Below are 71,777 nucleotides of genomic sequence, written 5' to 3'. Positions count from 1 at the left end.
CCGAGCCACGGGCTTCACACCGTTCTTTCTAGTCTGTGGGGCCGAGGCCATCTTGCCCACAGACTTAGAATACAGTTCCCCGAGGACAAGGGCCTACGACAACCAAAGCAATCGAGCTAACCGAGAAGACTCACTGGACCAGCTGGAAGAGGCTCGGGACATAGCCTTACTACACTCGGCGCGGTACCAGCAGTCCCTGCGACGCTACCACGCCGAGGGGTTCGGTCCCGAGACCTCCAGGTGGGCGATTTGGTGCTTCGGCTGCGACAAGACGCCCGAGGGCGGCACAAGCTCACGCCTCCCTGGGAAGGGCCGTTCGTCATCGCCAAAGTTCTGAAGCCCGGGACGTACAAGCTGGCCAACAGTCAAGGCGAGGTCTACAGCAACGTTTGGAACATCCGACAGCTACGTCGCTTCTACCCTTAAGATGCTTTCAAGTCGTTCGTACACCTCATTCACACACAAAGGCTAACCATCAAGGAAGGGTCAGCCTTGCCTCGGCAAAGCCCGACCCTCCCTCGGAGGCTAGAAGGGGGGAACCCCCTCCGCGTCAAAATTTTCCTCGGAAAAGATCTTTTCTGCCAGAACATCTTTCGTGCTTTTCGACTACTTCGAAAGTGGGATCCTGAAAACGATGGAGTACACGTAAGCAGCCAAGGCTGACCGAGCCGAGGGACTCCCACGCCTCCGGGATACGGATACCTCACTCATCACCTTCTGTGATAAGTAACTCACGCTCGGATGGGTGATTCCGCGGACCGAACAAGTCTTCACGCTCGAAAACTCTTCTGCCGAAACGATTTTTCGGGCCTTCTCGGCTATATCGATAGCAGAATCCTACGGACGAGTAAGAGTACACGTAAGTGGCAAGGCCGACCGAGCCGAGGGACTCCTACGCCTCCGGGATACGGATACCTCACTCATCACCTTCCGTGAAAAGTAACTCTCGCTCGGACAAACAATTCTGTTACCGACAAATAACTCTAGATACTCGAAACAAGAGGAAAAGAAACACAGCTTTTACAACACGCCGACAGTATGTCTGGGCCTCGGCGGCCGTAGAAAACATACGCACACTACAAGATAAACTGATCCTGCAGGCTCGGACCTTGACGGAGGGGGAGCAGCAGCACCCTCGGCGTCAACAACACCTTCGGCGAAGTCCGACCTAGCCTCGGACGGCAACGTGGTCGGAGGATCTCCACTCCGAAGGACGACATCAGCACCGCGCCCGGGCCATCGCCGCCAGGGTCTTCTCTAGGAATCCGGCCCGAGCAGACAGCTCGGCTGGCCACCCCGAAGCCTCAGCCAGCTGTCCCCCGAGGACATCAGCCCGGCTCGTGGCCTCGGCAACTCGACTCTGGCGTCGGTCCCGCCAGTGGACGGCCCGGCCAGGCTCTGGCCGACGAAGTCTTCTTTTCGAGCCAACTCTGCCTCTGTCCATGCTGACACCGCTGCCTCTGGCTTTGGCTCATCGAAGAGCGGCCGAGGGTTCCTTTAACTAAGCAAGAAAAGCCTCGGGCGGCAAGGCCGACCGAGCCGAGGGACTCCTACGCCTCCGGGATACGGATACCTCACTCATCACCTTCGCACGAGGCAACTCACACTTGGTTAAGCGGTTCAGTTAGCCGACAGGCGAGTCCTAGTGCTCGAAATGAGGAAAAAAACACGGCTCCGTGCCGAAGATACATACATGTTCAGGCCCCGACAGCCACAATGAACAGACACCGGCACTCAAGGTGCCATTACAAACGGAACTCTGGTTCCACCTCCGCAGGTACGAACAACCCCCCACGATTGGAGGGCCTGCGGAGCAACAGAAGGCCGACGGATGGCTCGCCGCCGCCCGCTCCAGCAGCGGCGACAACGACTTCTGCTCCGAGCGGCCGAACAGCAGCAGCGATGACCTCAGGGCAGATGCTGCTGCCATAAAGCCCTCACCCACGTCCCCACTCGAGGGGCAAGGACGAGCAGAAGGCCGTAGAGTTGGAGGTCAGTCCGCGGGCGGCACCGACTATCTCGTCGGTGGAAAAACCTCTTCCGGCTGCCGCGGCGGAAGGTGGCACCGGGAGCAGCGCCAAAGCCGCTCGGACCGGAGAGCCGGACACGCGGCAGCTGCCAGCGCCACGAACGGCGAACGCCCTTCCCCCCGATCACAGAGGGAAGGAGCGGGCCGCCGCCCACGCGGAGACCGACCCCAACTCGGCGCACTCCCCTCCCCAGCACTGATGATGAACATCCTTGAAGCTGAGGGAGGGGCAGAGGCCGCAGCCCGGCTTGCTTCTCCCCACCTAGGAGCTGGTGGTCACCGTCTTGGGTGACCACCGGCGAGGGGATGCGGCCGGGCTGCCTGATGAAAATCCTTAAAGCCGAACGATGGCTGAAAGGTACCAACTTCCTCGAAGTTGCGTTCCACCAACGACAAGGCAGAAGAACTACGAGTGTCCCCCATCCGGGGGCTTGGAAGGTGGAAAGACGCGATGCATAAGGGAGCGCGAAGACATGGTTACCTTTCAAGGGGGTCACCCTCCTTTTAAAGGCAACTCTCCCCACTTGCGTCCTCAGCCATCGCGGGCTGAGTCTTCTCCAACACGCTCCAAGGTCCTCCCCCTACGACACGGGGGCTGGGTCCCACGCGTCATGCAAGCTGGCCCAGGGCAGAAGAAGCCAAACCGCCGCGCGCGGTGCACGCGACTGCCCAGTGGTTACAAGCATTCCTCCACTTTCGGCCAGACCAGCGGGTGAAAGGGTGGACCGCCATGCAGGCGGCATGCGACCACACCAAGGGGGTGCACCCTTTCGACTTCAACGCGTCCAGCATGGTGGCCCAGGCCCACACGTCATGTAACCGGTGCGCCGGTTGCTACGTGCAAGAAACTGCACCGCCACTCGCGCCACTACCATGCCTCCTCAACTGCGGAACCAGTACCGTGACTCGAGGCAACCCTACGCATGACCCAACCGTGCCAACCAGGCACATCGGTCACGGGTCAGTCAGCCGCGGGAGAAGGCGTGACGGTCGATACGGCCAGAAATGGACCGGCAGTAATGGCGGTGGCAGGCGGGCGGAAGCAACGGTCAAGTCGCCAGCCACGCTCACGTCCCCTCCTGGGACAGCGAAAGAACCCTCTCCCACGGCGTGAAGACGGCGCGCCCGTATCCCGTTCCTCGAACGGCTCGCGCACGCACAACGGCTGCCCCGCGAACCACTCGTCCCGTCGCATTAACTCTGTGGCAGGACAGGCGGCGCCTTTGGCAGGCGAAGCAGGCGACGCTTCACCTCCGCCATAATGACCGCGTCAAAAAAGGTGCGCCACGTCATTTGATTTCGTATCCTTTTCCTCTTCCTCTTTCTCTCTCTTACAACAGGGACCGGGAAAGGGGATACCCCAAAAGGGACCCTTCTCCGCGAAGGAAACGGGCCCCGAGCCCCCTACTGATCAGAGGTTCGAAGGCTGGCCCCTCGGAGGGGTTCAACAGCCGCCTCAGAGCGCTCGGGCTCCGCGCCCACTACTGGTCAGAGGTTCGAAGGCCGGCCCCTCGGAAGGGTTCAACGGCCGCCTCAGGCCACTCGGGCTCCACGCCCATTACTGATTAGGGGTTCGTAGGCTGGCCCTCGAAAGGGTTCGACAGCCGCCTCAGACGCAGAGCGAGGGATGACCCTGGGTACGTTCGATACATAACCAAGGCTCGGGCTACGCTCCCGAGGTACCCTAGGACATTTCCGAGACCGACGGGAACGATTTTGTAACGGAATCCCATCAGAGGGAGGCATCGAGCCCTCGGACCCCATCAAAAGGGGACCGGGTCCGGCAAATCACCCACAGGTACTTTTGGAGCGTGCCTCCGGGCCACTAGCCGACCCCTAACAAATGGGGCACGGGCGTCCACTCGGATTACCCGTTAGCAGCTCACTGGAGACACCATGTTCGGCGCCCTCCAAGGGCAACATGGTGTTTCCCCCCCCCCCCTCCTCCTTGCGGAAAGGCGACGCAGGGGCGTATGTAAAAAAGTCGAGTCTGTCCTTGACCGTCCTCTCGCTCTGTGCGGAGGCTCGGGGGCTACTCTCGCAAACCCGGCTCTGGTCAAACCGTTGACAGCTTCAACATACCAGCCCGAGAACTTGGGACCCGACCGTGCACCCGGGCTACGGCCAGCTCGCATGAGGGAACAACCAGACCGGCCGAAGCATCGCGAAACGCATTAAGACCTCGAAGGAGTCAAACCACTCCTCCGAGGCCTCGGGGGCTACACCCGGCGGGTGCGCTCGCGCGCACCCATCGGAACAAAACGCAACCGAGAAAGGCCGGTCCCCTTGCAAAAAAGTGCGACAAAAGCCTCCAAGCGAGTATTAACACTCCCTTCGAGGCTCGGGGGCTACTGTCGGGGACCATAATTAGGGGTACCCCTAAGACTCCTAATCTCAGCTGGTAACCCCCATCAGCACAAAGCTGCAAAGGTCTGATGGGTGCGATTAAGTCAAGGCTCAGTCCGCTCAAGGGACACGATCTCGCCTCGCCCGAGCCCAGCCTCGGGCAAGGGCAGCCGACCCTGGAGGATTCACGTCTCGCCCGAGGGCCCCCTCAAGCAACGGACACACCTTCGGCTCGCCCGAGGCCCAGTCTTCGCCAAGAAGCAACCTTGGCCAAATCGCCACGACGACCGACCGTATCGCAGGGGAATTTAATGCAAGGATGGCCTGACATCTTATCCCGACACGCGCCCTTCAGTCGATAGGGCCGAAGTGATAGCAGTCACTCCGCCGCTCCACTGACCGGCCTGACAAGAGGACAGCGTCGCCTACGTCGCTCCGACTGCTGTGCCACTCGACAGAGTGAGGCTGACAGTAGCCAAGTGAGAGCACCTAGAGGGGGGGTGAATAGGTGATCCTGTAAAACTTCAAAACTTAAGCCACAAAAACTTATTAAGTGTTAGCACAATTATGGCCAAGTGGCTAGAGAGGAGTCAAAACACAATAACCACAAGAGATCAATCACAGAGATGACACGGTGGTTATCCCGTGGTTCGGCCAAGTACAAAACTTGCCTATTCCACGTTGTGGCGTCCCAACGGACGAGAGTTGCACTCAACTCCTCTCAAGTGATCCAATGATCAACTTGAGTACCACGGTGTTCTTGCTTTTCTTTTCTCAATCCCGTTTGCGAGGAATCTCCACAACTTGGAGTCTCTCGCCCTTACAATTGAGTTTCACAAAGAAGCACGGAGTAAGGGAGGGAAGCAACACACACAAAACCACAGCAAAATGCGCACACACACGGCCAAGAATCGAGCTCAAAAGACTATCTCGAAGTTCTCACTAGAACAGAGCTCGAATCACTTAGAATGACAAACAAATGCGCAAAGACTGAGTGTGGATGATCAAGATTGCTCTAAGGTTGCTTGGTGTTGTCCTCCATGCGCCAAGGGGTCCCTTTTATAGCCCCAAGGCAGCTAGGAGCCGTTGGGAACAAATCTGGAAGGCCATCTTTGCCTTCTGTCTCGTGGCGCACCGGACAGTCCGGTGCACACCGGACACTGTCCGGTGCCCGATTTGTTTCCATAAAAAGCTCATCCGACCGTTGCTTTCTGATGCAGATCTGTGCACAGTTGGCGCACCGGACATGTCCGGTGCACACCGGACAGTCCGGTGTACCTTTCCGACCGTTGGCTCGGTCACGTGTCGCGCGCCGATCGCGCGGCCGACCGTTGGCCCGGCCGACCGTTGGCTCACCGGACAGTCCGGTGCACACCGGACAGTCCGGTGAATTTTAGCCGAAGTCGCCGGAGAAAAACCCGAGAGCGGCTGGTTTGCTCCGCGCTGGTCTGGCGCACCGGACACTGTCCGGTGCACACCGGACAGTCCGGTGCCCCAGCCCGAAACACCTTTGGCTGTACACAGCCACTCTCCACTTCTTTTCTTTTCTTCTTCTTCCTGTTTCTAACACTTAGACAAGATATTAGTACACAAAAACCAATGTACTAAGGCTTAGAAACATACCTTGACTTGTGATTTGCACTTTGTTCAACCATGGGCACATTTTCACATTTAAGCACTTGCGTTTGCATTCAATCACCAAAATACTTAGAAATGGCCCAAAGGCACATTTCCCTTTCAATCTCCCCCTTTTTGGTGATTTATGCCAACACAACATAAAGCAACTAGAACAAGTGCAAAATCACTTCAAATAAAAAACTAACTTTGAGTTTTATCCAATTTTGGCATATATGGATCATCTTTTGCCACCACTTGGTTTGTTTTTGCAAATCAAACTCAAATCTCTATTTCTAAGTCAAACACACATGTTGAAGCATAAAGAGAGTCATTTCAAAAGAGATTGATCAAAGATTTCAAAAACTCCCCCTAAACCCCATAATCAATACTTCTCCCCACAAGAAGCCAACTTTTGATAAGAAGTGCAATAAAAAAGTTTTGACAAACCAAAAACTCTATCTTACAATTTTCGAAATTTCTCAAGTGGTAGTTGATCCATTTATTACTTTGGCCTTTATTTTCTCCCCCTTTGGCATCAAGCACCAAAACGGGATCAATCTTGGCCCTGGAACCCCATTGCCTCACCAAAATCTTCAATGAAGAGCAAATGGCAATAAGAGTTCATGAGATGAACTTGGAATAAGTTACCCTCTCATCGGAGTGCAGTGGAAGTCTTTCATGGTCCAAGTTCACCTTTTCCCTTTCAATTCTCCTTCGAGACTAAATCAAGCAAACTCAACCACACAGTTAGTCTCAAAGGGTCAAGTTGTAACACATCTCCCCCTAAACATGTGCATCACTTTGCAACGGACTTGTGAGGTCCAGGGAGTGTTCGTACAACTTGAGCACCATAATAAGCAACAAAATGCAGAATGAACATGATCAATGGCATAAACACATGTATGCTACAATTCAATCCAAGTTCCGCGAATCTAAGACATTTAGCTCACTACGCAACCTGCAAAAGGTCTTCTCATCTAGAGGCTTGGTAAAGATATCGGCTAGCTGGTTCTCGGTGCTAACATGAAACACTTCGATATCCCCCTTTTGCTGGTGGTCTCTCAAAAAGTGATGCCGGATGTCTATGTGCTTTGTGCGGCTGTGCTCAACAGGATTGTCCGCCATGCGGATAGCACTCTCATTATCACATAGGAGTGGGACTTTGCTCAGATTGTAGCCAAAGTCCCTGAGGGTTTGCCTCATCCAAAGTAGTTGCGCGCAACACTGTCCTGCGGCAACATACTCGGCCTCAGCGGTGGATAGGGCAACGGAAGTTTGTTTCTTAGAGTTCCACGACACCAGGGACCTTCCTAAGAATTGGCACGTCCCAGATGTACTCTTCCTATCGACTTTACATCCAGCATAGTCGGAATCTGAGTATCCAACTAAGTCAAAGGTAGACCCCTTTGGATACCAGAGCCCGAAGCAAGGCGTAGCAACTAAATATCTCAGAATTCGCTTCACCGCCACTAAGTGACATTCCTTAGGATCGGATTGAAATCTAGCACACATGCATACACTAAGCATAATATCCGGTCTACTAGCACATAAATAAAGTAATGACCCTATCATTGACCGGTATGCTTTTTGATCGACGGACTTACCTCCTTTGTTGAGGTCGGTGTGTCCGTCGGTTCCCATTGGAGTCTTTGCGGGCTTGGCGTCCTTCATCCCAAACCGCTTTAGCAGATCTTGCGTGTACTTCGTTTGGGAGATGAAGGTGCCGTCCTTGAGTTGCTTCACTTGGAACCCAAGGAAGTAGTTCAACTCGCCCATCATCGACATCTCGAATTTCTGCGTCATCACCCTGCTAAACTCTTCACAAGACTTTTGATTAGTAGAACCAAATATTATGTCATCGACATAGATTTGGCACACAAACAAATCACCATCACATGTCTTAGTGAAAAGAGTTGGATCGGCTTTCCCAACCTTGAACGCATTAGCAATTAAGAAATCTCTAAGGCATTCATACCATGCTCTTGGGGCTTGCTTAAGTCCATAGAGCGCCTTAGAGAGCTTACACACGTGGTCGGGGTACCGTTCATCCTCGAAGCCAGGGGGTTGCTCCACGTACACCTCCTCCTTGATTGGCCCGTTGAGGAAGGCGCTCTTCACATCCATTTGGTACAACCTGAAAGAGTGATGAGCAGCATATGCTAGCAAGATACGAATTGATTCTAGCCTAGCCACAGGAGCAAAAGTCTCCTCGAAATCCAAACCTGCGACTTGGGCATAACCTTTTGCCACAAGTCGAGCCTTGTTTCTCGTCACCACCCCGTGCTCGTCTTGTTTGTTGCGGAACACCCACTTGGTTCCCACAACATTTTGCTTCGGACGAGGCACCAGTGTCCAAACTTCATTCCTCTTGAAGTTGTTGAGCTCCTCCTGCATGGCCAACACCCAGTCCGGATCTAGCAAGGCCTCCTCTACCCTGAAAGGCTCAATAGAAGAGACAAAAGAGTAATGCTCACAAAAATTAACTAATCGAGACCGAGTAGTTACTCCTTTGCTAATGTCACCCAGAATTTGGTCGACGGGATGATCCCTTTGAATCATCGCTCGAACTTGGGTTGGAGGTGCCGGTTGCGCTTCTTCCTCCATCACATGATCAACTTGTGCTCCCCCTTTATCACACGCCTCCATTTGAGGTACCTGTTCGTCATCTTGGGTTGGGGAATGCACCATGGTTGAGGAAGAAGGTTGATCTTGCTCCTGTGGTCGCACATCACCAATCGCCATGGTGCGCATAGCGGCCGTTGGAACATCTTCTTCATCTACATCATCAAGATCAACTGCTTGCTCTCTTGGAGAGCCATTAGTCTCATCAAATACAACGTCACTAGAGACTTCAACCAAACCCGATGATTTGTTGAAGACTCTATACGCCTTTGTATTTGAGTCATAACCTAATAAAAACCCTTCTACTGCTTTGGGAGCAAACTTAGAATTTCTACCCTTCTTCACTAGAATGTAGCACTTGCTCCCAAATACACGAAGGTAAGATACATTGGGTTTGTTACCGGTTAGTAGCTCATACGACGTCTTCTTGAGGAGGCGATGAAGGTAGACCCTGTTGATGGCGTGGCAAGCCGTGTTCACGGCTTCCGTCCAAAAGCACTCGGGGGTCTTGAACTCTCCTAGCATCGTCCTCGCCATGTCGATGAGCGTCCTGTTCTTCCTCTCTACCACACCATTTTGCTGTGGTGTGTAGGGAGCGGAGAACTCGTGCTTGATCCCTTCCTCTTCAAGGAACTCCTCCATTTGAAGGTTCTTGAACTCGGACCCGTTGTCGCTCCTTATCTTCTTTACCTTGAGCTCAAACTCGTTTTGAGCTCTCCTAAGGAAGCGCTTGAGGGTCCCTTGGGTTTCAGACTTATCCTGCAAAAAGAACACCCAAGTGAAGCGGGAAAAGTCATCAACAATGACTAGACCATACTTACTCCCTCCTATGCTCAGATAGGCGACGGGTCCGAAGAGGTCCATATGCAGCAGCTCCAGAGGTCTTGAAGTGGTCATCACATTCTTGCTGTGATGCGCTCCTCCCACTTGTTTACCTGCTTGACAAGCTGCACAAGGTCTATCTTTTTCGAATTGCACGTTAGTTAAACCTATCACATGTTCTCCCTTTAGAAGCTTGTGAAGGTTCTTCATCCCTACATGTGCTAAGCGGCGATGCCACAGCCAGCCCATGCTAGTCTTAGCTATTAAGCATGCATCTAGACCGGCCTCTTCTTTTGCAAAATCAACTAAATAAAGTTTGCCGTCTAATACACCCTTAAAAGCTAGTGAACCATCACTTCTTCTAAAGACAGACACATCTATATTTGTAAATAGACAGTTATACCCCATATTGCATAATTGACTTACAGATAATAAATTATATCCCAAAGACTCAACTAAAAACACATTAGAAATTGAGTGCTCATTAGAAATTGCAATTTTACCTAACCCTTTTACCTTGCCTTGATTCCCATCACCGAATATGATTGAATCTTGGGAATCCTTATTCTTGACGTAGGAGGTGAACATCTTCTTCTCCCCCGTCATATGGTTTGTGCATCCGCTGTCAATAATCCAGCTTGAACCCCCGGATGCATAAACCTGCAAGGCAAATTTAGGCTTGGGTTTTAGGTACCCAACTCATGTTGGGTCCTACAAGGTTAGCACAAATATTCTTAGGGACCCAAATGCAAGTTTTGTCTCCTTTGCATTTTGCCCCTAACTTCCTAGCAACAATTTTCTTATCCTTTCTACAAATAGCAAAGGAAGCATTTAAAGCACAATAAATTGTAGAAGGTTCATTCACTATTTTCCTAGGAGCATTATGAACTACATTTCTCCTAGGCATTTGGTGAACAACATTTCTTCTAAACACTCTTCTACCATGCATAACATGAGAACTAGAAGCAGTCATAGCATAAGAGTCATAAGCATGTGAATCAAAAACATCATTACCTCTAAAAGCATTTCTAGAGTATCTCCTATCATAGTACATGAAAGCATGATTCTTTTTAACACTATTAGCCATGGGGGCCTTCCCTTTCTCCTTGGCGAGAATGGGAGCCTTATGGCTTGTTAAGTTCTTGGCTTCTCTCTTGAAGCCAAGTCCATCCTTAATTGAGGGGTGTCTACCAATTGTGTAGGCATCCCTTGCAAATTTTAGTTTATCAAAATCACTTTTGCTAGTCTTAAGTTGAGCATTAAGACTAGCTACTTCATCATTTAGTTTTGAAATTGAAATTAGGTGTTCATTACAAGCATTAATGTCAAAATCCTTACACCTAGTACAAATTGCAACATGTTCTACACAAGAGTTAGATTTATTTGCTATTTCTAATTTAGCATTCAATTCATCATTAATGCTTCTTAATTTAGAAATTGTCTCATGGCAAGAAGATAATTCACAAGCAAGCATTTCATTCCTCTTAATCTCTAATGCAAGGGATTTTTGAGCCTCTACAAACTTATCATGTTCTTCATATAACAAATCCTCTTGCTTTTCTACAAGTATGTTCTTATCATTCAAGGCATCAATCAATTCATTAATTTTGTCTACCTTGGTTCTATCTAGACCTTTAAACAAGCATGAATAATCAATTTCATCTACATCACTAGATTCATCATCACTAGAAGAAACATAAGTGGTATCTCGAGTACTCACCTTCTTCTCCCTTGCCATAAGGCAAGTATGACGCTCGTTGGGGAAGAGAGATGACTTGTTGAAGGCGGTGGCGGCGAGTCCTTCATTGTCGGAGTCGGAGGAGGAGCAGTCCGAATCCCACTCCTTTCCGATATGTGCTTCGCCCTTGGCTTTCTTGTAGTGCTTCTTCTTCTCTCTTTTGTTCCCCTTTTCCTGGTCACTTTCATTATCCGGACAGTTAGCAATAAAATGACCAAGCTTACCGCATCTGAAGCATGATCGCTTTCCCTTGGTCTTAGTCTTGCTTGGCTGTCCATTGCGACTCTTTAGCACCGTCTTGAATCTTTTGATGATGAGGGCCATCTCTTCATCATTAAGACCGGCCGCTTCAATTTGCGCCACCTTGCTGGGTAGCGCTTCCTTGCTCCTTGTTGCTTTGAGAGCAAGAGGTTGCGGCTCGTTGATCGGTCCATTCAAGGCGTCGTCCACATATCTTGCCTCCTTGATCATCATTCGCCCGCTGACGAATTTTCCTAGGACTTCTTCGGGCGACATTTTGGTGTACCTGGGATTCTCACGAATATTATTCACCAAATGAGGATCAAGAACGGTAAAGGACCTGAGCATTAGTCGGACGACGTCGTGGTCCGTCCATCGCGTGCTTCCGTATCTCCTTATTTTGTTGATAAGGGTCTTGAGCCGGTTGTATGTCTGAGTTGGCTCCTCGCCCCTTATCATCGCGAACCGTCCAAGCTCGCCTTCCACCAACTCCATTTTGGTGAGCAAGGTAACGTCATTCCCCTCATGAGAAATCTTGAGGGTGTCCCAGATCTGCTTGGCGTTATCCAAGCCGCTCACTTTGTTATATTCATCCCTGCACAATGAAGCTAGAAGAACAGTGGTAGCTTGTGCATTCTTATGGATTTGCTCATTAATGAATGAAGGGCTATCCGAGCTATCAAATTTCATTCCACTTTCAACAATCTCCCAAATGCTTGGATGGAGAGAAAATAGGTGAGTACGCATTTTGTGACTCCAAAATCCGTAGTCCTCTCCATCAAAGTGAGGAGGCTTGCCAAGTGGAATGGGGAGCAAATGAGCATTTGAGCTATGTGGAATGCGTGAATAATCAAAAGAAAAGTTTGAGTTAACCGTCTTTTGTTTGTCGTGGTCGTCGTCCTTTTGGGAGGAAGAGGATTCGTCGCTGTCGTAGTAGACGATCTCCTTGATGCGCCTTGTCTTCTTCTTCTTCCCATCTTTGCGCCTGTGGCCCGAGCCCGAGTCGTTGGACTTGTCATCCCTTGGCTCGTTGACGAAGGACTCCTTCTCCTTGTCGTTGATCACAATTCCCTTCCCCTTAGGATCCATCTCTTCGGGCGGTTAGTCCCTTTCTTGAAGAGAACGGTTCTGATACCAATTGAGAGCACCTAGAGGGGGGGGTGAATAGGTGATCCTGTAAAACTTCAAAACTTAAGCCACAAAAACTTATTAAGTGTTAGCACAATTATGGCCAAGTGGCTAGAGAGGAGTCAAAACACAATAACCACAAGAGATCAATCACAGAGATGACACGATGGTTATCCCGTGGTTCGGCCAAGTACAAAACTTGCCTATTCCACGTTGTGGCGTCCCAACGGACGAGAGTTGCACTCAACTCCTCTCAAGTGATCCAATGATCAACTTGAGTACCACGATGTTCTTGCTTTTCTTTTCTCAATCCCGTTTGCGAGGAATCTCCACAACTTGGAGTCTCTCGCCCTTACAATTGAGTTTCACAAAGAAGCACGGAGTAAGGGAGGGAAGCAACACACACAAAACCACAGCAAAATGCGCACACACACGGCCAAGAATCGAGCTCAAAAGACTATCTCGAAGTTCTCACTAGAACAGAGCTCGAATCACTTAGAATGACAAACAAATGCGCAAAGACTGAGTGTGGATGATCAAGATTGCTCTAAGGTTGCTTGGTGTTGTCCTCCATGCGCCAAGGGGTCCCTTTTATAGCCCCAAGGCAGCTAGGAGCCGTTGGGAACAAATCTGGAAGGCCATCTTTGCCTTCTGTCTCGTGGCGCACCGGACAGTCCGGTGCACACCGGACACTGTCCGGTGCCCGATTTGTTTCCATAAAAAGCTCATCCGACCGTTGCTTTCTGATGCAGATCTGTGCACAGTTGGCGCACCGGACATGTCCGGTGCACACCGGACAGTCCGGTGTACCTTTCCGACCGTTGGCTCGGCCACGTGTCGCGCGTCGATCGCGCGGCCGACCGTTGGCCCGGCCGACCGTTGGCTCACCGGACAGTCCGGTGCACACCGGACAGTCCGGTGAATTTTAGCCGAAGTCGCCGGAGAAAAACCCGAGAGCGGCTGGTTTGCTCCGCGCTGGTCTGGCGCACCGGACACTGTCCGGTGCACACCGGACAGTCCGGTGCCCCAGCCCGAAACACCTTTGGCTGTACACAGCCACTCTCCACTTCTTTTCTTTTCTTCTTCTTCCTGTTTCTAACACTTAGACAAGATATTAGTACACAAAAACCAATGTACTAAGGCTTAGAAACATACCTTGACTTGTGATTTGCACTTTGTTCAACCATGGGCACATTTTCACATTTAAGCACTTGCGTTTGCATTCAATCACCAAAATACTTAGAAATGGCCCAAAGGCACATTTCCCTTTCACCAAGTCCGGCCTCGGGCGCCATAGGAAGCTCCGCCTCACCCCGACCCTAAGGCTCGGACTCGGGCTCAGCCCCGGAAGACGACGAACTCCGCCTCGCCCGACCCCAGGGCTCGGACTCGGGCTCAGCCCCGGAAGACGACGAACTCCGCCTCGCCCGATCCCAGGGCTCGGACTCGGGCTCAGCCCCGGAAGACGACGAACTCCGCCTCGCCCGACCCTAGGGCTCGGACTCGGGCTCGGCCCCGGAAGACAACAAACTCCGCATCGCCTGACCCCAGGGCTCGGACTCAGCCCTGGCCTCAGCCGACGGTCTCCGCCTCGCCCGACCCAGGGGCTCAGACTCGACCTCGGCCTTGGAAGACAGACTCGACCTCGACCTCGGAGGAGCCTCTTTCTCGCCCAACCCAGGGCTCGGACCGACCACGTCACAGGAGGCGCCATCATTACCCTACCCCAAGCAAGCTCAGGCTACGGGGAACAAGACCGGCGTCCCATCTGGCTCGCCCCGGTAAACAAGTAATGATGGCGCCCCGCATGCTCCATGACGACGGCGGCTCTCAGCCCCCTTATGGAAGCAAGGAGACGTCAGCAAGGACTCGACAGCCCCGACAGCTGTCCTTCCGCCAGGCTCCAGCGCTCCTCCGACGGCCACGACACCACACGAACAGGGTGCCAAAACCTCTCCGACTGCCACGACGGCATGTACTTAGGGCACTAGCTCTTCTCTGCTAGACACGTTAGCACACTGCTACACCTCCCATTGTACACCTGGACCCTCTCCTTACGCCTATAAAAGGAAGGTCCAGGGCCCTCTTACAGAGGGTTGGCCGCGCGGGGAAGGATGGGACGGCGCGCGCATAGGCCTCTCGCTCCCTCACGCGCGGACGCTTGTAACCCCCTACTGCAAGCGCACCTGACCTGGGCACAGGACAAACACGAAGGCCGTGGGTTTCCCCTTCTACGTCTGTCTCCCTCCGACTCTCTTTCCCCCCTTCGCGCTTCGTCTCACGCCGACCCATCTGGGCTGGGGCACGCGGCGACAATTTACTCGTCGGTCCAGGGACCCCCAGAGTCGAAACGCCGACACATTGCTAGAGCATTGCAAGCACCAAAAGCCTAGTGAGGAGATTAGAGAATCTTAATCCGCGTTTGTTCCTCATTAGCGCTAGCGAGAGCCACCTAGAGCACACACCACTTGCATTAGGCTTCTCTTGGTCAAGCGAAAGTCTACGGCTTGTTACTCTTGGTGATCGGCATCACCTAGACGGCTTGGTGGCGTTTGGGAGCTCGGTGATCACCGTGAAGATCTTGTTGGTGACCCGACTCAAGTTTGTAAGCGGTCTCGAGGGATCCACCGCGCCGGAGTGGCAAAGGATCATCTCGTAGTGAGCACTTGGTTCTTGCGAGGACCAAGGGGGAGCGATACCCTTGTGCGGGTGCTCCAACGAGGACTAGTGGAGAGTGCCGACTCTTCGATACCTCGGGAAAAAATTGGAGGAGTCTTCTAAACCTTGCTTTACATTCCGCACTTAGTTCAAGCACTTTACATTGTGTATTTGTTTAGCAAGTATTTGAAGTATTGTCTTAGCATTATTGTATTTCTAGTATTATTATCTTAGTGCTAGTTGTTGGGGTGAAGTTGGGCTCTTGCTTAGCTCTTGCTTAGTTTTTAATTAGTGTTGATTTTCAGAAAAGCCCAATTCACCCCCCCTCTTGGGCATCGTGATCCTTTCAATTGGTATCAGAGCCTTATTGCTCATAAATTAGCTTAACCGCTAGAGTTACGATGTCCGGTGGGGATGGACCTCCTCCCGTTTTTTATGGTGACGATTTTCCATATTGGAAAATTCGTATGGAAGCATATTTAGAGGCTATAGACATTGGTGTCTATAAAGCCGCCACACAAGGATTCCCCGAACCTAGAGATCCCACAAATCTTGTAGGGGATGAGTTCAATTATGAGAAATGGAATGCTAAGGCCAAAAACACCCTTTTTAGAGGCCTTTGCAAAGATGTGTTCAATAGAGTAAGAAATCATAAAAATGCTCATGATTTGTGGATGGACATTTGTGCTCTACATGAAGGAACTAGAAGTGAGCGTGAGGAGAGATATCACATAGCCATGAGAAAGTTAAATTCTTTTGAAATGCTTGCTAATGAAAATGCTAATGCTATGTACTCACGTCTCAATATTCTTGTAGAGGAATTTAATGGATTGGGGCTTACTCAAATCTCACAACCGGATGTTGTGAGGAAGATTCTCAGTGTCCTCCCAATAGACAAATATGGACACATTGTCACTGTGCTACATCAAATGGATCTTTCAGTTACCACACCTACACAGATTCTGGGAAAGATCAATGCTCATGAGATGTACATGCACATCAATGACAAAGAAGAATCATCTTCCAAAAGAAAGGATTTGGCTCTCAAAGCAAATCATGAAAGAAAAGGAAAAGCAAAAATAGAAGTTGAGGAAGAATCCTCAAGTGATGATGACCTTAATGCTAACATTGCCTTGATGGTAAGGAAGACCACCAAGTTGTTGAAGAAGCTCAATAGAGAAGGCATCAAATTTGATTCAAGAAAGAAGAAGTTCTTTTCCAACAAAAGAAAGCCCATTTCTGAGATGGATTGCTACAACTATGGTGAGCTCGGTCATCTTGCTCATCAATGTAACAAGCCCAAGAAAAACAAGTTCAGGGGCAAGAAAGAAGATGACAGCGATGATGAAAAGAAGGAAAAGAAATTCTTCAAGAGGAAAGATGTGAAGCAAAAGAGGTTCCACAAGAAGAAGAATGGAAAGGCATATATTGTTGGTGACTGGCTCACTGACATTGAGTCATCAAGTGGATCTTCTTCAAGTGAAGAAGAGAATGATGAAAAAGTTGCCGCCATCGCCGGGGACTTCTCTTCACCACCACCATTGCCATCATCGACTTCTCACCTATGCCTCATGGCTAGGGGTGAACGGAAGGTACAAAATGATATTAATATTACTGATGATAGTGATAGTGATAGTGATGAGGAATTTGCTTCACCTTCATATGATGAGCTAGCTGACTTGCTTAAAGAATATACTCAAATCATTAGAAAGTCAAAAGCTAAATGTGATAGGTTGAAAAATGAAAATGAATCTTTAAATGCCAAATATGACATAGTTATGAAAGCTAGTGATGAAATAAAAGAAGAAAATAAAACTATGTCATCAACTGTAAATGAGCTCACAAACTCCCTAAAAGATGCTAAGGATAAATGTGACAAATTAAATGAAGCTAATAGGGAGTTGCAAAATAGACTAGTAAAAATCAAGGAAGACTATACTCAAATTAAATTTGATCATGACAATCTTCTTGTTGAAAATGAACTTTTATCTTGCAAAACACATGAGGCAATTAACCCTGTTGTTAAGATTGATGTAGCAACCTCATGTGATGATTTGAGTCAAGAAGAGCAAACTAGTCTACATGCTGAATTGACTGAAAAAGGTGAAGTCCTGACTTTTGACAACCAAAAATTGAAGAAATACTTGACTGATGCAACTACTAGAGGAAAGGTTGCTATTGAGAACAATGATTTCAACAATGAGTTGGCAGTGGATAATCAAAGGCTTAAAAATGAGGTCAAGAAACTAAAAAGTGAAAATGAACATCTTGCAACAAGTGTGCAAAAGTTCAACAAGGGTCAATACCTCCAAAATGAGCTGCTTATGAACACTGTCATGAAAAACAACAAGAGTGGTATTGGATACAATGCTTTTGTGCAAAAGAAAGCTACCACTCAATACAAGCCAAAGCAGACTCACAAGCCCATCAAATGCTTTGAGTGTGGAAATGAAGGTCATTTTGCCCACAACTGCAAAGCCAAACCACCAACTCCCTTGCCTAAGCAATCAAGACCATTTGCTTTCAATGCTCGTTATGTTCTAAGAAAGGTTGCAAATGGAAAGGTCAAAGTTACATTCCTAGGTCCACCAAACAAGAGTAGACCTAGACAAATCTGGGTTGCAAAGTCCTTGATTGAGAGAGTCACTGGTCCTATGCAATATAGGGCCCTCAAAACTCAAGCTTGATTTGTCTCTGGATGTAGGTGAACTACAAGACCGGTGGGAGCCATTGGGTTATTGACAGTGGATGCACACAACATATGACAGGCAACCCACGGATGTTCACCTCACTTGATGAGAATGTTGATGGACAAGATAAAATCACATTTGGAGACAATTCAAAAGGAAAAGTGCAAGGACTAGGCAAGGTGGCAATTTCAAATGACTTATCAATATCAAATGTTCTCTTGGTTGCACCTTTGAGCTTCAATTTATTATCAGTGGGTCAACTCTGTGATCTTGGACTTCAATGCTTATTCACTCCAACAGAGGTTATTGTAACAAAGATGGATGATGAATCAATGGTGTTCAAGGGATTTAGATACAACAACCTCTACTTAGTGGATTTCACTTCAGAAGATGCAGACTTAAGAACTTGCCTCTTCACCAAAGCTTCACTTGGATGGCTTTGGCATAGGAGGCTTGCACATGTTGGGATGAGCACACTCAAGAAGGTATTAAAGAAAGACATGGTTAGAGGATTAAAGGATGTGGTGTTTGAAAAATACAAGCCATGTAGTGCATGTCAAGCTGGAAAGCAAGTTGCTAATACACATCCTACTAAAGCTTTCATGTCAACATCAAGGCCACTGGAACTACTTCATATGGATTTATTTGGACCTACAAATTATGTAAGTGTCGGTGGCAACCTCTACTGTCTAGTGATTGTTGATGACTTCTCAAGATACACTTGGGTGTTCTTTCTTCATGACAAATCTGAAGTTGCATCTATATTCAAGAAGTTTGCCAAGAAAGCACAAAATGAATTTGATTGCAAGATCAAGAAGATTAGAAGTGATAATAGCAAAGAATTTGACAACACCAACATTCATGAGTACTGTGATGAAATTGGGATCAAGCATGAAGTATCTGCAACATACACACCTCAACAAAATGGAGTTGTTGAAAGAAAAAATAGGACCTTGATCACACTTGCAAGAACAATGATTGATGAGTATAACACACTAGAGAGGTTTTGGGCCGAAGCTGTCAACACTGCTTGTTATGCATCAAACAGGCTATTTCCTCACCGGCTACTTGCAAAGACTCCCTATGAACTGCTAAATGGGAAAAAGCCAGACGTCTCCTTCTTCCGGGTGTTTGGGTGCAAATGCTACATCTACAAGAAACGCCATCACCTAGGGAAGTTTCAAAGACATTGTGATATTGGTTTTCTTTTGAGTTATTCATTAAAATCCAAAGCATATCGAGTATTCAACCATGCCACTGGCATGGTAGAAGAAACATATGATGTGGAATTTGATGAGACTAATGGCTCCCAAGGAGCACTTGAAAATCTTGATGATGTAGGTGATGAGCCACTTAGGGAAGCAATGAAGAACATGCCAATTGGAGCTATCAAACCAAAAGAAGATGAAGAAGAGGTGCAAAACATTGACAGGCCTTCTTCATCAAATGTACCACAAGATGATGAAAAAGATGAGAGGCATGCAAATGAAGATACATTTGTCTCTCATGAACAAGCAAGGGTACAAGCCGAAGATGTTGATGCTCCAGGATCTTCTTCCCAAGTGGTTAACAGGAGAAACTCATCACTACTTCAAGCTCATCCTCAAAACCAAATCATCTTGAGTCCTTCACAAGGGGTTATTACTCGATCACATAGACATGCCTCTTTTATTGAACATCACTCCTTTGTTTCTTGTGTTGAGCCTACTTGTATAGATGAGGCGCTACAGGATCCGGACTGGGTGAATGTCATGCATGAAGAACTTAACAACTTCACCCGTAACAAAGTTTGGACCCTGGAGAAGCCCCCACAAGATGCAAGAATCATTAGAACAAAGTGGGTGTTCAGAAACAAACAAGATGATCAAGGTGTGATTGTAAGAAACAAGGCAAGACTTGTTGCAAAGGGATTCTCTCAAGTTGAAGGCTTAGATTTTGGAGAGACCTTTGCACTGGTTGCTCGACTGGAAGCCATCCGTATCCTACTTGCATATGCATCATGCTATGATATAAAACTTTATCAAATGGATGTAAAAAGTGCATTTTTAAATGGCTTCATAAATGAACTTGTATATGTTGAGCAACCGCCTGGATTTGAAGACCCTAGATATCCTAATCTTGCTTACAGGTTGTCCAAGGCGCTATATGGGCTAAAGCAAGCTCCAAGGGCTTGGTATGAGCGCCTTCGCGACTTCCTCATCGAAAAGGGCTTCAAGATCGGGACCGTCGACACAAATCTATTCACAAAGAAACATAACGGTGATATTTTCATTTGTCAAGTATATGTTGATGATATAATCTTTGGCTCGACAAATGACTATCACTGCAAGGAATTTGGTGAGTTGATGTCGAAGGAGTTCGAGATGTCAATGATTGGTGAGCTAACGTACTTCCTCGGCTTTCAAGTCAAGCAAATGAAAGATGGTAACTTTCTCTCACAAGAGAAGTATACCAAAGACTTGTTGAAAAGGTTCAACATGGAGAAGTGCAAACCAATCAAGACCCCCATGCCTACAAATGGACATCTCGACTTAGATGAGGGAGGTAACCCGGTTAATCAAACTCTCTACCGTTCTATGATTGGTAGTTTATTGTACCTTACCGCATCTAGGCCCGATATTATGTTTAGTGTCTGCATGTGTGCTAGATTTCAATCTAATCCTAAGAAAGCTCATCTTCGCGCTGTTAAGAGAATTCTTAGGTATCTCAGGCACACCACAAGCGTTGGTCTGTGGTATCCCAAAGGAGCTACTTTTGATTTAATTGGCTATTCCGATTCGGATTATGCCGGCTGCAAAATTGATAGGAAAAGTATTTCTGGGGGATGCCATCTGCTTGGTAGATCACTAGTTTCATGGACATCCAAAAAGCAAAATAGTGTTGCCTTGTCAACTGCCGAAGCGGAATACATTGCCGCAGGTGCTTGTTGCACACAAATTTTATATATGAAACAAACTCTTCTAGACTATGGCGTAGTTCTAGAAAAGGTACCTTTGTTGTGTGATAATGAGAGTGCTGTTAAAATTGCTAATAACCCTGTACAACACTCTCGCACCAAGCACATTGATATTCGTCATCACTTCCTTAGAGATCATGTTGCTAAAGGAGATATCATTTTAGAAGGAGTGAGGTCGGAAGATCAATTAGCGGATATTTTCACTAAGCCACTTGATAAGACCCGCTTTTGCATGTTGAGGAATGAACTAAATATTCTTGATCTCAGAAATTTTATGTAAAATGTCAAATGGTGTTGTCAAGCTTGCATTGCATGTTTAAATTTCTTGTATTGCATCTAGGGCTTGTCTAACCTAGTTGAGATAACCGCCAACAAAGCGAGTGAAAAAGCTTAACTCGGATCAAACTTGACAAGTCTTAGTTTTAAGCTTTTAGCACTTAAATTCTTACTTTGTATGCAATTGTTGGTTTTTGAAATATGCATGAGGTACTGCACTTAGGGGGAGTATTCAAAACTCAAATCACTCATGAAAACCCCTAGTGCAAGCCAAAATGCAAATTTCACCATTTGCCTATTTTCTCTAAAAATTATCTAGCCTATGGCAAAATATTTTGAAAAATATGAGAAAATACATGAGCGTGCCAATACCTGTCCCAACAAGTGTTATTTTGTGTGTTTATAAGTTGGGATTTAGTTTGGTTGGGAACTAGATAGAAATATTCAAAAAAATCCAAATTTTCCCTCTGTCTGGGCTCACCGGACAGTCCGGTGTGCACCGGACACTGCACTGTGCAATGTCCGGTGCACCGGCAGCCGCGCGCTAAATTTTCATTCTCCTATGCGCTGTCCAGTGGTTCACCGGACATCTACTGTGCGCTGTCCGGTGTGCACCGGACAGGCACTGTAGACTGTCTGGTGCACCCATACTCGGTTTTTAAAAAATCCTTCTCTGCCCGAGCCCGAGGCCAGGCTCATTTCCTCTCCCCTCTGGCCAGCCTCTCTCGTCTCTGGCAATCTCCCCCTCGCCGGCGACCACCCTTCCTCTCCGGCGGTCTCTTCACCGGCGGCGTCCAAGTGCATCCCCTTCCCTCTCTGGTGAGAATCCCTCTCTCTCTTTCCCTTTTCTCTCTGTGTGCTCCTGTCACCAGTGAAGCCCCTCTCTTCCACCCTTGTTGTCAATTCCAAATTCCTGTAAAATCCAGTGAAACCAAGTGGTCATATGTGTTCCTCTGTGTGCCTTAAACATCCTTGCAGGTTCCTAGCTCCTTCGGGAGGGTTTTCCCACCTCAAATGGCCATTTCCCCGAAAACCTAATTCACCGCACGTCACGTGTTCGGTGAAATGCCCAAACCAGCCAAAAATGCTCCAATTGAACCCAAACTTTTCAGGCACTTTCCCAACACCTCCAGTAACATATTCGCCAAATTTCACGCCCATCCGATATTCCAGGCTTTAATTTCACCCAATTCCCCGTTTCGAGCGATCGTTTCCGAGCCGAGTGCCCAAATCTCATTTTCTTCGCCTAAATTCAAACCAAGCACACACTTCACTCATATTCACCCATATAAACCTATTCGTGAAGTATCGGCTCAATTCCATGTCATTTCGTGCCTCAATTCGAATTCCAAACCTCATATGGCACTTTTCATCGTTCAAACGTCGTTTTCACGTCGTTTGACCTCTCGATTGTCTCATCTCTTGTTTCCTGTGCCATATTTCTATGTGTATGTATTTATTCACATTTCATATACTTATGACTATGTGACTAATACGTGCTCACCTCTTCTGTCATTTCAGTGATCTTGATTGCCCGTGTGCCGTCTCCTGTCCTGCCTGGATCGTCACCTCTCGTGTGAGCTTTCGAGGTAGTCATCTCATCCTTTGACATTCTATCGGACAATATCAATCTGTGCTTAGTCTCTCTCTCTCTCCTTCGCAGTCATCAGGTCAGGATGCCGTGCACGAAGAATGTGTCGGCGCCAGGGGGAGGCGATGATGAGGATCCTCGTCGTCCCATCAGGCAGGTCAAGGGCAAGACAGTTCACTTGGAGCAGTAGGAAGGCCGCAAGAAGCGGCGTATGGACAGAGCAGCCCGTGCAGCTGCAGCAGCAGCTGCAGCCGCTGCGCAGGCCGAGCTTGGAGATCAGCCACAGACTCCGTCAGATCAGATTGCGTATCGTGTTCGTCGCCTCGCCTCCCGGCCTCACTCCTCCACTCACACCACTGCTTCCACTCCACCACCCACTCTGCCTGCTCCTGTCACCCCTGTTGCGCCATCCACCACCTCAGCCATACCCGCTACCTCCACTACACCAGCTTCCACTGCTCCTCCTCTCGCTCCCGCTTCCGCTCCTCCTATCCCTCCACCTCGATTCCGGGAACACGATGAGACTGAGGTACGACCCCTTGCTGCGGATCCCAGACTTTTTGACCTTCAGCGTGCTACAGCGGCATGGGTACGTAGGTTCAGATACGTACCCGTGGAGTCTTGGTTACCGGCTCAGAGGGATCCTGCTGCAGTTGACCTTTTCAGCACCCATATTCAGGAGTCCTTTTTCAGAGCTCAAATGTCTGCACATATTGCTTTGCGAGTGCACCGGCTTTTGGATCTTCCAGCTTTTCTGCTTGCCGCCGGTGCTGACTCTGAGGTGCACCTCACATATCTGCCTGGCCTTCTGACTCTGTTGACTACCAGCGGCAGGTATGTTGAGGAGTGGGTCCGAGTTTTCTACGCTACTGTATGGATAGACCTCGATCATCACTGGATGAGGTTTCGTTTTGAGCGAGAGGATGTCACCATTACTGCTAGTCAGATTCGCCAGCTCTTTGGATTTCCAGAGTCGTCGACTCGACTTCACAGCTTATGCTACGGCACCTCTAACCCTCCTCGTCGCCCTCACGGCGGTGTGGCTCCGGGTACAGCTCACGTCGCGGCTCTGTTCCGCCCGCCCTTTTCAGATGGGTCACGACGTTCACCGGCAGATTTTACTACAGCAGCCAAGTACTTATTTGAGCTTATCAGACGGACTCTTCTGCCGAGGATGGGATACAGGGAGGCTACCACACATATCCAGCTCTGGCTCCTTGGTGCCCTGGTCTCTCACTCTGAGTTTGACGTCGTGGATTTCCTTATTTGTGAGATCGAGGACACCGTTTTGGATGGCATTCGTGCTCGTCGACAGTTGCCATATGCTCACTACATGTGTCACATTTTTGCGCAGCTAATTCGGCCTCCACAGTTCCAGGGCACACTTGAGGCCTCACGCCTTGTCTTTGGGTCCTACCGTCCTGCGCCTGAGGCTCCTGTGCCTGCTTCTGCTCCAGTTTTTGACTCTCAGGCAGAGGATGCTGCTATTCATCAGTTCGAAGCTCAGGCTGCAGCAGTTGATGATGATGATGATGATTTTGGGATTCCGCCTCCGCCTCCTATGCCTCCACGCTCACATGATCATGAGGCTGGGAGTTCTAGTGCTACCCCTGCTGCCCCTCCTGCTATTGACCCTGCACTTGCTTCGATTCTTCAGACACTCACTCAGCAGCAGGCTCACTTGGCAGCCGAGCAGTCCCGCCAGGCAGCAGCCCATCAGCAGTTATCCGAGAGGATGCTCTTGATGTTTCATACCATACAGGACAGACAGGATTCCCTTCAGTAGCAGCTTCTCCAGGATCGGGCTGAGAGCAGGGCATTCATGGCTCTTATGCTGCAGCATTCTGGTGTCTCAGTTCCCTCGGTTCAGTCTGCTCCACCACCTCCGCTTCAGGCTCCTGTTGTGCCAGCGATTCAGACAGGACCCCCTCTTCCTTCTGTTGGTCCTTCCTCTCCGCTCCGGCCGGTCACTCTGGCTTTCACGTCACCGGTTCTCAGCTCTGTCTGCCCTCAGCCGCCAGTGCCACCAGTTTCTGCTGTTACCACTTCTGTTGTGGCAGTATATGTGACCACTTCAATTCCGGCAGCTTCTGCAGCGCGGCCTCAGTCCGAGTCAGTACCAGCTCCAGCTTCTACCGCAGATCCTGGATCCGAGACTGACTCTGACCCCCGTCGGCGTTCGCTCTGCTGCCTCGACCACGACCGGATGCGCCCCCGCCGCCTCCTCCCGCTTCAGATTTTTAGGTTTGGGTACCCTTTTGGTGTTTGACGCCAAAGGGGGAGAGATATGAGTTGTGAGAGCTAGGGGGAGTTTGAGAGTTAGTAGAGAGTCATTTTAATGTAATATATGTGCTTGTTACTCTCTGTACTAGCTTGGTGCTTTTGGCTCACAAACTCTTTATATACTCTCGTTGCTTATGAGTGACTGTGTGTATTATGTTTTCACCTTATATTTTATCACCAGTCTTCTAGTTCTTGATTCATTGATTTAACTTCACTTTTATATGAACAAGAATCTTACGATGTGTATGCGCTCACTCTTATTATTATGGTACACGTTCTTTCTGTCAAAGATTACTGAGTATAACTAATCATCCTTTCTATTGACAGAAACTTCAAAACAAACTACTCTCACAAATCTTGTAGGGTTGTCATCAATCACCAAAAAGGGGGAGATTGAAAGCATCTAGGCCCCTGGTTGGTTTTAGTGATTAATGACAACGTAATGTTATATGTGACTAACGTGTGTTTTGCAAAGACAGATGGTAAGTTAGGTCGCATTACAGGTAGAAGTACTACAACGGTGAAAACGATCCCAGAGATAAGAACTCGAAGCGACGGCTAAAACGACGAAACAAAAGGTGAAGGACTACGGAGTCCGAGTGTCAAGGAGATGTGGACACTCGTGATTTAGTTAGGTCTTTTATTCTCTTTTAGCCGTACTATAAAGAGGGGTTGTCGATGAGTAGTTTGACCAAGAGAGTTCTAGTGTAGTGTTGGTGCATAATCACACTCACATTCAGTGCTAGGTGTCACTCTAGAACTCACTCACAAGTTAGAACGAAAACTGAATTGAAAAACAGCTGAAAAACAAGAAGTAGGGTTTCTGGCCCAGGGGCACCGGACTGTCCGGTGTGCACCGGACTGTCCGGTGCACCCTCTGCCAGGTGGGGCTAGGCTGGCCCGGGGAAGAACCTTCCCCACGCAGAAACCCGAGAGCGCAGGTTTTCAGAGTTGAATTATAGTGGCGCACCGGACAGTGCACCGGACAGTGCACCAGACTGTCCGGTGTGCCATGAGTCCAACGGCTAACTGTCAGAACTAGTCGTTGGAAACGACCGTTGGCGCACCGGTGGCGCACCGGTGGCGCACTGGACTGTCTGGTGCGCCAGTGCGCAGGAAAATGCCTATAACGGCTAGTTGGTGGGTGAGGGCTATTTATACCCCCTCCACCCACCATATTCAATGTCTTGCACCCCACATTTATTGCAGCACATTGCTTGAGCATTGCAAGCACCAAAAGCCTAGTGAGGAGATTAGAGAATCTTAATCCGCGTTTGTTCCTCATTAGCGCTAGCGAGAGCCACCTAGAGCACACACCACTTGCATTAGGCTTCTCTTGGTCAAGCGAAAGTCTACGGCTTGTTACTCTTGGTGATCGGCATCACCTAGACGGCTTGGTGGCGTTTGGGAGCTCGGTGATCACCGTGAAGATCTTGTTGGTGACCCGACTCAAGTTTGTAAGCGGTCTCGAGGGATCCACCGCGCCTGAGTGGCAAAGGATCATCTCGTAGTGAGCACTTGGTTCTTGCGAGGACTAAGGGGGAGCGATACCCTTGCGCGGGTGCTCCAACGAGGACTAGTGGAGAGTGCCGACTCTTCGATACCTCGGGAAAAAATTGGAGTCTTCTAAACCTTGCTTTACATTCCACACTTAATTCAAGCACTTTACATTGTGTATTTGTTTAGCAAGTATTTGAAGTATTGTCTAAGGCATTATTGTATTTCTAGTATTATTATCTTAGTGCTAGTTGTTGGGGTGAAGTTGGGCTCTTGTTTAGCTCTTGCTTAGTTTTTAATTAGTGTTGATTTTTAGAAAAAACCCAATTCACCCCCTCTTGGGCATCGTGATCCTTTCATTACGTTATCTAAAAAATGGGGTGGATGAGCTCTTTGGATTTCTTGAATTAAAATATACCAGGAAATATATACTATACTTAAAGCATCGATTTCAACGGTCGTCTCGCGTAATTTTTTTACAAATAACCTCTCACAACTATTTTAAATTAACCCGATATACTTTTATAGATGGCTAAACGGTGGCCCGGCACGAGCCAGACGCCCGCGGGCCACAACTCTGGCCTAGTCACGTCATGCTGACTTGCTGACTGTGCCGGATCAGCCCGTTAACCCGTCGGCCCATTTGATTAAATCAGCGTAAAATGTTAAAGGTCCGGCACGGGTCAGACGCCCGCGGGCCACAACTCTGGCCCAGGCACGTCATGCCGACATGCTGACTAACCAGTAGAACATCATGCTTAGATGTCTCTAATATTGAATATAAATTGTATATATGTATATACGTTTTTTTAAAATAAAAATATATATAATCGTGTCAGGCCGAGGCTACAGCCCAAGCACGGCATGACGTTATTGGCTCTTGCAAGCATTAGGTCGTTTCTGAGACTACATTGGCGGAATGGACTCAATGGTGTTTAAGGTTGCTGAATTGGATGGAACAACAATGATTTGTCACACTAACAGTAAAATGAAAGGTTATTTGTTGGTTTTAAACGTTAGTAATTGCTACGAAGTAGCATAATTTGTATGGAGCGCATCCAGTTTTTATTGATGACTGACTTTAGCAATCACTCCATATTTTGATTTATCTTCTTTATAAGTTTGAGTTCATGTGAATTACTCACAAACTTTCTCTTATTTGGTCTCTGTATGGTGGAATTATGTCATTTTATAATCTATGTTCGTTCAGTCAGTCGTTGTGAACTCTCTTTTAATCGCTCACTTCATTGGTCATGTTGTACCAAGACATATTGGATGGAGTAAACAATAACATCAGTTAGCCAAATCAAAAAAATATTATACGGAGAGCGGAGACAATCAATAAAAAATCTTGAAGTTTTTTTTATTGATAGTTTACATGTGTATTGTTGTAAGCCGTCGCAACGCACGAGCAACCGACTGGTGCCTCCTAAATTTCGAGGGAATATTGCAATAACAAAAGGTATATAATATGTGTTGCACGGCACATTCCAAAAGGTGGCAATTTGAACTGTTCCAAGCTTCCGAGCAATTTCTTCCCTGAAACGTAGCCAAACCTGCCTTGCCCTCTGCTTGCTAGTCCATCTCTTCTCTCTTCTCCATCCATGTAGATAAATAGACGCCAAGCGCTCTCGGCACCGGAGCAGGCCGGCGGGTTCAGTGGCCCCTGCAAGTGCAAGCTAAGGCTCACAGCATCCGTTCGGTTCCGGCTCCGAGGGACTCGCTCCCGTCGGGGACGGATATATATCCATCATGGAGGCGGCGGCGGCATCTTCTCTGTGGGGCGGCCTCAACTCCGGCATCATGCTGAGCCTCCTGGCCGTGGTGTGGGCCATGCTGTGGCAGGCGCTGCAGGGCCTCCAGCTGCAGCAGTACTTCGGGCGCCACTCCCGCCGCCTGTCGCGCCGCCTCGCGTCCATCCTGGACCCGGACCTCACCGTCACCGTCGCCGAGTACGACGGCGGGCGCATGCGCCGCAGCGACGCGTTCAAGGAGGCCAAGGCGTACCTGGAGCGCGCCACGCGGGAGGCCCGCGGCGGGGTGCGCCACCTCAAGGCCGAGCCCGACAAGGACCCCGACCGCCTCCTGCTCAGCATGGACGACGACGAGGAGATCACCGACGAGTTCAGGGGCGCCACCGTCACGTGGCGGGCCTGCACGGCGCCGCCGCGCGAGGACAGCGCGCCGGCCTACTTCTGGGGCCGCGCCCCGCGCGCCGACCGCAGGTTCTACCGCCTCTTCTTCGCCGAGCGCCACCGGGACCTCGTCCTGGGAGACTACCTCACCCACGTCCGCCGCGAGGGGCGCGCCGTCATGGTCAAGAACCGCCAGCGCAAGCTCTTCACCAACATCTCCGGCGACGGCTCCTGGGACTCGGACGGGTAAATACATATAATCTTCTAGCTAGTACTGGCACTAGGCACTAGGCAGGCAGATCTCGGAGCTGATTTTTGATGCGCCAGCTTGTGGTCCGACAGTGTTTGGAGCCACGTGGTGTTCGAGCACCCCAAGACGTTCGCGACGCTGGCCATGGACCCGGACAAGAAGAAGGAGGTGATGGACGACCTGGACGCGTTCCGCAACGGCAAGGACTACTACGCGCGCGTCGGCAAGGCGTGGAAGCGCGGCTACCTCCTGTACGGGCCGCCGGGGACCGGCAAGTCCACCATGATCGCCGCCATGGCCAACCACCTCGACTACGACGTGTACGACATCGAGCTCACGTCCGTGCGCACCAACACCGACCTTCGCAAGCTCTTCATCGAGACCACCAGCAAGTCCATCATCGTCGTCGAGGACATCGACTGCTCGCTCGACCTCACTGGCAAGCGCAAGAAGAAGAACAAGAAGGAGGAGGACGGCGAGAACAAGAAGGACGGTACTACGACGAAGCAGCAGGAGGAGGACAAGGAGAAGGAGGACGAGAAGGCGGGCGGCAGCAAGGTGACGCTCTCCGGCGTGCTCAACTTCATCGACGGGCTGTGGTCCGCGTGCGGCGGTGAGCGCATCATCGTGTTCACCACCAACCACGTGGAGAAGCTGGACCCGGCGCTCATCCGGCGGGGCCGCATGGACAAGCACATCGAGATGTCCTACTGCTGCGTCCAGGCCTTCAAGTTCCTGGCCAAGGTCTACCTCGACGTGGACGACCACCCGCGCTTCGACGCCGTGGCGGCGCTCCTGCGGGAGGTGGACATGACGCCTGCGGACGTCGCCGAGAACTTGACGCCCAAGGCACCCGGCGAGGACGCCGACTCGTGCCTCGCCGCGCTTGTCGAGGCACTGGAGAAGGCTAAGGAGGACGCGCTGGCGAAGAAGGCCAAGGGGAAGGAGGAGGCCGGCTCCGCCGATGAGCTCGACGACGAGGAGTAGCTGGTGGCTGCTGTTGACTTCTTGTTAGTTGCTAGTGCTACATATGTAGGGAGCCCCTGATCTGGTTGCTGGTCTCATCTCATGAGCGAAGAATAATGCTAACTAGACGACGATTTGATTATTACTTTATGTTGTCAGTCACAACATGCTACACTTATTACTTCGAAGCCACGCAGTTTAGACTGTTTGGATCATTTTTAGTTAGCCAAACTTAAAAAAAACAAACCAGATGATATTCAATTTAAAGTAATAACTACTTTTAAACGATGCAAACAGACCCACTATATATATACGGGAAAAAAATTATGTACATCTAGGATATAAACACCCTATTTTACAGCCCCTCACAAGTATAGGTGTACATTTGGGCCGGGTCTGATGGGCCGGCCCGAAGCACGGAAAAAAAGCACGGCCCAGACACGGCACGACCCGAAATAATTTAGTGTCGGGCCGGCACGGCCCGTTATATCGGGTCGGGTTTGGGCCGAGGTCATGGCCCATGGGCGGGCACTAGCACGGCCCATTTAAGGCAGGCACGAAATGACCCATATAGAGGCACGAAAAGGCCCATATATTTATTAAAACCACACTTCATTGCACGCTTTCATATACTTGATAAAGAACAAAAAGCTAGAGATAATGCTAGTTAGATGTTTTTTGTAGCTTTGAATCAGAGTGTGTGATGTAATTTTACTTTTGTTATGAACATTAGACAATAAACTGAACTTACGGACTTTATATAGAGCTGATTATACTCTTTTTCCTTCTAACAAAATGATTTATAAACGAGGTAGTCATTGCATAGCTGTGGTAACTTTAATACAAATATTAAGTTTGATTTTGTTCAAATTTTGTTGTCTTATCTTTTATTTGTTTTATTATTATTTTGAATTTAGAGTTCTAATGTAAATTTTGGGCCAAAAACTGAATTTCGGGCCAAAAATTGAATTCCGGGCCCTAATGTGAATTTCGGGCCACCCGAAATGAGCCCGGCACGTTTAAGCAATTACGGGCCGGGCCGTGGGCCGAGGGCTAGGCCCATGGGCCGGCCCGGCACGGCCCGAAATTCAAACGGGCCGAGCCGACCCGAAATTCAAACAATATGGGCCTTTTCGGGCTTGATCCGGGCCGGGCCGGGCGGCCCGAATGTACATCTATACTCACAAGCACTACTTGAAGTCCCACAAAACATATTAAAATTTACAACTTAATTCTTTAGTAATTTATTTTTCTTATATTTATATGGATGTGGATACGAGGAATTGTAAAAGAGATTAAAGAATTTTTTTCCCTATATACATAAGGACAGTCGTTATCGCCGCTCGCGTGGCATGCTGATCGCTCGGTATTGGCCCCCGTGGTACCAGCAATGATCGGCACTAGTCCTGAAAGTCTGGGCCGTGCCCAATGGGCCGGCCCGAGCACGACCCGCGAAAAATGAAACAAAGCACGGCCCGACACGGCAGATTTAAAATCGGGCTAGCACGGCACGAATCGCGGGCTGGGCCGTGCTTGAAATGTCAGCCCGTCGTGCTACGAGGCCCGGCACGTCGCTGTGGGCCGGGTTCGTGCCGGCCCGGCACGAAACAGCACGGTGATTCACCGCACACCGCAGATCCAGTTACGCAGGCTCATTCGGTCATTCATCTAACGGCTACCGCACGCGATTAGGGTTTCCTGTTTCCTACCACTCCCCTCCGTCGGCCGCCGCCATCTATTCATCTACAGCACGCCCAGCGGCCTAGCCGCCCAGCTTCCGGCTCCAGCGGCCAGCGGCGGATGAGTTCACGAGCTGCTCAACTCCATGGCTGGCCGGTGATCGTGGATTCCAGCTACTCGTTCCTTTCTCTCGTTGTTTGCTCGGTTGGTGCTGGAGGCCGACGCCTTCTCCGGTTCTCCCTCTGCTGGTGCTGGAGGCTGGCCGCTGGAGACCGCTGGAGCGCCGTCGCAGCCGGCAGCGTCCACGAGCTAGAGCGCAGCCGCAGCGTCCACGTCTTCTCCCTCTGCGGATGAGTTCACGAGCGTGCCGTGCCTGGGCTAGCACGGCCCGATGAAAGCCCACCGTGTTTTAGGGCCGTGCTGGGCCTTATTTTTACTCACCAGGCCCGGTAAGGCACGGCCCGATTCTATTTCGTGCTTGCTAGGCCCGACTAACTGAGGCCCGAAGCACGGCGGGCTCGTGCCGGGCCGGCACGGCACGGCCCAAGTTGCAGCACTAATCGGCACGCGCGCATGTTCGGCAAAGTCGTCGACTAGTCAGCAGCAGTAGCATTGGTAATTTGGTAGAGACCGCTTTGGGCCCACGACCGTCCAATACTTTCAGCCGGTGGGCATGTGGTGTATTCTGGTTGTTCATTTCTTTTTTTAATTCAAAAATATAAAAAAAACTTGAACATAGTCTATAAATTAAGGAGAAGTTTTTAAGCTCATTCACACAGCCCTCACTTAAAATTTCTATACCACCTTCGTATTTTCCTCTCACACTCGTTCTGTTTGAATATCGTTGTTCTGGTGTCTTTATCCGGCTCCGATAACATCGACATGACTGAAGAAGAGTTGTTAAGTCGCTGCAGCAAGAAATAATGTAGTAGGCGGTGGAGCTTGTCTCCGAGTCTTACACATTGAGCAGGCAACTGAGGCGATGTCGAAGGTACATCGACGGGAACCGTGAAGCCGCACCCGACCAGTTGATGCATGACTACTTCACCGACTTGTGCGTCTACTCGCCGCTCTACTTTCGTTGAATGTACCACATACGGAGGAGCCTCTTTGTTCATATCTTGGAGCGACTAGGTGACCACTCCTCCTAATTCACTCTTCGAACTGATGTGGTTAGCTGCTGTTGAGGGTCTTTTCTCTTTCGAAGATCTAAAAAACATGACTAACCATTTATTTCTAGCATAATGTCGAGTACTGCAGGAGCTTCGCCATAAACAAAGGTTTATGATAGGAGCTCTTTTCTTCGCCGAAGGTATTTAAGACGAAGATATAGCCTGAAATGACAACGATGAACGCCGAAGTTATAGCCGAAGAGCAACAACTTCGGCTTAAAGTGGTGTCGAAGATCAAGCATGATGCTGAGTCGAAGATGAAAAGACTAGCTAGTCCCTAATGATTTATGTTATAATTATGAACACATGTTAAGGTCATAAATGTATTTTTACCCGGGCTACATTCCGTGCCTATAAATAGGTGAACAACACCCTCCACGCTGGATTGTAATTGTTCTCGTGTCAACACCTTCGATCAAGCCGAAGGTATCAATATAATTTAAGTTATATTAATGTACATGTTCATATGTTATGAAATAAATATATGAATGAACGAATGAATGACATATATAATCTCCACAAATTCTTATTCTCATAGAATGATGAAGGTTTGTCCTTCATGACCTTCGTCTGAAGATCATTATATTCGGAAGGAAATAATGCTTCGAAGGACGAATGTCCTTAATCTTTAACAATTGTGTTGCCTTGTTCTTGATTCACAACATTTGAGAATAAGTGATCAACATCTGCAAAAGTTTCTCCCCCTACCAGAAGTGCATAGCTATCCTATGTATGCTTGTGCACGATAGTGTTGCTGACTCCATCGATGAGTACATCAAAATAAATAGATAAAAGCTCTGCCTTAAAGTGTCTCAAACTTCTCTATAGAGGTGTTATTAAACATTTCAGGCTGGAGTACATGTGTCGTCACACTGTTGATGACCTTAGACGTCTATTAGCTAAGGGGGGAGAGGATTATGACAGGGAGTATAGATGTACGCATTGGAAATGGGGAATTATCCTATTGGATGGAGAGGACAGTTCACAAAAGGGGGCATTGGATCCTCGACTATCATGCACGTGGTTGTTTTCTCATATGACTTATGTACCTGGCATGCTTTTTGGGGTGGCGGGATTAGGGATGGCAATGGGTCGGGTTCGGATCGGGTATGGTAAATATCCGCCCGCGACAATACCCGCGGGTATTACTCATACCCGCCCGCGACTATACCCGCGGGTAGGATTTTGTACCCATGCCTGTACCCATCGGGTATCGGGCGGGTATCGGATACCCGCGGGTATAATTACACTCCACACAAATAAAACATATGGTTGACAAATGACAAGGTAGAACAGAAAAACAAGACATAATAAATCTAATTAATGTTAGAGAAGCAAGCAATATGAGTACATAGCGTTTACACTTGAACCAAACTTTAAAGTATTCAATTCAACAAAATAGCAAAGGTTTATTAGAGTCTTGGACTGTTGGGCAGTCAACTACTCGTGAATTACCAAGAATATCACAAATCACAAACAACTAATAAGAAAGGAATTAGTACGTAATAAAAACCTTTCAACAATTAATATCCTAAAGAAGTTCGTCTGACTAGTAAGTAATTGCTGACAGCACCCAACCGCCTAGCTGGACCTAATATATAGCAAGCTAGCAAGCTATATGGTAGCCGCGGATAACAGAAATCTGTGTCTCTATGACATCAGCAAGCGATTATTTTATATTCCACTAGTTGATTCAGGGTACCATGCACGATGTATTAATTAAAATAAAAATTTTCACATAGGAGAGAACTTCAAGTAGTAAAAAGATAAAAAAATGCCTCTGGTTAAAATGAATGGACTTAAGCCCACCGTCATCTCTGTTGCTAGATCCGATGCATGTACACCATTGGACCGGTTTATGGTGAATAAAGATGGACCATTGGGCCGGTTTCTGGTGGGCTGAAAATACATGTATTTTTAATTTCGGATATCCGTTAGGACCCGCGGGTAAAAGATAAAACCCGTACCCGATCCGATTTTATCACGGGTCGGGTACGGGTGAGACCCGCGGGTTAAATTTCATACCCGAACCCGAATCCGACGGGTCGGATATCCGTGGATACCCGAACCCGCGGGTAAAATTGCCATCCCTAGGCGGGATCAAACAATGATGTGAATGTGCTCAGCTAGTCACCGTTATTCAATGACGTGCTTAAGGGAGAAGCACCAAACGTGAACTCCACGGTGAATGTCTACAAGTACGTACAACCAGGGATACTACCTCGCTGGTGCCATAAACCCTCGATGGGCGGTGTTCGTGAAGACTGTTTCACTCTCATAGACTCAAAGCAATGGATGTTCGCTACGTACAAGATGAGGCATGAAAGAACGTGGAGAAGAGATTTAGGGTCGTCAAGGATCAATTTCATATTCTCGGAACCCTAAGTCGCTCTTTCTTCCAACTAGTACTCGGTGTGATCATGTATGCATGTATCGTTATGCACAATATAATCATTGAGAATGAGTGTGGAGGATCATACCACGTGGACGACTATGAGCACTGATGTGGGTATAGGCTAACTTCAAAGGCTGAACAGTGAAAAGTTAAGGTAGATAAAGGCTGAGGCTAGTAGATACAGACTGGTACGCAGTGAGATGGTGGTAGATATAGTCTAGTGGCAATGGATCTAGCCTAGATTGAGGGATTTGGAAACATAAAAAAATCCATGCACATTTCAGCTAAAAAGTGGTCGGTAGGTACTGGATCTCATTCAAAAGATCAAAAGCAAAGTTCAAAGCGAAGAGACCAAGAGAGTTTGGCTGGTGGACGCCTGTTTTTTCTTTGCCGTGTACTGTTTGTTGTGTTGTGTGTCAGTTTTATTCCTATATACTATAGGTGGTCTCCTAGGACCGTCCACTTGTATTTCTTTTGCTATATTAAAAATGGTGCATCGTATTCATCCTATTCATGGGGCCGGGCGGATCGTCCTGCGGTTCGCCCCATATAGGTAGTAGTAGGGACTCAAGCACGGGCGGGAGAATCGCATCAATGTCGGCCAGTACTATTGTACTTTGATAGTAAAAGTAACCGGGAACACTTTGCGTAGCCGCCAAAACGGACGGATCAGGGTAGTACAGATCGCTTGGAGAATTTTTTCCCGGGGCCGTCTTTTCAATCGGGAACGTACAAAAGATTTCGTGTCTTAGATTATAAAAACAAATAATACTAAAGAATAACCTTTCGATTTAGTTGATAATATTAAATGAAACTAAATAGGTCCCAGCATGGGATGGTCACTTTAATTTAGTCCAACTGAAACTGAAAGTGTATTTCCTTTTTTATTTTATTTTATTTTATTTTATTGTGTTTTGAGTTCATTAATTTTCTTTTTTTTTTAATTTTAGATATTTTTCTATATGTATTCTACCCTACTAACATATATCCATACGTTTAAGATTCTCTTTGAATATGTGTATATATACACACACATAAAATGTATAAAACTTCAAAATTATGTCTTCTTCGTCCACTTCAAAGAAAATATCCCTCTCAACGTATGTAACATAATTGAGGATTAGAGATCTCTGAAAAGAAGAAACTCAGATCATCGCACTGGTTGTAGGATGAGGTCTCGAGCGTATGGCGGCTAGAAACTCCAGCGCAACACAGCCGCGTACGGCTAGCCGGCTGGGCATATAGCGACGATGTCGGCGCGTCTTGGCGGTGGGACAATTAAGGGCCATGGCCACGTGCCTCTCGGCGCATCAGCGGCAGTGGCGTCACGGTGGTGTGCTAGGGCATTATGGGCGGCGGTAGCTGGCTCTAGGGCCAAGCATGCAGGCGACATGGGCGCCACAGTTCCAGGCTTCCTTCTCGTTTGCACTCGCGCTCGTACGTGGATAGTCGTTCGATGATCCTATGTCTCCTGCTCGTTTCGTGACTTCGGCTCGTGGAGATCGAAGACGATGTTAGTTCCATGCCAAAGCCTGGAATTATGAAAAGGACGAACATGCCGGGTGGGGTTCGTGGTGGGCCTGGCTTAGAGTGTGCCCCCGGCCGATGAGTGACACCATCATTGATAGAGGAACATGTGTCGCAAATCTGAAACAGGTTACAATGTAGAGAATTTTCTCCCCCAAATTGTATATGTGTTCTTTATCAAAAACATTTCGAATATTAATTGGCACGTGTTACCACCTACTCAGCGATGCTTACCCGTAAGATTTATGCATGTTTGTACCGCTATCGTTTTTACTCTCTCTTAATACTAGTTTGAAAACTTAAATAGTAGAGAAATAAACTAATTTTCCCTAAGTCCGCTCCGGTCACGAGTAGATTTGAGTTACTAAAGTAGCTCTCAGGTCAGAGCGTGGTGACTACTGGCAGCTGGTCTTTCACAGCTCTCACGCGTTATTTTTTCTTTTTTTTCTTTTTTACTTTGCATCAGTCCAGAGTTCGGGTATGTCACTTTTCCAAAAATTCCGGTGGACCGGATGGAAGACGGTGGGGTGGAAAAACTTATGTAAAAGGTGATAGAAGCTGAGAGAGAGCATTTCATTGTCAGCCAAGGATCTTTCTGAACCACTCCTGGCCACTCGTCAGAGATTCAGATTGCGTCGGACAGTGACGTACGCTGATCGTGATCGAGACATGCATGTGCCGCGAAAAAAAAAAACACAGGCAGTTAGCACTACGCAATAACTTTAACTATGTTTTGCATGCTACTAATATGAACCTGGCGACACGTACTACACTACTACTGTTACCAGCTTGTATGTAGTGTACGCACTAGCGTGGTCTCCCGGGCGCAGCAGGTGCAGGTTGCTGTGCGATGCCGACGGCGCGGCAGCAGGTGTCCCAACATCCATCCACATGACCACATGTGTAGTATACGACAGCATGTGGCGTGGAAAGGCGGGTCGGTTTTCTTTGCCGGCAACGACGAACCATCCGACGTTTTGGCCCCCTAGTCCTCTCCCACTCGGGACAGGCCAAGTGGAAAACAGACCAACGTGGAAAGTGGCGTTAGGTTGGTTGGGTGGGACTGTCATTCGTGCTTCTGCGTGTGTGTGTTTGGACAAACGCGATCAATGCAAAAATCAGTGTGTGTTCTGAGGCGAGCAAAACTGAAGTCTCTATCACATCAAATATCTATATGGAGATTAGTTAGAAGTATTAAATATGATCTAATTATAAAACTAATTACACAGTTGAGGACCAAACAGTAAGACGAAACTATTAAAATCTAATTAGTTCATGATTTGATCATGCGATGCTACAGTAAATATTTGCTACTTATGTATTAACTAGGTGAGTGCCCGTGCGTTGCAACGGAAGTAACAATAGAACTGAAAACGGATGGAGAGTGCAAACATCACTATAATATACAAAATCTGGACAAGTACATAGCTTCCGTTCATAGCAAGAGCCATATAAAGCTGATGAACAATATTAGCTCAAAGAAATATGATACCAGTAGGAACAAGATTGCTAGGAAACTCGATTACATTTACTTCAATAAAGTTTCCTCAGAATACTCTATTCTTGCAGCTGGTTCTGTCATAAAGGTCATTTTACATCTTACAGGTTCACTATAAATTAATCACTGAAACATGACGTATCAGATGAAATAGCACCAAGATCTACAAAAAACCTAAGTTATGATCTATCGACGTGAGACCACCAGTCGACAATCTTCGTCCCCTGTTGCTGGTCAAATACGTGAGACAATCAGGTGCTCCAGAGCACCGCCCATGGAAGAAGACCTGACACCACCAGTCGACAATGATCCGCCCATGGAAGAAGACCTTACACCAATTAGACAATGATTTAATAAAAACACAAATTGGAAACATACAAATGACCATGGGATCATCCCTCAACAAGTCATCTATGGCCAAAACACAAAGCTAATACTTAGCTACTAAAATTAGTTGAAGCCATCCAAACAATCTATTTAATAGTTCAACTATTAGCTATTTTTAGCAAATTAGCTAGCTACTATCACTGTTCTCTAATTTTTGTTGCTCGTTGGTTCATTTTTTAAGTTTTTTTTTAATTTTAGCTATACGTGGGCTGTACGTGGGAATGAGAATGAGAATGGGTTTTGCGGGGGTAAGAGCAACTCCAAAAGAACGTGTAAACTAACCCCAAAATAGATATTAGTTAAGAACAGTGGTTTTTCTTGCTCCAACAGCTCCCTCATTCTTTCCTCAAAAAATTGGTATCCCGCATCCACAACCTCCTCTCCCTCATATTTTGGTGTGTTTCATCCCTCCTCAATCCATTCATCAACGTATCGGATCATCCACAACCTCCCGACAACTGTACAGATTGCGCCACATGTCACATTTAGAGTAACTGTTGGAGTACCCATCATTATTCACTTTTAAAACTTTTTAGACTACTCTTAATAATCAATTTTTGGGGTAAAAATTTTAACATCGTTTTGGAGTTGCTCTAAGTAGTAGAGATTATTGGGATGTGATGCGGAGTGTATCATAATTCAACAAATCAACAGACAAATTTGTAGAAATTCTTTCACGGTTCTAGATATTTTTCATCTAACATATTAGCTGAAGGTGCAGTGCTGCAAATGCCATTGATTGGCTTTGGACATGTGTGTTTTTTTTAATTTTAGCTATATGTGGGCTGTACGGGGGAATGAGAATGAGAATGGGCTTTGCGGGGTAAGTAGTAGAGATTATTGGGATGTGATGCGGAGTTCTGAGTGTATCATAATTCAAAAAATCAACAGACAAATTTGTAGAAATTCTTTCACGGTTCTAGATATTTTTCGTCTAACATATTAGCTGAAGGTGCAGTGCTCCAAATGCCATTGATTGGCTTTGATTTCTGCTTGTTCCAGAACTATCGACATAAAGAGTGTGTTTGATTTAAATTTTGAAATCTTCTTCCTTGAAAAAGCAGAAGCTAAACCAAAGAAACTTAACTTTTCTGCAGCTATTTAAAAAACAACTTTTTAAGTACAAATTTTAAAACAACTTAAGACCTTATTTTTGTTGCTTATTCAAATTTCTTATATTAATAAACAGAGATGGCAAATAGAAACTAAAATTAAATAAATGTTATAATAAATGAAATAAAAATATTTTTAATAAAAAAATTAAAAAAAATTAACCTATACGAGAAATCGTTTTTAAATTAGATATATTGATTAAGAGATATAGTTAAACAAAATACATAATATGTAGTTTGTTTAAGTGGTCAACTCACAATAGTTTGAACCAAACATCTCAGTAGCTCTTTTTTACATCAAACATCTCAGTAGCTTTTTCACAACATATACAAACTAAGGTTGAATTCCCACATTCAAAAGATGTTCCAATCCAAATCAAGAATTGAATTGTCATAAGATTCACTAAACACTGCGTGCATTTATCAGTCAATATATAATTTAAATTATCTTTTGATCTTTGAATTCCCACTTGGAAGAGTTTGGTATTTCTTGCAAATTTTTTGACATTGGAAATACCTTTTTAGCGAATCAGGATATCTGATGGTGCAATCTCTATGTATAAACGCATGAGTCCCATGTTTGCTCACTGTGCGCGGTAATAATGCTGAAGAATCTGAACCATTCGCAAAAGCACCAAGAAATTTGCATAGAGGAATCAAAAAGAGTCATTTTTAAGAAAAAAGAAGGAATTCACGAGATTACAACTACAAAGAAATATCAAATATGACCACGTCATTGACAACACAAACTTGGATTTCCCATGCCCTTGTAGGATTGGCAAATCCTAACATTTATTCCTTGTGATGAACCTTGCCAATTTGTCACAGCTGGTCTCCAGACCATAACCAGTGATAAAGCTTGAAAAACAGGTCATGGTCTTCAGAAGACACTCTGATTTCTTCAATGGTTGCCTTCGCAGAATTTCGAGTACTTATCATCATCCATGAGCGAATTGAGCTCACCTGAATTACTGAGCTTGACCTTGATAAGCCATCCCTTCTCATATGGACTTGTATTCACCTAACCAGAAATGATAATCATTGACTAATGTACCCACGGAAGTTTATTTTCAGATGAGTTCTGGCTAATATGAGTTGCAACACTTACCAATCCAGGCAAGTCACTTAGTTTCTCGTCCACTTCAACCACCTCTCCAGACACTCTCAAGAGCAGCAAAGGTCTTTCCCTGGGATACACTGATGCCAACTTCTGGTAGCTCCACATAAACAAGCTCACCCAAAGCACGCTGGACGCCAAAAGCAATAAACAATTTTAAGCAATGCAAACCCTAATGTTGTATACTGGACAGACCTGGTGATGAGGGCTCCCACATGAGTGGAGTCTAGGGAAGCGATAAACCAAGGCAAGCCTCACATATGTATACTGAAAAGACGAGACCTAGTGCTGGAGGAGGCACAAATGCAGAGAGGCCACTTGAAACCAGCGACCTGGTGACTCAGTAAGGCAGCTCTCAGCTTTCACTACTACACTATAAGCCTGCCCTTCACTAACATATGCATACTGAATATGATAAAATATATTAGAACTTGATGTCTTGGCAACAGATTGGATGCAGTATGCATATCAGTGTAGATGAGAACTACAACACTAGACAACCTAACATATGGAGGGCCTAACACTAACACCTAGTATTGCCTCACACTCTAAACTCACAGCAATAGAAATATGAACGTGCTAACCTGGGCATAGTCAGTAATCCCCACGGTTGCTGAATCACCCTCCACTTTCACCCATTCATGAGAGTCAGCATACTTCAGATCCTTCGGCACTAAAAAAAGGGGGTAACGTGTGGCGCATCATCAGTTGTATTGTATGTATTGAAGTGGCATTGTGGGGGGCAACAATGCACACAGAAAGTAGTACACCAACCCAAACCAGTGACTTTTTGAAACCACCAGTCTATTTGATACAAAAAAAACAAATGTCATTTTTTTTCTCAGCCACATTTTATAGTTGCAGAACAAACCCCACAACAAAAAAACTGTACTGAAGCACAGTTTTACCAAAGGCCATGTAACATCGAACACAAATATAGAAATATAGGTGAACGCATTAAAAGGGAGCCTGAACATCATTACACCAGTTAACCAGACATCCTACGAACCTTCTATTGGCTGAGAACAATAGCAATTTGCAAGAAATTTCAGTTGAGCAGAAGATTCAATCCAAAGGCCAGGTTGCTACAACCTGGTTTGGCTTGAGTGCTCAGTTCACAACTATCTTCGGCTAGCACATACAAGTCAAGGTGGAGTATGAGGGGAGCGGAGAAGGATAACAGAGAAGAGGAGCAGATCATACTTTGAGCTATACTCCTCACCTCCACAGTAATACACTGGTAGATAGAATATGTTGAGATTCATAAAGTCCTGAAGCACCGGCGTGATGGACTGCTCCAGCGGGATCGCCACGCTCATCTGTTGGCTTGTCGCAGCACCCTGCTGATTTAAATAGGACGATTAAGCGAACACCCAAATGCGCATCGATGGTAGGTATGCGTCGATTTGGGGCGAGGTTTTGGCCCTCCTTACATCCTTATAAAAACATGTGTAAGTACAATACAGCAGAAATCATTTTATTCAGGGCAGAATATACCTCTGTTACGACGACGAGGGTTGGGAGGGGCCGAGGGGCACGACGGGGGCTGGGAGCACCCTTCCCTGCAAACGGAGATTCAAAATTGACACATACATTCAAAATTGAAGTGTCCTTTGTTCTAGACTATTCTCAATAACCATCCTAGTGTTCCCAAAAATGGGCATAAAGGAGTGCAATGTAGGTGAATTACTTGCATAGTAGAACCATGTTCAACACTAATAGCAAACATCAAACTTAAGGATGAGATGAGCAGGATTTTTTTGTCCCTTCTTTAATTATCAAAGGAAGTAAGATGCTAGTCTAAAATAGATTGTTTCATAGGATTAAACCTATGGAAGCTTTTACTATGGTTTTAAATGACTCATATAAAATGATCAACTGAAGTCTAGAAAAAAACCACAACAGAAATATGCATCAATCATTTTAAAAGCACAACATTTATGTACTAAATTACCTTTCCAAGCCTCCCAAAAAGGATTTGATGAAGAAAAAATTGTAGTAATGTAAAGCTGGTATGAGATGGGTAGGAAAGGTGGCTGAAGCAGTAGCGAGAGAAAATGGAAACACTGAAAATGAAAAAACACCACTGCATTGGATATTATAAGTTACAAGTATTGATCAAGATAAGTCTAGGAACTATGGTTTAAAAGGTTACTACAACTAACCATAAAACTTAATATTAATCTAGGAAGTGTGTCTATATGCTGAGGTTTCTCATCATCATCTACTATAAGATGGTGAGATCAAATCAAATACACAAATATTAAGCTACATGTAAGTTACGAAGACAATATAAAAAACACCACTGCATTGGATATTATAAGTTACTACAGAGCGAGCTTTGGATACTAATATAGCATGCTTTGGATAGAAGATAAAATGCCCATGCCAAGATTGCTACAGAAGTCTCATGACCAGGCAATGAGCATGGTCATCAAATCATCACGAAGTTGCTTGCTGGAGACCTATGACAGATGGATTGGAGCTACATGAGGATGAGCAAGCTGAAATAAATAAATAAACTTATTTATAGGAAAGGTAAATAAATTATAGATAGAAGATATGGTTTATGTAGTGTAGCGCTCAATATAGGCTAGACATGTCCCCTTAGTGCTCTTCAATGCCTTTATCCTCGTTGTGTGGTACAGCGAAGAGGGCGTCAGCCACCCCATGCGCCAGTTCCGTCCCCTTCCACAGGCACTCCTGCCTCAGCTTCTCCCTGAGTTTTTCCGCTTCAGAAAAATTTAAACAGAACTTCTAGTTAGCAGTGCTTCTTGATTTATTTCCCTTCTAAAGTACACAAGTTACTTTTTATAGTAAACAGAAATGGTAGGGATTTGTGGGCTTTATGAAAGAAAAATTAGGGATATCAACCAAATGGCCTAACTTATGACATCAGTGACTTCTATAACTTCATTGATGGCCTAACTGACATTAGTGTGCAGGAAAAAGAAATTTCAGACTACAAAGTCCATACGAGGTGGTGAAAACAAGGTCCATCCACTCACCATGTTACTGTCCATCCCAGAAAGTTTTAATGTTGGGATCTGATAAAGTGGTGAACGGGGAGAGTTGTGATAGGCTAGGTTATCCAATGGGAAAAAGAAAACCAGATGCCATTATGAAGTCGAACCCAATTTTAGAGTTCTGTCAATTTGTGTGATCCCTTATTAATGTTCGTAGCAAATATTTGAGCAAGTAAACAAAGAAACAAATGAACCAACACACCTCCCTATTACTAACCCTTTCTCTCATTTGACGTTAGTAAAGATTGCTCTTCCTACATTTTAGTTAATTCTAAAAAAGATCATCAATCCTGCAGACTTTATCTTAGAAGCAGATATCATGGACATAGAGACTCGATGCAAGAAAGCGAACTGTGAATTGTCATGCCGTCGTAAAGCACTTGGGTAAAAGTAACATAACATCTCATTCCAAGAGGATTAAGATATCACAAGTATCCAGCAATGCCACAACTCATTTCTCAAATGAAAAGCTGAAACAACATTAAACATGCGGGGATTGTTACACGAGCTAACAGGCATTTTTCTGCCACATCAGTACTAAATCATAGCACATCCCTCCGTGAATAAACCACAACAGCCGACTGAAGGTCTCTGTCAACCTTGAAATGTGAGTGGAAAAATCTCCTCATCTGCCAACCATAACAATTATTACCAATGAGTTTGAGTATTACTGTTATGAAACAATAAATCCTATCATTATTGACATGTACTCCCTCTGAATCAAACATATGACGATTTTCTTCTTTTTTTTGTCATCGTCTTTCAAAATACAAGGTTTGTACGAAATAGCAGGGCAGTAAAAAGCATTTTTTTCTGTTAAGGCATCCAAATATTTGCATGTGTAAGCGATTTAAGATTCAAAGTGATAAATAAGGAAATGACTTATGTTAATCAGGATTCCATATAAAAATTGTAGAGTTGCGATCAGTGTCCTAGAGGGCTAGAATACTGCCAAATTCATGGAAATTCCTACGCTAGTTAGTAACAGGTACTGCTTGACAAATAAGAATGCTAGAAAGCAGTAGCTAATGCGTGTCTATTGAACTCTTAAGTGAAAAAGATTAAAAGAAAACAAGTTATATCTAAGGCACAATGATGTGTTACCTCAAGAAAGGAATTGTGCAGAAGCAACTGGAGAACATGTCTTTCTTCTGACTTGAATAATACAATGTGACTGAATGCAGATAAATTTCCAAAAACATCGCCGACAAACTCAGATGGACTTGTAAGGAAACGATCTGACTCATCCAAGGTCCCTTTGTTATCACTGAGTGCAGTAGAACGAGTCAGCAGGGACATATGTATTCAAGCACAAGTATAGATATGAAAGGTTAACTATTTTTTTTCATTAAAAAACAAATAAAATAACCACCTAGGAGTGCAGTCCAAAAAACGCATAGGTAGATTGTAATGTAAGGTTGAGTAGTAAGGTGTTGAATGACAAGGCATGAGAAAGAGAACACTCCTCACTCTTCCATCATGGGCTTCTTTTGACAAATAATACATAACATCTTCTGTTCCCCTCTGCCACAATGAATGTTGAAAATGGGATAAATGGAAATAATGGATAAGCAACAAAAGTGATCCATAGATGCATAGAGCAATACAAAAATATTGAAATAGGGAAAACCTACTTGATGGAATAAGGACATATATAAAGCCATGGGAACATTGGTTATGACGAGAAGAATAACAGAAAGCTGCAGCCTTGAAAGACTTCCTTTCCTATGCTGATTTTTGCCCTTGGACTGTGACATGGAAGCTAAGCAGTAACCTGAGAACATCAATGCTAAAGGTAGCACTGGAAGAACAAACCTGCAGTATTCAATCTTTTTGTATCATATCATGTGAATAGAGAGAAGAGGTTACTTGACTACAAGGGCACTATACACTTACAGTAAACAGAAATGGTAGGGATTTGTGGGCTTTATGAAAGAAAAATTAGGGATATCAACCAAATGGCCTAACTTATGACATCAGTGACTTCTATAACTTCATTGATGGCCTAACTGACATTAGTGTGCAGGAAAAAGAAATTTTAGACTACACATAGGAGAGCATTAGCACGTCATAGTAAAAGAAGACAAGCAAGCCAAGAGAGCAAAAGACTGGATTTAAGGGGGGAAATGCAACAGAAAAAAGTGCCAAAAAAGAGGAACGCATCCTCACCACATTTCTAGGAAAGCTTCCTTCTACTTTGCTGGAAAGAATGGGCAAAGGGAGAAAAAGAGAGAGACAGGAGAAAATCTGGCGTACCTTGTTGGCGTTAGGGACCAGCTCCTGCAACGCCTTCATCCTCTCCGCTATCCTCTCCCTCCGGAGCTGCAACGAACGCGCGGCCAGCGTGAGCGAAACTGATCGGCAAAGGCCCGGAGAGGAGAGCGGGCGCATCACCTCCCCCAACTCTACTCTTCTAGTTTTACAAGTTACAACAAATGTGGAAGGATGGTGTAACAAAACCCTTCCAGCCTTACTACGGGGCTCAAAAGTATATGGAAAGTGTCTCATCGATCCTGTCCTGCAGCTTGGTGCATTGCTCCAGTAACCGGGAAAGCTTGTCGTCCGTCTCGATGGGCATCACCTCCCCCAACTCTAGTCTTAGCCGGGAAAGCTTGTCGTCTGTGTCAATGGGCATCACCTCCCCCAACTCTACTCTTCTTGGTATGTACATTTCATCAACTCCATGCACGCCGTTGTTGTCAGCAAGTGCTTGAGGTTCTTCATGAACATGCACAGGCAGTCGTGGTGGCAGAGTTACGGGCTGCGCATCAACAGCATCGAGGTCACAACTGATCTCGATGATTTCGTCTAGTGTGATGCCGGTTGAAACGGCAGGCATCATGATGTGATCCACAACATCGCTGCTGGCGGTGTTAGCAGTAAGCCCTTGTGTGGTACCGTTTGAGCCAGCTGCTGCAGGAGCCTGATACAGGTGCTGAGTCAGAACATAAGCTTCTGAGAACTTTCCGGTAGAGATCTTTGCTAGCCTCCAGTTGTAAATACGACGGAAGATCGCCACCCATCTGGGAGCGAGATAGTAAGACGAATCCCGGAGTTCAAGGCCAACACAATTCTGCACCATAACATTCACTTCGGTGACCACCTGGCTTTCATCTAACAGCCGGGCTGATTCGGTCAAGTATCTCGCCAAGCACTCCTCAAGTAACTTCTTCTGATCCTGGATCTGCTTGCCCATGTGAGAACCATAGTTTAGCCAAGATAGATCGTAACTGAACTCTGGAATCTTGCAGCTATTAATGGCTGCAAGCAGTGGCTGGATCCTTGATGGCGAAGACCATCCAATGCTAGGCAAGAACATTTCTGCATATATCCTCTCATTGCTTGTTCTCTCTAGAAGATCAATCTCGGGAGCTGGCCATTGGCTATAGTTTGCGTTTGCTGCAGCCAAAATCTCTTCTGCAAGTTGATTGACAGCATTGTTGAATACTGAAATGCAATCACCAGGACCAGCTCCAGGTGCAACATGGGTGTTAAGCAGCTCAAGTTGTGGATTCAAGTATTCCAGAAGCAATTCATGGGTCTTCACAAGAGTGGCATCAGGCTGCACTGGCAAACTACTTACCAGCCACTTCAGGCCCTCACGCAGTTTGTCATCATCAAAGAAACCATTGGCATGGTCTTCTGTGTAGTTTTCAACAAGAAAAATAACCAAAGACGAACCGATCTTTCCTCTGTTAAGACCATTGAGGCCAAGCCTGTTGATGATGTACTTTGACGCATACTCATATCCTTCGTTATATGTATCGCCACTGAAAATCAGAAGGGGAAGATTGGATTCATCTGGTATGTAGGCTAAAAGACTGTTAAACCGTTCCTTCTGCATTTCCCATGAAATGCTTTCAGACACTACAAATACTATACAGCTTGTACTGTTAGCAATATCATTATCAATAACTTGCTGATCGCTGGCCCTAACAACAGACAAACAACATGCATTTGGAAAACTGATCCACTCTGTCCAAATTGATAGGCCTGCTGAAGAAACAACCAATCCAATATCTCCGATTCCATAACCCATGAGCTTTCTAAGTAACCATTTTGAGACAAAACTGTTGGTCTGGGATTCCATACCCGGTGGAACAAGTACAAGCAACTTCCAGTAGAGGCATCTAGCATCAGGGTTATTTTCATTTAGAATGGGACCAGACAACTCCGAAACATTTAGCCGTGACCAGGACCTTTGCTTTCTTGCTTGTCTTTCTTTAAAGGCGTGGCCAATATCTAGTTCTTCAACTGCTAGCTTAGACACCTTCATAGTATAGTACACAAGTCTTAATCATTATCACTTTTTAACAACACTATAAAAAATCACTAAAAATCAGTTCACACAAAAATTTCACCAAAGTTCGATGATTTATCAATTAATAATAGAGGTACACAATTCCATCCAATTTAATTTTTATTTTGCAGAAAGTGATATTTATAATGCAGCGAGAGAAGAAAAGTGATACCTCAATTTACTGATACTGGAAAAAAAACTATGACATGTCTTACCGTTGTACTTTTATGAACTGGTGGGCCAAGTGATAGAGAACACAATGCTGCAACAGCAAGAGCATTCTTTTGCTCCCTAAGTAATCGCTTGTCAGCAGCATGCTGCCTCCATTTCCTGAAACACCACAATAGGAATCAAGCTTTTATAAGTTACCACCAAAGTTCACAGGTAATTCCATTATATTATAGGAACTGAGCCTAGCTCAGTTGATTGAGAATGTGGATGCACCCGTAAGCCACCCAAGTTCGATTGTGCCTGTTTCTTCTTAATAAGAAGTCACCTAGTTCCTACCAGGTTGGTCAATGTTTTTGTTGTTGCCATTACAGTATTTCAAACACAGTTGGCCTAAGAATAAATTCCACTGATCAAAGGGTATGTTGATGAACAGCTTTTAGAGACAATAATTCTACCTTTGCAAAATGAGCATGCATCAAACAGGCCTGCAAATATGTAGCTTTCCTTGCAAGACGGAAGAAGGAAATAAAGTTCCCCATTCTGCATGCTCTGAATGTATAGGAAATGTAGGCATTAGATGAAAGCTAGTACAAATATGGTAAGCACAAAATAATGCTTGATGGTATGACTACCTTGCAACTTCTCTTGCAAACAAGATCTCTGGACTGCCTCTAATTTCACGAGACATCTTAGCAAGATCCAGAGATAACTCAGCAGGTTCAACCTAATTCAGATGTATCTATGAGTCAGCAAATATCAGAACGCAAAAGACCAGATCTGCTCAAGTTGCCTCACCTTGTAACCAGGATGTTTGTCTAACTTGAGCGGCGCGGTACTGCGAGGAGAGCGAGGAGAGCAGGTAGAGGAGTGGCCACAGCGACGCTCGGCGGACACGAACGAAGAGCTTGGAGTGGAGGTCAGCAGATGAGAGCGCATCATCAGGGCAGCCCGAGGCGGCGCTTGATGGACTCCGCGAGCGCGTGCTCATCGGGGAGGACCGCGGGAGCGAGATGGCTGGAGAGGATCCGGTGGTTGATGGACTTCCAGCATGCCTCACATGGTAGGAGGAGAGGATAGGGATCTCGACACCTCTCCCCCACCCCCATCCTCCTCCCCTCAGCCCCTCCGGCGGTCGGGCGGGCAATTCAGCCATGGATTCCCCACGCGGAGGTCAGCGCCCTTCGTCCCCTACTACCTCCACGGTTTCCCCTCGTACTTCTCCGCGCGACCGCTGGTTCATCCCGTGGGTCTCCGCGCGTGGGGGCAGGGCCGATTGGGCCGCTGCGGAGCGGGATTCTCCGTCCGCGTCCCCTACGCGTCGAGGTTCCATGGTGCTCTCCGTCCTTCGTCCCCCCCTCCCCTGTGCCAAGGAAGGTCTGGGTCTCGGGCAGAGACGGTGCCACTCCATGGGGTGTCCTACGAGTACGTCATGGACGACTGCGCCTCGCTCCGCGTGGCGATCAAGCCGCCCAAGAAGAAGCCCGCGGTCTCCAAGTCGCGCCGCCGCGGCGCCATGTCGGAGTGCGAGGTCGGCGCGTCCACGCGCGGGGAGACCTCGCTCCGCCTGCCATTCCCAGCAACGGCCCTAGACCATGACAGGATTTGGGCGCGCGGGCTTGCGGGTCGCGACGGGCTGTGCGGGCGGTTCCCAAGCGCGTAGGGAGGCGGCCGTTGCGGGCGTGCGGTGCGGCATGGACGGCATCGCGCGGCGGGATTCGCGGCGGGCGTGCGCAGCGGCTAGCAGGCGTGCGTGCAGGCATTTCGCGACGGGGGTTTAGCGGCGGGCGTAGGGACGGCGTGCGGGTCGCGGCGGGATTCGCGGGCGGTTGAGGGCGTGCGGCGCGGCATGGACGGCGTCAAGCGGCGGGATTCGTGGACAACGCGAGCGGGGGCCGGCTGCGGCTCGCGCCGTCGCGCGGAGGAGGGTAGGAGGCGGCGGGAGGAGTGTAGAGGCAAAGCTAGGGTGCTCGCACGGTTGGACGATCGGGTGGGTGCGGGGCGATGCGTGGGGGGTGAGAGTGCGCGCATCGGACGGCTGAGAGACTCTAGAGCGTATTGGACGGTTGAGATCGTCGGAAGGCAGAACAAGCAGAGGCAGCCTACCCCTTAGAGCCTTAATAGGTAGTATAGATTAGACTTGATAAATTTGTCTCGTCGTTCAGTCTTAATTTATAATTAAACTAAATTTAATGCTCGTAATAGCTATTCAAACATCTGATGTGACGCATACTGAACTTTAGTCCGTGGAACCAAACACTCCTTGGTGGTGCGGCGCTAACAATTCGACAATATAAATGGCTGCAACAACTAAGTAAAATGACACAACTTTATAAGTTTGTTGGAACTTGCTCTCTAGTGCAAGGTGATCTAACGGGGGTGAGAAGTGACGCGAACAGGGTTGTCGCGCGAGATGGCAATAGCTCTGTTAATCTAGCCTCTCAAGGGCACTGTGCGGGGGTATTTATAGGTGTCCGGGTGCCCAGCGTCCCGTGTTAAGGACGCATGTGCCCTCAGACGCCTAGGTTATCCCCGGAATATTCCCATAAAGCGGGGTTACAGACCGTAATTACAGGGAGGCCTTTACAAATTAGGCCCGTAACGCGCAACGGCCACGCAGGGCCTGTTACAATGGGCAGGATCACACGCGGGCCTCCACTCTGGATGAGGTCGCAGGATGAGACGACCTCATCGTGGGTCTTCGTCCGGCGGCATATGAGACGAAGGGTAAGTCTGCCCGTTGTCTTGTCACCGATGGTGCAGCGAGTACGTCAAACGCCTCGAGCGAAGGGTGGCGTCTTCACCTTCGCCCCAACATTTGCCCTCCGAGGGAACAGTTCGACTAAGTCACCTGGTGCCGAAGACGTCGCTAGATGGCGGAGACGCTGCCCTCGCTCGAAGTGGTTCCGCAGGGGTTTTTGACATGACCGTTGATTGACGTCGTACTGTTGGATTGCGGGTTTCCGGAAGCGCTGTGCCCTGTGTATAAAAGGGGACGGGGGGCGGCGCGTTTTGAACTTTATCGTTCCGCGCTCCGCGAAAACCCTAACCGCCCTCTCGAACCTCTTGCTGCTCGTCTGCCCTCCTTGCTCTTGTTCGCCGGAGATCTGGCCCGTGTGAAGCAGACCGCCCGCCGTCGCCGACGGTACGTAGCGATGCCGACCTCTTCTTCTTCTGCTGCCGCTACGCCACCGGCCGACGCGACGTCTGAGGAGACGCTGAGCACTGTGGCGGCGGTGAAAGTCGCCTAGAGGGGGGTGAATAGGGCGAAACTGAAATTCTCAAAAATAATCACAACTACAAGCCGGGTTAGCGTTAGAAATATAATCGAGTCCGCGAGAGAGGGGGCAAAACAAATCGCAAGCAAATAAGAGGTGTGACACGCGGATTTGTTTTACCGAGGTTCGGTTCTTGCAAACCTACTCCCCGTTGAGGTGGTCACAAAGACCGGGTCTCTTTCAACCCTTTCCCTCTCTCAAACGGTCCCTCGGACCGAGTGAGCTTTCTCTTCTCAATCACTTGGAACACAAAGTTCCTACAAGGACCACCACAAGATTGGTGTCTCTTGCTTCAATTACAAGTGAGTTTGATCGCAATGAAGAATCAAATAAAGAGGAAAGCAATCCAAGCACAAGAGCTCGAAGGAACACAAGCAAATCTCTCTCTCTAAGCACTAGGGCGTTGTGTGGAATTTGGGAGAGGATTTGATCTCTTGAGTGTGTCTAGAATTGAATGCCTAGCTCTTGTAAGTGGTTGGAAGTATGAAAACTTGGATACTATGAATGGTGGGTGGTTGGGGGTATTTATAGCCCCAACCACCAAACTAGCCGTTTGGTGGGGCTGACTGTCGTATGGTGCACCGGACAGTCCGGTGCACACCGGACATGTCCGGTGCGCCAGCCACGTCACCAAAGCCGTTGGGATTCGACCGTTGGAGCACTGTCTTCTAGGCCCGCCTGGATGTCCGGTGGCGCACCGGACATGTACTGTAGACTGTCCGGTGCGCCACTACGCGCGTGCCTGACTTCTGCGCGCTCTGGCGCGCATTAATTGTTGTTGCAGGTGACCGTTGGCGCGAAGTAGTCGTTGCCCCGCAGTTACACCGGACAGTCCGGTGTACACTGGACATGTCCGGTGAATTATAGCGGAGCAGCCGCTGCGGTTTCCCGAAGCTGGCGAGTTCCTGAGGCCGCTCTTCCTTGGAGCACCGGACACGGTCCGGTGTACACCGGACAGTCTGGTGAATTATAGCGAAGCGCCTCTGGATTTTCCCGAAGGTGACGAGTTTGAGTTGGAGTCCTCTGGTGCACCGGACACTGTCCGGTGGTGCACCGGACAGTCCGGTGCGCCAGACCAGAGGTGCCTTCGGTTGTCCCTTTGCTCTTTTGTTGAACCCAATACTTGGTCTTTTTATTGGCTAAGAGTGAACCTTTTACACCTGTATAACTTATGCACTAGAGCAAACTAGTTAGTCCAATTATTTGTGTTGGCAATTCAACCACCAAAAATCATTTAGGAAATAGGTGTAAGCCTAATTCCCTTTCAATCTCCCCCTTTTTGGTGATTGATGCCAACACAAACCAAAGTAAGTATAGAAATGCATAATTGAACTAGTTTGCATAATGTAAGTGCAAAGGTTGCTTGGACTTGAGCCAATATCAATACTTACAAGATATGCATGGATTGTTTCTTTGTTTTTGTTTTTTTTAATATTTTGGACCACGCTTGCACCACATGTTTTGTTTTTGCAAATCTTTTTGTAAATCCTTTTCAAAGTTCTTTTGCAAATAGTCAAAGGTAAATGAATAAGATTTTTGCAAAGCATCTTCAAGATTTGAAATTTTCTCCCCCTGTTTCAAATGCTTTTTCCTTTGACTAAACGAAACTCCCCCTTAATGAAATCCTCCTCTTAGTGTTCAAGAGGGTTTTGATATTAATTTTGAAGAGGGTGTACCAATTTTGAAATTATATCACAAGTAAGATACCAATTTGAAAATACTCTTTGAAAAACTAAATTTTTGAAATTGGTGGTGGTGCAGTCCTTTTGCTTTGGGCTCATACTTTCTCCCCCTTTGGCATGAATCGCCAAAAACGGAATCATTAGAGCCCTTAGTAGAACTTTCTCCCCCTTTGGTCATAAATAAATGAGTGAAGATTATACCAAAGACGAAGTCCTTTTGCTCTCTCCCCCAAAGATGGAGAGTGGCGCGGAGCGACGGCGAGGGATGAGTTACGGAGTGGAAGCCTTTGTCTTCCCCGAAGACTCCAATTCCCTTTCAATATTCCTATGACTTGGTTTGAAATAGACTTGAAAACACATTAGTCATAGCACATGAAAGAGACATGATTAAACGTATATAAGTGAGCTATGTGTGCAAATCAACAAAAGAAGTTCCTAGAATCAAGAATATTTAGCTCATGCCTAAGTTTGTTAAAAGTTTGTTCATCAAGAGGCTTGGTAAAGATATCGGCTAATTGATCTTTAGTATTAATGTAAGAAATCTCGATATCTCCCTTTTGTTGGTGATCCATTAAAAAGTGATACCGAATGGCTATGTGCTTAGTGCGGCTATGCCCGACGGGATTATCCGCCATTTTGATTGCACTCTCATTATCACATAGAAGAGGGACTTTGGTTAATTTGTAATCGTAGTCCCTAAGGGTTTGCCTCATCCAAAGTAGTTGCGCGCAACAATGGCCTGCGGCAATGTACTCGGCTTCGGCGGTAGAAAGAGCTACGGAATTTTGCTTCTTTGAAGCCCAAGACACCAAGGATCTTCCCAAGAACTGGCAAGTCCCCGATGTGCTCTTCCTATTGATTTTACACCCCGCCCAATCGGCATCCGAATAACCAATTAAATCAAATGTGGATCCCCTAGGATACCAAATCCCAAACTTAGGAGTATAAACTAAATATCTCAAGATTCGTTTTACGGCCGTAAGGTGAGCTTCCTTAGGGTCGGCTTGGAATCTTGCACACATGCATACGGAAAGCGTAATATCCGGTCGAGATGCACATAAATATAGCAAAGAACCTATCATCGACCGGTATACCTTTTGATCGACGGATTTACCTCCCTCGTCGAGGTCGAGATGCCCATTGGTTCCCATGGGTGTCTTGATGGGTTTGGCATCCTTCATTCCAAACTTGCTTAGAATATCTTGAGTATACTTCGTTTGGCTTAAGAAGGTGCCTTCTTGGAGTTGCTTTACTTGAAATCCTAAGAAATATTTCAACTCCCCCATCATGGACATCTCGAACTTTTGTGTCATGATCCTACTAAATTCTTCACACGTAGACTTGTTAGTAGACCCAAATATAATATCATCAACATAAATTTGGCATACGAACAAGTCATTTTCAAGAGTTTTAGTGAATAAAGTAGGATCGACCTTTCCGACTTTGAAGCCATTAGTGATAAGAAAATCTCTAAGGCATTCATACCATGCTCTTGGGGCTTGCTTGAGCCCATAAAGCGCCTTAGAGAGTTTATAAACATGATTAGGGTACTCACTATCTTCAAAGCCGGGAGGTTGCTCAACATAGACCTCTTCCTTGATTAGTCCATTGAGGAAGGCACTTTTCACGTCCATTTGATAAAGCTTAAAGCCATGGTAAGTAGCATAGGCCAATAATATACGAATTGACTCAAGCCTAGCTACGGGTGCATAGGTTTCACCGAAGTCCAAACCTTCGACTTGGGAGTATCCTTTGGCCACAAGTCGAGCTTTGTTCCTTGTCACCACACCATGCTCATCTTGCTTGTTGCGGAAGACCCATTTGGTTCCTACAACATTTTGATTAGGACGTGGAACTAAATGCCATACCTCATTCCTAGTGAAGTTGTTGAGTTCCTCTTGCATCGCCACCACCCAATCCGAATCTTGAAGTGCTTCCTCTACCCTGTGTGGCTCAAAAGAGGAAACAAAAGAGTAATGCTCACAAAAATGTGCAACACGAGATCTAGTGGTTACCCCCTTATGAATGTCGCCGAGGATGGTGTCGACGGGGTGATCTCGTTGGATTGCTTGGTGGACTCTTGGGTGTGGCGGCCTTTGTTCTTCATCCTCCTTGTCTTGATTATTTGCATCTCCCCCTTGATCATTGCCGTCATCTTGAGGTGGCTCATTTGCTTGATCTTCTATTTCATCAACTTGAGCTTCATCCTCATTTTGAGTCGGTGGAGATGCTTGCGTGGAGGAGGATGGTTGATCTTGTGCATTTGGAGGCTCTTCGGATTCCTTAGGACACACATCACCAATGGACATGTTCCTTAACACGATGCACGGAGCCTCTTCAATACCTATCTCATCAAGATCAACTTGCTCTACTTGAGAGCCGTTAGTCTCATCAAACACAACGTCACAAGAAACTTCAACTTGTCCAGAGGACTTGTTAAAGACTCTATATGCCCTTGTGTTTGAATCATATCCTAGTAAAAAGCCTTCTACGGTCTTAGGAGCAAATTTAGATTTTCTACCTCTTTTAACAAGTATAAAGCATTTGCTACCAAAGACTCTAAAATATGAAATATTGGGCTTTTTACCGGTTAGGAGTTCGTATGATGTCTTCTTGAGGATTCAGTGTAGATACAACCGGTTGATGGCGTAGCAGGCGGTGTTGACCGCCTCGGCCCAAAACCGATCCGAAGTCTTGTACTCATCAAGCATGGTTCTTGCCATGTCCAATAGAGTTCTATTCTTCCTCTCCACTACACCATTTTGTTGTGGGGTGTAGGGAGAAGAGAACTCATGCTTGATGCCCTCCTCCTCAAGGAAGCCTTCAATTTGAGAGTTCTTGAACTCCGTCCCATTGTCGCTTCTAATTTTCTTGATCCTTAAGCCGAACTCATTTTGAGCCCGTCTCAAGAATCCCTTTAAGGTCTCTTGGGTTTGAGATTTTTCCTGCAAAAAGAATACCCAAGTGAAGCGAGAATAATCATCCACTATTACAAGACAATACTTACTCCCGCCGATGCTTATGTAAGCAATCGGGCCGAATAGATCCATGTGGAGTAGCTCAAGTGGCCTGTCGGTCGTTATGATGTTCTTGTGTGGATGGTGGGCACCAACTTGCTTTCCTGCTTGGCATGCGCTACAAACCCTGTCTTTCTCAAAATAAACATTGGTTAGTCCTAAAATGTGCTCTCCCTTTAGAAGCTTATGAAGATTCTTCATCCCAACATGGGCTAGTCGGCGGTGCTAGAGCCAACCCATGTTAGTCTTAGCAATTAAGCAAGTGTCGAGTTCAGCTCTATCAAAATCTACCAAGTATAGCTGACCCTCCAACACTCCCTTAAATGCTATTGAATCATCACTTCTTCTAAAGACAGTGACACCTATGTCAGTGAAAAGACAGTTGTAACCCATTTTGCATAATTGAGATACAGAAAGCAAATTGTAATCTAATGAATCTACAAGAAAAACATTGGAAATAGAATGGTCAGGGGATATAGCAATTTTACCCAATCCTTTGACCAAACCTTGGTTTCCATCCCCGAATGTGATCGCTCGTTGGGGATCTTGGTTTTTCTCGTAGGAGGAGAACATCTTCTTCTCCCCTGTCATGTGGTTTGTGCACCCGCTGTCGATGATCCAGCTTGAGCCCCCGGATGCATAAACCTACAAAACAAGTTTAGTTCTTGACATTAGGTACCCAAACGGTTTTGGGTCCTTTGGCATTAGATACAAGAACTTTGGGTACCCAAACACAAGTCTTGGAGCCCTTGTGTTTGCCCCCAACAAACTTGGCAACTACCTTGCCGGATTTGTTAGTTAAAACATATGATGCATCAAAAGTTTTGAATGAAATGTTATGATCATTTGATGCACTAGGAGTTTTCCTTTTAGGCAACTTAGCACGGGTTGGTTGCCTAGAACTAGATGTCTCACCCTTATACATAAAAGCATGATTTGGGCCAGAGTGAGACTTCCTAGAGTGAATTCTCCTAATTTTGCTCTCTGGATAACCGGCAGGGTACAAAATGTAACCCTCGTTATCCTGAGGCATGGGAGCCTTGCCCTTTACAAAATTAGACAATCTTTTAAGAGGGGCATTAAGTTTGACATTGTCTCCCCTTTGGAAGCCAATGCCATCCTTGATGCCAGGGCGTCTCCCATTATAAAGCATGCTACGAGCAAATTTAAATTTTTCATTCTCTAAGTTATGCTCGGCAATTTTAGCATCTAATTTTGCTATATGATCATTTTGTTGTTTAATTAAAGACATGTGATCATGAATAGCATTAATATTGTCGGGGACCATAATTAGGGGTACCCTCAAGACTCCTAATTCTCAGCTGGTAACCCCCATCAGCACAAAGCTGCAAAGGCCTGATGGGTGCGATTAAGTCAGGGATCGGTCCATTCGAGGGACTCGATCACGCCTCGCCCGAGCCTAGCCTCGGGCAAGGGCAGCCGACCCTGGAGGATCTCCGCCTCGCCCGAGGCCCCCCTCTAGCGACGAACATACTTCCGGCTCGCTCGAGGCCCTGTCTTCGCCAAGAAGCAACCCTGACCAAATCGCCGCGCCAACCGACCAAATCGCAGGAGCATTTAATGCAAAGGTGGCCTGACACCTTTATCCTGACGCGCGCCCTTTAGTCGACAGAGCCGAAGTGACCGTAGTCACTTCGCCACTCCACTGACCGGCCTGACAGAAGGACAGCGCCGCCTGCGCCGTACCGACTGCAGTGCCACTTGACAGAGTGAGGCTGACAGGCAGTCAGGCCCGGCCTTAGGCACCATAGGAAGCTCCGCTCCGCCCGACCCAGGGCTCGGACTCGGGCTCAGCCCCGGAAGACGGCGAACTCCGCTCCGCCCGACCCTGGGCTCGGACTCGGGCTAAGCCCCGGAAGACGGCGAGCTCCGCTCCGCCCGACCCAGGGCTCGGACTCGGGCTAAGCCCCGGAAGACGGCGAACTCCGCTCCGCCTGGCCCAGGGCTCGGACTCGGGCTAAACCCCAGAAGACGGCGAACTCCGCTCCGCCCGACCCAGGGCTCGGACTCGGGCTAAGCCCCGGAAGACGGCGAACTCCGCTTCGCCCGACCCCAGGGCTCGGACTCAGCCCTGGCCTCAGCCGACGGTCTCCGCCTCGCCCAACCCAGGGGCTCGGACTCGACCTCGGCCACGAAAGATAGACTCGACCTCGACCTCGGAGGAGCCTCCACATCGCCCAACCTAGGGCACGGACCGGCCAAGTCAACAGGAGGCGCCATCATTACCCTACCCCAAGCTGACTCGGGCTACAGGAAACAAGACCGGCGTCCCATCTGGCTCGCTCAGCCAGATAAGTAATGATGGCGCCCCGCACGCTCCTTGACGACGGCGGCTCTCAGCCCCCTTACGGAAGCAAGAGGACGTCAGCAAGGACTCGACAGCCCCGACAGTTGTCCTTCCGCCAGGCTCCAGCGCTCCTCCGACGGCCACGACACCACACGAACCGGGTGCCAAAACCTCTCCGGCTGCCACGATGGCATGTACTTAGGGCGCTAGCTCTCCTCCGCTAGACACGTTAGCACTCTGCTACACCCCCATTGTACACCTGGATCCTCTCCTTACGCCTATAAAAGGAAGGACTAGGGCCCTCTTACAGAGGGTTGGCCGCGCGGGGACGAGGACGAGACAGGCGCTCGCGTGTGGCCGCTCGCTCCCTCTCCCGAGTGGACGCTTGTAACCCCCTACTGCAAGCGCACCCGACCTGGGCGCGGGACGAACACGAAGGCCGCGGGATTTCCACCTCTCTCACACCCGTCTCCGGCCACCTTTCTCCCCCCTTCGCGCTCGGCCTCGCGCCGACCCATCTGGGCTGGGGCATGCGGCGACATTTCACTCGTCGGCCCAGGGACCCCCCGGTCTCGAAACGCCGACAGTTGGCGCGCCAGGTAGGGGCCTGCTGCGTGTTGACGAACAGCTTCCCGTCAAGCTCCAGATGGGTAGTCTCTAGCAACCTCTCCAGCCCGGGACGGTGCTCCGTTTCGGGAGTCTTGAGTTCATGTCCCTCGACGGCAGCTACGACATGATACTCCTTCCCCCGCCGTGCGACAGCAGCAATGGCGGACGACAGCCCGCCCGCCGGCGGTGGGATCGACGACGTCTACCCCGCGTGGTGGAAGAATAACATTCGAGCTCACCCCGACCTCTCCCCCGCCGACGGAGGAGGAGGCGGGGCAACCAAGGCCAAGCAGGAGGCAGCGCCTCGTCGGCTGTCGAGCGAGTCGACAGCGCCGACACCCCAACGGGGGGTGCGCCAGACATCGACCTCGCGTTTGAGACGAAGACGAGCGCCGTCTCCCCGCAACGCGCCAATTCCAAGCAAACGGACGACGCCAGCATGCTCGCGAAAGGCTTGCTGGGCGTCACCCTCGTACTAGAGACGACGGTGCAGTCAGTCCCTGACGTGACTTCATCACCGCCCGTCGACCAAGAGGTACCGACCGATTCTCATTTCACGCCCCTTGGATTCAGCCTCGACCCGCCAAGCGACTTCGCTTTGGCGGGCGCCCTCGTAGAGGCGAGTCCAAACCCTCTGGGGTTTCGTATGCGGTCACCTTGGGACCGGCTGACGGACGTCTCGACCTACGGGCCCTCTGGGTCCGAGGAAGACGACGTGCCCGACTTCTGTTGGGATTTCTCCGGACTTGGTAACCCCAGTGCCATACGGGACTTCATGACCGCATGCGACTACTGCCTTTCTGACTGTTCCGACGGTAGCCGTAGCCTCGACGACGAGGACTGCGGCCCGAGTCGCGAATGTTTCCACGTCGATCTAGGGGGTCCCTCCGAAGGCAACCATCTTGGTATGCCGGAGAACGGCGATCTCCCTAGGCCTGTGCCTCGCGTTGACATCCTACGGAAGCTAGCAGTGGTCCCCGTTCAGGCGGGGGGTCATGACCCACAGCTCGAGCAAATCCGCGGGGTGCAGGCCAGGCTCGACGAGGGAGCACGAGCACTTGAGCCGATCCGCCGGGACGTCGGGCAGGAATGGGCGGGCCAACCTCCGGCCGGGGAAATGCGTCATCTACCCGAGGGCTTCCAGCACCGCATCGCCGACGATGTCAGGATGAGGCCGCCACCCGCTTCCAGTGGGGTCGGCCAGAACCTGGCTGCAGCGGCAATGCTTCTCCGCGCGATGCCGGAGCCATCAACCACCGAGGGGCGGCGAATCCAGGGAAAGCTCAAGAATCTCCTGGAGGGCGCCGCGGTCCGACGGGCCGAAAGCTCCGCCTCCCGAAGGCAGGGGTACCCCTCGGAACATCGCGCCGCGACTTCCCGATTCATGCGGGAAGCCTCGGTTCACACCGGGCGCACGCGCAACACAGCGCCTGTGGCCCCGGGTCGCCTCAGCAACGAGCACCATCGCCGCGACCGTCGGGCCCACCTCGACGAGAGGGTGCGCCGAGGCTACCACCCCAGGCGTGGAGGACGCTACGACAGCGGGGAGGAACGGAGTCCATCGCCCGAACCACCCGGTCTGCAGGCTTTCAGCCGCGCCATACGACGGGCGCCGTTCCCAACCCGGTTCCGACCCTCGACTACTATCACAAAGTACTCGGGGGAGACGAGACCGGAACTGTGGCTCGCGGACTACCGGCTGGCCTGCCAACTGGGTGGAACGGACGATGACAACCTCATCATCCGCAACCTCCCCCTGTTCCTCTCCGACACCACTCGCGCCTGGTTGGAGCACCTGCCTCCGGGGCAGATCTCCAACTGGGACGACCTGGTCCAGGCCTTCGCCGACAATTTCCAGGGCACGTACGTGCGCCCTAGAAACTCCTGGGACATCCGAAGCTGCCGGCAGCAGCCGGGAGAGTCTCTCCGGGACTACATCCGGCGATTCTCGAAGCCGACCACCCCGACCACGTGCCGAGCCCGGGGAAATACCCGCTCATCGTCGACCCCGTCATCGGCGACGTCAGGCTCACCAAGGTCCTCATGGACGGAGGCAGCAGCCTCAACATCATCTACGCCGAGACCCTCGGGCTCCTGTGTGTTGATCTGTCCTCGGTCCGGGCAGGCGCTGTGCCTTTCCACGGGATCATTCCCGGGAAGCGCGTCCAGCCCCTCGGACAACTCGACCTTCCCGTCTGCTTCGGAGCACCCTCCAACTTCTGAAGGGAGACCCTCACGTTCGAGGTGGTCGGGTTCCGAGGAACCTACCACGCGGTACTGGGGAGGCCATGCTACGCGAAGTTCATGGCCGTCCCCAACTACACCTACCTCAAGCTCAAGATGTCGGGCCCCAACGGGGTCATCACCGTCGGCCCCACGTACCGACACGCATTCGAATGCGACGTCGAGTGCGTGGAGTACGTTGAGGCCCTCGCCGAATCCGAGGCCCTCATCGCCGACCTGGAGAGCCTCTCTAAGGAGGTGCCAGACGTGAAGCGTCATGCCGGCAACTTCGAGCCAGCGGAGACGGTTAAGTCTGTCCCCCTCGACCCCTGCGGCGACGCCTCCAAGCAGATCCCGATCGGCTCCGAGCTCGATCCCAAATAGGAAGCGGTGCTCGTCGACTTTCTCCGCGCGAACGCCGACGTCTTCGTGTGGAGTCCCTCGGACATGCCCGGCATACCGAGGGATGTCGCCGAGCACTCGCTGGACATCCGAGCAGGAGCCCGACCCGTCAAGCAGCCTCTGCGCCGATTCGACGAAGAAGAAGCGCAGAGCCATAGGCGAGGAGATCCACAAGCTAATGGCGGCAGGGTTCATCAAAGAGGTATTCCATCCCGAATGGCTTGCCAACCCTGTGCTTGTGAGAAAGAAAGGAGTGAAATGGCGGATGTGTGTAGACTACACTGGTCTAAACAAAGCATGTCCGAAGGTTCCCTACCCTCTGCCTCGCATCGATCAAATCGTGGATTCCACTGCTGGGTGCGAAACCCTGTCTTTCCTCGATGCCTACTCAGGGTATCACCAAATCAGGATGAAGGAGTCCGACCAGCTCGCGACTTCTTTCATCACGCCCTTCGGTATGTACTGCTATGTCACCATGCCGTTCGGCTTGAGGAATGCGGGTGCGACGTACCAGCGGTGCATGAACCATGTGTTCGGCGAACACATTGGTCGGACGGTCGAGGCCTACGTCGATGACATCGTAGTCAAGACGAGGAAAGCCTCCGACCTCCTTTCCGACCTTGAAGTGACATTCCGATGTCTCAAGGCGAAAGGCGTGAAGCTCAATCCCGAAAAGTGTGTCTTCGGAGTGCCCCGAGGCATGCTCTTGGGGTTCATCGTCTCCAAGCGGGGCATCGAAGCCAACCCGGAGAAGATCGCAGCCATCACAGGCATGGGGCCCATCAAGGACTTGAAAGGCGTACAGAGAGTCATGGGATGCCTTGCGGCTCTGAGCCGCTTCATCTCACGCCTCGGCGAAAGAGGCTTGCCTCTGTACTGCCTCTTAAGGAAGGCCGAGTGCTTCACTTGGACCCCCGAGGCCGAGGAAGCCCTCGGGAACCTGAAGGCGCTCCTCACGATTGCACCCATCTTGGTGCCCCCAGCTGCCGGAGAAGCCCTCTTGATCTACGTCGCCGCGACCACTCAGGTGGTTAGCGCCGCGATTGTGGTTGAGAGACGAGAAGAGGGGCATACATTGCCCGTACAGAGGCCAGTCTACTTCATCAGCGAGGTACTGTCCGAGACAAAAACCCGCTACCCACAAGTTCAGAAGCTGCTGTACGCGGTGATCCTGACGCGGCGGAAGTTGCGACACTACTTCGAGTCTCATCCGGTAACTGTGGTGTCATCCTTCCCCCTGGGGGAGATCATCCAGTGCCGAGAGGCCTCGGGTAGAATCGCAAAGTGGGCGGTGGAAATCATGGGCGAAACAATCTCGTTCGCCCCTCGGAAGGCCGTCAAGTCCCAAGTATTGGCGGACTTCATGGCTGAATGGGTCGACACCCAGCTCCCAACAGCTCCGATCCAACCGGAACTCTGGACCATGTTCTTCGATGGGTCGCTGATGAAGACAGGAGCCGGCGCGGGCCTACTCTTCATCTCGCCCCTCGGGAAGCACCTACGCTACGTGCTACGTCTCCATTTCCCGGCCTCCAACAATGTGGCCGAGTACGAGGCTCTAGTCAACGGGTTGCGGATCGCCATCGAGCTAGGGGTCCGACGCCTCGACGCTCGCGGTGACTCGCAGCTCGTCATCGACTAAGTCATGAAGAACTCCCACTGCCGCGACCCGAAGATGGAGGCCTACTGCGATGAGGTTCGGCGCCTGGAAGACAAGTTCTACGGGCTCGAGCTCAACCACATCGCCCGGCACTACAACGAGACTGCGAACGAGCTGGCTAAAATAGCCTCGAAGCGAACAACGGTTCCCCCGGACGTCTTCTCCCGAGACCTGCATCAACCCTCCGTCAAGATCGACGACACGCCCGAGCCCGAGGCACCCTTAGCCCAGCTCGAGGTACCCTCGGCTCAGCCTGAGGCACCCTCAGCTCAGCCCGAGGCACACTCAGCTCGGCCCGAGGCATCCTCGGTTCAGCCCGAGGTACCCTCGGCCCCCGAGGGTGAGGCACTGCGCGTCGAGGAGGAGCGAAGCGGGGTCACGCCTAATCAAAACTGGCAGACCCCGTACCTGCGATATCTCCACCGAGGAGAGCTGCCCCTCGACCGAGCCGAAGCTCGGCGGTTGGCGCGACGCGCCAAGTTGTTCGTCTTGCTGGGAGATGGGAAGGAGCTCTACCACCGCAGCCCCTCAGGTATCCTCCAGCGATGCATTTCCATCACCGAAGGTCAGGAACTCCTGCAAGAGATACACTCGGGGGTTTGCGGCCATCACGCAGCACCTCGAGCCCTTGTTGGAAACGCCTTCCGACAAGGTTTCTACTGGCCGACGGCGGTGGCCGACGCCACTAGAATTGTCCGCACCTGCGAAGGGTGTCAATTCTACGCAAGGCAGACCCACCTGTCTGCTCAGGCTCTGCAGACGATACCCATCACCTGGCCTTTTGCTGTGTGGGGTTTGGACCTCGTCGGCCCCTTGCAGAAGGCACCCGGGGGCTACACGCACCTGTTGGTCGCCATCGACAAATTCTCCAAGTGGATCGAGGTCCGACCCCTAAACAGCATCAGGTCCGAGCAGGCGGTGGCGTTCTTCACCAACATCATCCATCGTTTCGGGGTCCCAAACTCCATCATCACCGACAACGGCACCCAGTTCACCGGCAGAAAGTTCCTGGACTTCTACGAAGATCACCACATCCGAGTGGACTAGGCCGCCGTGGCTCACGCCATGACGAATGGGCAAGTAGAGCGTGCCAACGGCATGATTCTACAAGGACTCAAGCCTCGGATCTACAACGACCTCAACAAGTTCGGCAAGCGATGGATGAAGGAACTCCCCTCGGTGGTCTGGAGTCTGAGGACAACACCGAGCCGAGCCACGGGCTTCACGCCGTTCTTTCTAGTCTATGGGGCCGAGGCCATCTTGCCCACAGACTTAGAATACGGTTCCCCGAGGACGAAGGCCTACACCGACCAAAGCAACCAAGCTAGTCAAGAAGACTCGCTGGACCAGCTGGAAGAGGCTCGGGACAAGGCCTTACTACACTCGGCGCGGTACCAGCAGTCCCTGCGACGCTACCACGCCCGAGGGGTTCGGTCCCGAGACCTCCAGGTGGGCGACCTGGTGCTTCGGCTGCGACAGGACGCCCGAGGGCGGCACAAGCTCACGCTTCCTTGGGAAGGGCCGTTTGTCATCGCCAAAGTTCTGAAGCCCGGAACGTACAAGCTGGCCAACAGCCAAGGCGAGGTCTACAGCAACGCTTGGAACATCCAACAGCTACGTCGCTTCTACCCTTAAGATGTTTTCAAGTTGTTCATATACCTCGCTCCCACGCAAAGTTTAGTCGTCAAGGAAGGGTCAGCCTTGCCTCGGCAAAGCCCGACCCTCCCTCGGGGGCTAAAAGGGGGGACCCCCTCTGCGTTGAATTTTTTCCTCGAAAAAAGATCCTTTCTGCCAGAATGTCTTTCGTGCTTTTCGACTACTTCGAAAGTGGATCCTGAAAACGACGGAGTACACGTAAGCAGCTAAGGCTGACCGAGCCGAGGGACTCCTACGCCTCCGGGATACGGATACCTCACTCATCACCTTCTGCGATAAGTAACTCACGTTCGGATAAGTGATTCCACGGACCGAACAAGTCTTCACGCTCGAAAGCTCCTCTGCCGAAGCGATTCTTCGGGCCTTCTCGACTGCGTCGATGACAGAACCCAATGGACGGGCAAGAGCGCGCGTAAGCGGCAAGGCCGACCGAGCCGAGGAATTCCTACACCTCCGGGATACGGATACCTCACTCATCACCTTCCGTGAAAAGCAACTCTCGCTCGCACAGACAATTCTGTTACCGACGAAAAAGTTCAGATACTCGAAACAAGAGGAAAAGAAGCACAGCTTTACAACAAGGCGAGGGTGTGTTTGGGCCTCGGCGGCCGCAGAAAACACACACTACAAGATGATCCGATCCTACAGGCCCGGATCTTGACGGTTTAAGGGAGCAGCAGCACCCTCGGTGTCAACTACACCTTCGACGAGGTCCGACCTAGCCTCGGACGGCGACGCGGTCCGAGGGTCCCCACTCTGAAGGACGACATCATCATCGCGCCCGGGCCATCGCCGCCAGGGTCTTCTCCGAGAATCCGGCCCGAGCAGGCGGCTCGGCTGGTCATCCCGAGGCCTCGGCCAGCTGTCCCCCGAAGACATCAGCCCGGCCCGAGGCCTCGGCAGATCAACTCCGGCGTCGGTCCCGCTAACGGACGACCCGGCCAGGCTCCGGCCGACCAAGTCTTCTTTTCGACCCAACTCTGCCTCTGTCCGTGTTGACACCGCTACCCCTGGCCTCGGCTCATCGAAGAGCGGCCGAGGGGTTCCTTTAACTAAGCAAGAGAAGCCTCGGACAGCAAGGCCGACCGAGCCGAGGGACTCCTACGCCTCCGGGATATGGATACCTCACTCGTCACCTTTGCACGGGGCGACTCGCGCTTGGTGAAGCGGTTCAGACAACCAACAGGCGAGTCTTAGTGCTCGAAAATGAGGAAAAAATACATACATGTTCAGGCCCCGACAGCCACAATGAACAAAAGACCGACATTCAAGGTGCCATTACAAACGGAACTCCGGTTCCACCTCCGCCGGTACGAACAACCCCACTCGATCGGGGGGCCTGCGGAGCAACAGAAGACCGACGGGCGGCTCGCCGTCGCCTGTTCTGGCAGCAACGACAACGACCCCCGCTCCGGGTGGCCGAACTGCAGCAGCGATGGCCTCAGGGCGGACGCTGCCTCCACCTCGGCACTGACGACAGGGGTCGTCAGCCCTCCGGTAGATCCCCACTCAGATCCTCCCGGACGAGTGGGGCACCGACCTCCGCGTAGAGGCGTCGTACCGGTGCAAAGGCAGGACCGCCCCAGAACACGAACGCCGCCCTGGCAGCGCGCGATATCTTGGGCGGTCCTCCCGTGCACACGGCGCGGCAACCGCCTTCCGGCAGGAGGGGGGCACCGGGAGCCAAGCCGACGAGCCCGACGCGCTGAGGCTGACGACGCCCGCCGTCGACCAGCCCCGCGTTGTCGAAGTCCGACCCGCCCGCAGGGCCAGTGAGCGCCCTCTCCCTCGAACGCCGAAGGAGAGGCCGACCCACGAACCCGCGCGGGAGGTAGAGCTCCGGCTCAGCCCGGTCTCCACCCCAGCGAGGATGATGAACATCCTTGAAGCTGAGGGTGGGACCAAGATCTTAGCCCGGCTCGCTTCTCCCCACCCAGGGGCTGGTGGTCACCGTCTCGGGTGACCGCCGGCGGAGGGGTGCAGCCGGGCTGACTGATGAAAATCCTTGAAGCCGAACGATGGCTCAAAGGTACCAACTCCCACGGAGTTGTGTTCCTCCAACGACAAGGCGGAAGGACTACGGGCATCCCCCATCCGGGGGCTCGGAAGGTGGAAAGACACGATGCATAAGGGAGCGCGAAGGCATGGTCGCCTTTCAAGGGGGTCACCCTCCTTTTAAAGGCGACTCTTCCTACTTGCGTCCCCAGCCGTCATGGGCTAAGTCTTCTCCAGCACGCTCCAAGGTCCTCCCCCTACGGCGCGGGGGCTGGGCCCCACGCGTCATGCAAGCCGACCCAGGGCGGAAGAAGCCAAACCGCCGCGCGCGGTGCATGCAACCGTCCAACGGTTACAAGCATCCCTCCACTTTCGCCCAGACCAGCGGGTGAAAGGGCAGGCAGCCATGCAGGCGGCATGCAACCGCGCCAAGTGGGCGCACTTCTCCGACTTCCAACACGCCCAGCATGGAGGCCCAGGCCCACGCGTCATGCAACCGGCGCGCCGGATGCTACGTGCGAGCAACTGCACCGCCACCCGCGCCACTGCCACGCCTCCTCGACTTCGGAACCAGTACCGCGACTCGAGGCAACCCTACGCACGACCCAGCAGCGCCAGCCTGGCGCGATGGTCAATACGGCCAAAAATAGGCCGGCAGTAATGGCGGTGGCAGGCGGGCAGGAGCAGCGGTCACGTCGTCAGCCAAGCTTACGTCCCATCCGGGGGCAGCGAGAGAACCCTCTCTCACGGCGTGAAGACGATGCGCCCGTGTTCCGTTCCTCGAACGGCTCGCTCACGCGCAACGGCTGCCTCGCGAACCGCCCGCTCCGTCGCATTAACTCCGCGGCGCGACAGGCGACGCCCCTGGCAGGAGAAGCAAGCGAAGTTTCGCCTTCGCCATAATGATCGCGTCAAGAAAGGTACGCCACGTCATTCGATTTCGTATCCTTTTCCTTTTTCCTCTTTCTCTCTCTTACAACAGGGACCGGGAAAGGGGGATACCCCGAAAAGGATCCTTCTCTGTGAAGGAACCAGGCTTCGAGCCTCCCTACTGATCAGAGGTTCGAAGGCTGGCCCCTCGGAGGGGTTCAACAGCCGCCTCAGAGCGCGTGGGCTCCACACCCACTACTGGTCAGAGGTTCGAAGGCCGGCCCCTCGGAAGGGTTCAACGACCGCCTCAGGCTACTCGGGCTCTGCGCCCACTACTGATCAGGGGTTCGAAGGCTGGCCCTTGAAGGGTTCACAACCGCCTCAGACACAGAGCGAGGGATGACCATGGGTACATTCGATACATAACCAAGGCTCGGGCTGCGCTCCCGAGGTACCCTAGGACATTTCCGAGACCAGCGGGAACGATCATGTAACGGAATCCCATCAGAGGGAAGCATCGAGCCCTCGGAGCCCGTCGAAAGGGGACCGGGTCCGGCAGATCACCCGCAGGTACTTTTGGGCATGCCTCTGGGCCTCTAGCCGACCCCTAGCAAATGGGGCACGGACGTCCGCTCGGATTACCCGCCAGCAGCTCACCGGAGACACCATGTTCGGCGCCCTCCGAGGGCAACATGGCGCTTTCCCCCCCCCCCCCCTCCTCCTTGCGGAAAGGCGACGCAGGGGCGTATGTAAAAAAGTCGAGTCTGTCCCTGACCGTCCTCTCGCCCTGTGCAGAGGCTCGGGGCTGCTCTCGCAAACCCGGCTCCGGCCAAACCATTGACAGCGTCAACATACCAGCCCGAGAACTTGGGACCCGACCGTGCACCCGGGCTACGGCCAGCTCGCATGAGGGAAAGACCAGACCAGCCAAAGCATTGCGCGAGGCATTAAGACCTCGGAGGAGTCAAACCACTCCTCCGAGGCCTCGGGGGCTACACCCGGTGGGTGCGCTCTCGCGCACCCACCGGAACAAAATGCAACCGAGAAAGGCTGGTCCCCTTGCAAAAAAGTGCGACAAAAGCCTCCAAGTGAGTGTTAACACTCCCTTCGAGGCTCGGGGGCTACTGTCGGGGACCATAATTAGGGGTACCCTCAAGACTCCTAATTCTCAGCTGGTAACCCCCATCAGCACAAAGCTGCAAAGGCCTAATGGGTGCGATTAAGTCAGGGATCTGTCCATTCGAGGGACTCAATCAGGCCTCGCTCGAGCCTAGCCTCGGGCAAGGGCAGCCGACCCCAGAGGATCTCCGCCTCGCCCGAGGCCCCCTCCAGCGACGAACATACTTCCGGCTCGCCCGAGGCCCTATCTTCGCCAAGAAGCAACCCTGACCAAATCGCCGCGCCAACCGACCAAATCGCAGGAGCATTTAATGCAAAGGTGGCCTGACACCTTTATCCTGACGCGCGCCCTTCAGTCGACAGAGCCGAAGTGACCGCAGTCACTTCGCCGCTCCACTGACCGGCCTGACAGAAGGACAGCGCCGCCTGCGCCGTACCGACTGCAGTGCCACTTGACAGAGTGAGGCTGACAGGCAGTCAGGCCCGGCCTTAGGCACCATAGGAAGCTCCGCTCCGCCCGACCTAGGGCTCGGACTCGGGCTCAGCCCCGGAAGACGGCGAACTCCGCTCCGCCCGACCCAGGGCTCAGACTTGGGATAAGCCCCGGAAGACGGCGAACTCCGCTCCGCCCGACCCAGGGCTCGGACTCGGGCTAAGCCCCGGAAGACGGCGAACTCCGCTCCGCCCGACCTAGGGCTCGGACTCGGGCTAAGCCCCGGAAGACGGCAAACTCCGCTCCGCCCGACCCAGGGCTCGGACTCGGGCTAAACCCCGGAAGACGGCGAACTCCGCTCCGCCCGACCTAGGGCTCGGACTCGGGCTAAGCCCCGGAAGACGGCGAACTCCGCTCCGCCCGACCCAGGGCTCGGACTCGGGCTAAGCCCCGGAAGACGGCGAACTCCGCTCCACCCGACCCAGGGCTCGGACTCGGGCTCAGCCCCAGAAGACGACGAACTCCGCTTCGCCCAACCCCAGGGCTCGGACTCAGCCCTGGCCTCAGCCGACGGTCTCCGCCTCGCCCAACCCAGGGGCTCGGACTCGACCTCGGCCACGAAAGATAGACTCGACCTCGACCTCGGAGGAGCCTCCACATCGCCCAACCTAGGGCGCGGACCGGCCACGTCAACAGGAGGCGCCATCATTACCCTACCCCAAGCTGACTCAGGCTACGGGAAACAAGACCGGCGTCCCATCTGGCTCGCTCCGCCAGATAAGTAATGATGGCGCCCCGCACGCTCCCTGACGACGGTGGCTCTCAGCCCCCTTACGGAAGTAAGAGGACGTTAGCAAGGACTCGACAGCCCCGACAGCTGTCCTTCCACCAGGCTCCAGCGCTCCTCCGACGGCCACGACACCACACGAACCGGGTGCCAAAACCTCTCCGGCTGCCACGATGGCATGTACTTAGGGCGCTAGCTCTCCTCCGCTAGACACGTTAGCACTCTGCTACACCCCCATTGTACACCTGGATCCTCTCCTTACGCCTATAAAAGGAAGGACTAGGGCCCTTTTACAGAGGGTTGGCCGCGCGGGGACGAGGACGAGACAGACGCTCGCGTGTGGCCGCTCGCTCCCTCTCCCGCGTGGACGCTTGTAACCCCCTTCTGCAAGCGCACCCAACCTGGGCGCGGGACGAACACGAAGGCCACGGGATTTCCACCTCTCTCACGCCCGTCTCCGGCCACCTTTCTCCCCCCTTCGCGCTCGGCCTCGCGCTGACCCATCTGGGCTGGGGCACGCGGCGACATTTCACTCGTCGGCCCAGGGACCCCCCGGTCTCGAAACGCCGACAAATATCAACATCTCTACATCTAGTACAAATAGATACATGCTCAACGATAGATGTAGAGGGTTTGCAAGATTTTAATTCTACAACCTTAGCATGTAATATATCGTTCTCACTTCTAAGGTTAGAAATAGTAACATTGCAAACATCAAAATCTTTAGCCTTAGCAAGCAATTTTTCATTTTCAATCCTAAGGCTAGCAAGAGAAACATTCAACTCATCAATCCTAGCAAGTAAATCAACATTATCATCTCTAGAATTGAAAGTTGAAACATTACAAACATGAGAATCAACCTTAGCATTTAATTTGGCATTTTCATTTCTAAGGTTGCCAATAGTGTCATGGCATGTGCTTAGCTCACTAGATAATTTCTCACATTTTTCTACCTCTAGAGCATAAGCATTCTTAACCTTAACATGCTTTTTATTTTCCTTGATTAGGAAGTCCTCTTGAGAATCCAAGAGATCATCCTTTTCATGGATGGCGCTAATTAGCTCATTTAATTTTTCCTTTTGTTCCATGTTAAGGTTGGCAAAAAGGGTACGCAAATTATCTTCCTCATCACTAGCATTATCATCACTAGAAGATTCATATTTAGAGGAGGATTTTGATTTAACCTTCTTCCTTTTGCCGTCCTTTGCCATGAGGCACTTGTGGCCGACGTTGGGGAAGAGAAGGCCTTTGGTGACGGCGATGTTGGCGGCGTCCTCGTCGTCGGAGGAGTCGCTAGAGCTTTCGTTGGAGTCCCACTCCCGACAAACATGGGCATCGCCGCCCCTCTTCTTGTAGTATTTCTTCTTCTCCTTTCTTCTCCCCTTCTTGTCGTCGCCCCTGTCACTGTCACTAGATATAGGACATTTAGCTATAAAGTGACCGGGCTTACCACACTTGTAGCAAACCTTCTTGGAGCGAGGCTTGTAATCCTTCCCCCTCCTTTGCTTGAGG

At 49.7% G+C, this 71,777-nt stretch overlaps 2 protein-coding genes, 1 long non-coding RNA gene and 1 pseudogene across 4 annotated transcripts; 1 reads left to right on the top strand and 3 right to left on the bottom strand.

Annotated features, from left to right (window-relative positions):
• Window positions 1-28,023: 28,023 nt before the first annotated feature.
• LOC100191940 (uncharacterized) lies at window positions 28,024-29,986 on the top strand. 2 transcript variants are annotated; one of them, NM_001371776.1, is made up of 2 exons: window positions 28,024-28,874; window positions 28,971-29,986. In NM_001371776.1, the coding sequence occupies exons 1-2, from the start codon at window positions 28,246-28,248 to the stop codon at window positions 29,863-29,865; spliced, it is 1,524 nt and encodes a 507-aa protein (NP_001358705.1). In that variant the 5' UTR covers window positions 28,024-28,245; the 3' UTR covers window positions 29,866-29,986. The 2 variants fall into 2 exon arrangements, with proteins under 2 accessions (NP_001358705.1, NP_001358706.1); NM_001371777.1 differs by having other exon boundaries at window positions 28,147-28,874; window positions 28,956-29,985.
• A 10,282-nt stretch (window positions 29,987-40,268) lies between these two features.
• LOC103633745 (glycine cleavage system H protein 2, mitochondrial-like) lies at window positions 40,269-43,755 on the bottom strand (annotated as a pseudogene).
• Window positions 43,756-46,175: 2,420 nt separating this feature from the next.
• LOC103632084 (SAC3 family protein B) lies at window positions 46,176-48,389 on the bottom strand. The gene is made up of 2 exons (XM_008653937.2): window positions 48,274-48,389; window positions 46,176-48,028 (listed from the first exon to the last, which is right to left on the bottom strand). The coding sequence occupies exon 2, from the start codon at window positions 47,846-47,848 to the stop codon at window positions 46,241-46,243; it is 1,608 nt and encodes a 535-aa protein (XP_008652159.1). The 5' UTR covers window positions 47,849-48,028; window positions 48,274-48,389; the 3' UTR covers window positions 46,176-46,240.
• Window positions 48,390-48,661: 272 nt separating this feature from the next.
• LOC109940886 (uncharacterized) lies at window positions 48,662-49,056 on the bottom strand. Its single transcript, XR_002263611.1, has 3 exons — window positions 49,025-49,056; window positions 48,862-48,953; window positions 48,662-48,778 (listed from the first exon to the last, which is right to left on the bottom strand). It is a non-coding gene; the product is annotated as an uncharacterized lncRNA (long non-coding RNA).
• Between the last annotated feature and the right edge of the window lie 22,721 nt (window positions 49,057-71,777).

Source organism: Zea mays, chromosome 7 (assembly GCF_902167145.1).
Source record: "Zea mays cultivar B73 chromosome 7, Zm-B73-REFERENCE-NAM-5.0, whole genome shotgun sequence".
Lineage (NCBI taxonomy): Eukaryota > Viridiplantae > Streptophyta > Magnoliopsida > Poales > Poaceae > Zea > Zea mays.
This window is presented reverse-complemented; position numbering and strand designations above follow the sequence as displayed.

Coding starts and splice junctions, on each gene's coding strand:
- LOC100191940 (NM_001371777.1), top strand. CDS start 28,246: ATGGAGGCGGCGGCGGCATCTTCTCTGTGGGGCGGCCTCAACTCCGGC. Junction 28,875..28,955: donor GGCTCCTGGGACTCGGACGG/GTAAATACATAT, acceptor TTGATGCGCCAG/CTTGTGGTCCGACAGTGTTT.
- LOC103632084 (XM_008653937.2), bottom strand. CDS start 47,848: ATGGAATCCCAGACCAACAGTTTTGTCTCAAAATGGTTACTTAGAAAG.